This window comes from Cervus elaphus, chromosome 33 (assembly GCF_910594005.1).
Source record: "Cervus elaphus chromosome 33, mCerEla1.1, whole genome shotgun sequence".
Taxonomy (NCBI): Eukaryota; Metazoa; Chordata; class Mammalia; order Artiodactyla; family Cervidae; genus Cervus; species Cervus elaphus.
In genome coordinates, this window is record NC_057847.1 from 77,822,339 (window position 1) to 77,894,427 (window position 72,089).

The window sequence follows — 72,089 nt, forward strand, 5'->3', positions numbered from 1 at the left end:
CATTATAAAATTCTAACAAATAGTGACATTCTATTTTCTTGCATTGTTTGGGTTCAATATAATTTGGCTGGTGTATTGTTTCAGAAAAGTTTCACAGCTATAAGGACATAGTGCTTTGTAAGGATTTTAGTCATTTGAACTCTTTTTATAAGTCTAGCATTTCAGAGTTTATTAATATTTCCTAGATGTGCTTTTCTACAAAATTGATGCTACCCAATGACTTAACTTGATGCTTTTGAACTGTGGTGTTGGAGAAGACTCTTGAGAGTGCCTTGGACTACAAGGAGATCCAACCAGTCCTTCTTAAAGGAAATCAGTCCTGAATATTCATTGGAAGGACTGATGCTGAAGCTGAAACACCAATACTCTGACCACCTGATGTGAAGAACTGGCTCATTGTGAAAGACCCTGATCCTGGGAAAGATTGAAGGCATGAAGAGAAGGGGACAACAGAGGATAAGATTGTCGGATGGCATCACCAACTCAATGAATATGAATCTGAGCAAGCTCCAGGAGCTGGTGATGGACAGGGAAGCCTGGCGTGCTGCAGCCCACGGTGTCACAAAGAGTTGGACACGACTGAGCGACTGAGCTGAACTGAACTAAATGACTTAACTATGGTTTGTCCATGACTATTTGTCTTAAGTGATGATTTTATTCTATTTTTTAAAATATAGAAATAAGACTATAAATATATAGATATTAAAGTATAGAATGATTTATCATATATCTTTTAATATAAGGCAAATTCGCAGTTAACAATTTATTGTTACTCTTCAATGTTCATCCATCACTATTTAATAAGCTTCCAAACTTATTTGACAGTCCTTCCTTTTGTACTGGCATACTTAATAACATTTATAGTTTTACCCCCCAAACCCCAAAAATGCTGTAAACGGTTCTTTTTTTTTTTAAGTAGGTCCAAAATGGAGTTTGTTTGTGCTATACTACGTCACCAAACCAAGTATATGCTTAATCCCTGAGTTCTGTCTGACTCTTTGTGACCCTATTTGTGATCATAGCTTGCCAGTCTCCTTTGTCCATAGGATTCTCCAGGTGAGGGTACTGGAGGGGGCTGCCATTTCCTTCACACCAAACCAAGACTTGATGCCTAATCTAATTGTAGCTTCAGTCTCTCTTAAGAAAGTCATCTTCACAGTCAGTCTGGAATTTCCTGGCCAGCCCTAGTGACGTAATCCATCTTGTAGACCCCTGCCATCACCTATAGGAAGGTGACCTTGTCTAAAATAACCCTTTCTTTTATTTGTGACTTCCTTGTCCCACCCGCATTCTGTCTTTAAAAACCTTACTCTTTTTTTGCAATTATTAGTAGCTCCTTCCTATGCACTAGGTTGTATTCTGCCTGATTCACGGTTTGGCAAAACCAATTTGATCTTCAAATTTACTAAGGTGATTTTTTTTTTAACACCAAGAGAGACTATCTCAACTAATCTTCAGTCTTTCCCAACATCAGGGTCTTTTCCAAAAAGTCAGTTCTTCGCATCAGCTAGCCAAAGTATTGGAATTTCAGCTTCAGCATCGGTTCTTCCAGTGAATATTCAGGACTGATTTCCTTTAGGATTGGCTGGTTGGATCTCCTTGCAGTCCAAGGGACTCTCATCTTCTCCAACACCACAGTTGAAAAGCATCAATTCTTGGCACTCAGCTGTCTTTATAGTTCAACTGTCACATCCATACATGACTACTGGAAAAACCACAGCTTTGACTAGACAGAACTTTGTTGGCAAAGTAATGTCTCTGCTATTTAATATGCTGTCTAGGTTGGTCATAGCTTGTCTTCCAAGGAGAAAGTGTCTAATTTCATGGCTGCAGTCACTATCTGCATTGATTTTAGAGCCCCCCAAAATAAAGTGTCTCACTGTTTCCATTGTTTCCGCATCTATTTGCCATGGACTGATGGGACTAGACCCTGCTTATTTAACTTATATGCAGAGTACATCATGAGAAACGCTGGGCTGGAAGAAGCACAAGCTGGAATCAAGATTGCCAGGAGAAATATCAATAACCTCAGATATGCAGATACCACCACCCATGTGGCAGAGAGTGAAGAGGAACTAAAAAGTCTCTTGATGAAAGTGAAAGAGGAGAGTGAAAAAGTTGGCTTAAAGCTTAACATTCAGAAAACCAAGATCATGGCATCTGGTCCCATTACCTCATGGGAAATAGATGGGGAGACAGTGGAAACAGGGTCAGACTTTATTTTTTGGGTCTCCAAAATCACTGCAGATGGTTAATGCAGCCATGAAATTAAAAGACACTTACTCCTTGGAAGGAAAGTTATGACCAACCTAGATAGCACATTAAAAAGCAGAGACATTACTTTGCCAACAAAGGTCTGTCTGGTCAAGGCAATGGTTTTTCCAGTGGTCATGTGTGGATGTGAGAGTTGGACTGTGAAGAAAGCTTAGCACTGAAAAATCGATGCTTTTGAACTGTGGTGTTGGAGAAGACTCCTGAGAGTCCCTTGGACTGCAAGGAGATCCAACCGGTCCATCCAAAAGGATATCAGTCCTGGGTGTTCATTGGAAGGACTGATGCTGAAGCTGAAACTCCAATACTTTGGCCACTTCATGCGAAGAGTTGACTCATTGGAAAAGACCCTGATGCTGGGAGGGATTGGGGGCAGGAGGAGAAGGGGACGACAGAGGATGAGATGGCTGGATGGCATCACCGACTCAATGGGCATGAGTTTGAGTAAACTTCGGGAGTTGGTGATGGACAGGGATGCCTGGCGTGCTGCGATTCACGGGGTTGCGAAGAATCAGACACAACTGAGCGACTGAACTGAACTGAACTGAACTGATGGGACCAGATGCCATGATCTTAGTTTTCCGAATGTTGAGTTTTAAGCTAATTTTTGCACTCTCTTCTTTCATTTCATCAAGAGGTTCTTTGGTTCATCTTCGATTTCTGCCATACAGGTGGTGTCATCTGCATATCTGAGGTTATTGATATTTCTCCTGGCAATCTTGATTCATCCACACCTGCATTTCACATGATGTACTCTACATAGAAGTTAAACAAGCATGGTGTCAATATACAACCTTGATATATTCCTTTCCTGATTTATAATCAGTCTGTTGTCCCATGTCCAGTTCTACCTGTTGCTTCTTGACTTGCATATACAGTTCTCAGGAGGCAGATAAGGTGGTCCGGTATTCCCATCTCTTGAAGAATTTTCCACAGTTTTTTTTGATCCACACAGTCAAAGGCTTTGGTGTAGTTAATACAGCAGAAGTAGATGTTTTATCCTAGAACTCTCTTGCTTTTTCAATGACCCAACAGATGTTGGAAATTTGATCTCTGCTTCCTTTGCCTTTTCTAAACCCAGCTTGAACATCTGGACACTCACACTTTATGTACTGTTGAGCCTAGCTTGGAGAATTTTGAGCATTACTTTGCTAACATTTGAGAAGAGTGCAATTGTGTGGTAGTCTGAACATTCTTTGGCATTGACTTTCTTTGGGACTCTGGTAGAGGCTACTGTTTACGTAAGTAGGCTTGAAGTGAAAGTGAAAGTTGCTCAGTCCTGTCCAACTCTTTGTGATCCCATGGAAACAGTCCATGGGATTCTCCAGGCCAGAATACTGGAGTGGGTAGCCTTTCCCTTCCCCAGAGAATCTTCCCAACCCAGGAATCCAGCTGGGGTCTCCTCCATCGCAGGTGGGTCCTTCACCAACTGAGCTATCAAAGAGACTTGATATTAGTAAAAATCCAGGCTGTGCTAGAAATATTCATGAAGCAACACGAAAACAAGAGCCCGTGACTTAGATAAGTCATGGGCTGTTTTCTGCTCTATGAAATACATTTTGAATATTCTTTTCTTATTAAAAACATGTGCATTGTTCTATTTATTTGTTTTTAACATATCTTATGACTGCGGCCATGAAATTAAAAGACACTTACTCCTTGGAAGGAAAGCTATGACCAACCTAGACAGTGTATTAAAAAGTAGAGATTACTTTGCCAACAAAGGTCTGTCTAGTCAAGGCTATGGTTTTTCCAGTAGTCATGTATGGATGTGAGAGTTGGACTATAAAGAAAGCTGAGCACTGAAGAATTGATGCTTTTGAACTGTGGTGGTTTGGAGAAGACTCTTGAGAGTCCCTTAGACTGCTAGGAGGTAAAACCAGTGAATCCTAAAGGAAATCAGTCCTGAATATTCATTGGAAGGACTGATGCTGAAGCTGAAACTCCAATACTTCGGCCACCTGATGGGAAGAGCTAACTCATTTGAAAAGACCCTGATGCTAGGAAAGATTGAAGGCAGGAGGAGAAGGGGACGATAGAGGATGAGATGGCTGGATGGAATGACCAACTCAATGGACATGAGTTTGTGTAAACTCTGGGACCTGGTTTTGGACAGGGAAGCCTGGCATGCTGCAGCCCATGGGGTCACAAAGAGTCAGACATGACTGAGAGACTGAACTGAACTGAACTGAACTGATGACACTGACAAATACGTATTTTGTGTGGAATATATTAATATAAATAAAATTTTAGCTATTTAAGAATAAGTATGGAAAAATAACCTTAACTTCAGTCATTAAAATATATCAAAAATATGATTTTATTATTTCTAAGCACATTACTAAAGTCAAGTGTTTAAGGCAATTCAGTAAGTCAAAGCCTCACAAGTAGTCATTCAATATATGATGCCTTTGAAACATGTATATTATCTATAGTGAAACAGATCACCAGCCCAGGTTGGATGCATGAGACAAGTGCTCGGGCCTGGTGCACTGGGAAGACTCAGAGGGATTGGGTAGAGAGGGAGGTGGGAGGGGTGATCAGGATGGGGAATACATGTAAATCCATGGCTGATTCATGTCAATGTATGACAAAACCCACTACAATATTGTAAAGTAATTAGCCTCCAACTAATAAAAATAAATGAAATATATATATATATATATATATATATATATATATATGATGCCTTTAATTAGCATGTATTTGAGAGTAAATTATTTTTTATATATTGCTGCTTTCCTACCTTGAATAAATAGCCACTCTCTTTCTTTCTTACCTTGAAAGGAAGTTACAATAGTAATAGAGAAGGAAAGACATTATAAAACCAAAATCTTAAAAGCTATGCAAAACTACTGAATTTCCATTTTCAAAAGGATTTACTGATAGCAATCTTTCTACATTAAATTTCTAAGAATAGTTAGTATTTCAAATATGACTCATCTGGGTCTCAATATGAACATAAAATCAGACTTCAATTTATTGTGCCAATTAAATTGAAAGAATCTAAAAGGGAATGAGTAACATTTTGCAGTGACCCACACGCCAAAGCCGAAACCAAAGTCACATCTCTGTTAAGACAGACATGTTAGCTGGTTTTACCATGCTTCTCATATAGGCAGAAGTCAGTAACCCACAGCACCTGGTTCAGTTGACGTGATGCTATAATACTGCCCCCCAGCCTACATTAAGTCAAGTTTACTTTCACACTTACTGTGTGACCGTTTTCTACAAGGCCCAGTGGATGATGCAAAGAGAATAAGGTTGAGACCTTGAGCTTCTGGAAACTGCAGAGATAATATAACATGATGCAAATATCAGGGAGAACATACAAATTGTATACCTAACAAGAGATTAACATCCACAGTAGATATGGAACTCGTACAACTGCGCCTCTGTCCATGGAATTCTCCAGGCAAGAATACTAGACTGGGTAGCCATCCCGAGGGGATTTTCCTGATCCAGGGATCAAACTCAGGTCTCTTGCATTACACACAGTTTCTTTATAATCTGAGCCACCAGAGAAAGCCTTACATTTTCCCCCCATAGGTAGTGAATGAAAAGAACATGTCAGGCATATAAATAATTTCAAAGACTTTGGAATGTATTGAAAGGATTTAAGTAGAATAGTTAACATGTCTGCTTTCTGAACTTCAGAACCTAATCTGGTAAAATTGCGTTGCCTTGAACTAAGAGAAGGGAATAGAGAGGCTGGGTTTAGAGATGTTTGTGAGGAATGGTTATATTCTGTATAAATCTGGGGGATAGAATCAAGAGGATTAGATACCAGATTGGATGTGGAAAGCAGAAAACACAGAAGAAAAAAAGTAGCAGAGCTATGGCTTAGTTCACTAACAGTGTAACGATACTATTTACAGGTTAACGAGATGGTGAATGACGAAAAAGGGCTCAGTGTGTTACACAATAAATTGTTAATCCAATTAAATAAACTGTGACCCAACTGAACCCACTAGTACTGAACTACAGCCCCCAAGGGAAACACAAGGTTAGGTTCTTGCCAGCCGTCAGGTACGATTTCATCAACGAATCAATATGCAACCTTTAAAAAAAATGTGTTCCTGCTTGACAGCACACCATAGCCTTTTTGTTCTTCAGTTAAGTTCAGTCACTCAGTCTTGTCTGAATCTTTGCGACCCCATGACCGCAGCACACCAGGCCTCCCAGTCCATTACCAACTCCCGGAGTTTACTCAAATTCACATCCATTGAGTCGGTGATGCCATCCAATCATCTCATCCTCTGTCATCCCCTTCTCCACCTGCCCCCAATCCCTCCCAGCATCAGGGTCTTTTCAAATGAGTCAGCTCTTTGCATCAGGTGGCCAAAGTAGGGAGTTTCAGCTTCAACATCAGTCTCTCCAATGAACACCCAGGACTGATCTCCTTTAAGATGGACTGGTTGGATCTCCTTCTCCAACACCACAGTTCAAAAGCAACAATTCATCTGCGCTCAGCTTTCTTTATAGTCCAACTCTCACATCCATACATGACCACTGAAAAAGGCATAGCCTTGACTAGACGGCCCTTTGTTGACAAAGTAATGTCTCTGCTTTTTAATATGCTGTCTAGGTTGGTCATAACTTTCTTTCCAAGGAGTAAACACCTTTTAATTTCATGGCTGCAATCACCACCTGCAGTGATTTTGGAGCCTCCAAAAATAAAGTCTGACACTGTTTACACTGTTTCTCCATTTATTTCCCATGAAGTGATGTGACCAGAGGCCATGATCTTAGTTTTCTGAATGTTGAGCTGTAAGCCAGCTTTCTCACTCTCCTCTTTCACTTTCATCAAGAGGCTCTTTAGTTCCTCTTCCTTTTCTGCCATAAGGGTGGTGTCATCTGCATATCTGAGGTTACTGATATTTCTCCTGGCAATCTTGATTCCAGCTTGTGATTCTTCCAGCCCAGCGTTTCTCATGATGTGCTCTGCATATAACTTAAATAATAAGCAGGGTGACAATATACAGCCTTGACGTACTTCTATTCCTATTTGGAGTTAGTCTGTTTCCCCATGTCCAGTTCTAACTTTTTCTTCCTGACCTGCATACAGGTTTCTCAAGAGGCAGGTCAGGTGGACTGGTATTCCTATATCTTTCAGAATTTTCCAAAGTTTACTGTGATCCACACAGTCAAAGGCTTTGGCATAGTCAATAAAGCAGAAGTAGATTATTTTTGGAACTCTTTCTTTTTCAATGATCCAATGGATGTTGGCACTTTGATCTCTGGTTCCTCTGCCTTTTCTAAAACCAGCTTGAACATCTGGAAGTTCACGGCTCACATATTGCTAAAGCCTGGCTTGGAGAATTTTGAGCATTACTTTACTAGTGTGTGAGATGAGTGCAATTGTGTGGTAGTCTGAACATTATTTGGCATTGCCTTTCTTTGGGATTGGAATGAAAACTGACCTTTTCCAGTCCTGTAGCCACTGCTGAGATTTCCAGATTTGCTGGCATATTGAGTACAACACTTTCATCTGCTTCTCCTAGGTCCATGCCATTTATGTTCTTTATGGAGCCCATCTTTTCCTGAAATATTCCCTAGGTATATCTAATTATCTTGAAGAGATCTCTGGTCTTTCCCATTCTATTGTTTTCCTCTGTTTCTTTGCATTGTTCACTGAGAAGGCTTTCTTGTTTCTCCTTGCTATTCTTTGGAAATCTGCATTCAAATGGGTATATTTTCCCTTTTCTCCTTTGCTTTTCACTTCTCTTCCTAGGATCACTAGAAAACACTTCAACACTGTAACTTGGAAGTCATTTTAAACAGATAGGTTAAAAACAAAAAAAAAACAGATAGGTCATAAACAAAAAGCATAAAGAGTGGGGAAAAAAATGACACTAAATAGATTTAAAAGGGGACACTTGTTTACAGTAGGAGCTGAAACAAGAAGACAGAGGATTGCCTTGTCTGACCTCAACTGAGAAGGTGTGCAAAGGGTAAACATCAAAATTTTTGTAGCTCTGTTCATGTCCACAAATGACCACAAAAGTACTGAAAGCATTAATTTGGTGGTTAGACAAAAATTCTATCAAGCAGATGGATTTGTAAATACAGAATCCACAAAAGATAAGGAATTAACTCTATTCATGTCTAGAACTCAAAAATAAAGTCTTGGGAAGAAGATATGTCTTTAAGAGTCATCAAATATGGCATTTCTAATGGTGGTATTTCTATTCTGGAAAGAGAAAATCACGTGGGTAAGCTATATGAAATATGGCCCAATTCAAAAATGTAAGGGACTCTAATATTTAGTTTGAGGAAAACCAATGTTTGAAGAGACTGTGGAGCCACAGCAGCTTGGACAATAAAGAGAAAATGAGATTTCAGGATCTGTACTCAAAATCGAAGCTGAAGTGCTGATGTGGGAAGGGAAGAGTTCCTTCATTGTAGGCAGAAACTAAAGCAAAGGGAAGGCTGCTTATTCATGAGGATGGTCTCTTCTTGGCTCCTGTGTTTTTCCTGAAGTCTCACAGAATGAGGAACACAGACAATTCAGAAAATAAGTTAGCAAATCCGGTCATTAAGAAAAATATTTTAAAATGGAATAACTCTGAACTCCAAAGCCAATTCCTTCCACTATTCTTTTGGTTCTTTTCTAGGCTTCCCTTGTGGCTAAGTGGTGAGGACTCCATCTGCATTGCAAGAGACACAGGTTTGATTCCTGGGTTCAGAAGATCCCCTGGAGAAAGAAATGGCAACGAACTTCAGTATTCCTGCCTGGGAAATCCCATGGAGAGAGGAGCCTGGTGGGCTACAATTCATGGCCTCAAGAAGAGTCAGACATGATTTAGCAACTAAACAACAGCAACAATTTCCTATCAACACATTTCTCTGTTTACTCCATGGTGCATTAAAGTCGCTTAAGTCCTGTCAGACTATGTGACCCTATGGAGGAGTTATATGAAAATATTAAAAGAAATAACACACAAAGTGAAAGTGAAGTCGCTAGCTGTGTCCAACTCTTTGTGAGCCCATGGACTAGCCTATCAGGTTCCTCCGTTCATGGGATTCTCCAGGCAAGAATACTGGAGTGAGTTGCCATTTCCTTCTCCAGGGAATCTTCCCAACCCAGGGATTGAACCCAGGTCTCCCACATTACAGGCAGACGCTTTAACCTCTGTGCTACCAAAGAAGCCCAATGATACACAGTTCAGTTCAGTTCAGTCGCTCAGTCATGTCCGACTCTTTGTGACCCCATGAACTGCAGCACGGCAGGCCTCCCTGTCCATCACCAACTCCCTGAGTTTACTCAAACTCATGTCCATCGAGTCGGTGATGCCATCCAGCCATCTCAACATCTGTAGTCCCCTTCTCCTTCTGCCCTCAATTCTTCCCAGCATCAGGGTCTTTTCCAATGAGTCAACTCTTCGCCAAAGAGGCCACCATGAGGTGGCCAAAGTTTTGGAGTTTCAGCTTCAGCATCAGTCCTTCCAATGAACACCCAGGACTGATTTCCTTTAGGATGGACTGGTTAGATTTCCTTGCAGTCCAAGGGATGCTCAAGAGTCTTCTCCAACACCACAGTTCAAAAGCATCAATTTTTAGGAGCTCAGCTTTCTTCACAGTCCAACTCTCACATCCACATATGACCACTGGAAAAACCATATCCTTGACCAGACGTACCTTTGTTGGCAATGTAATGTCTCTGCCTTTTAATATGTTCTCTAGGTTAGTCATGCCTTTCCTTCCAAGGAGTAACTGTCTTTTAATTTTGTGGCTTCAGTCAACATCTGCAGTGATTTTGAAGCCCAGAAAAATAAAGTCAGCCACTGTTTCCCCATCTATTTCCCATGAAGTGATGGGCCCAGATGCCATGATCTTAGTTTTCTGAATCTTAAGCTTTAAGCCAACTTTTTCACTCTCCTCTTTCACTTTCATCAAGAGGCTTTTCAGTTCCTCTTCACTTTCTGCCATAAGGGTGTTACCATCTGCATATCTGAGGTTAATGATATTTCTCCTGGCAATCTTGATTCCAGCTTGTGCTTCTTCCAGCCCAGCGTTTCTCATGATGTACTCTGCATATAAGTTAAATAAGCAGGGTGACAATATACAGCCTTGACGTACTCCTTTTCCAATTTGGAACCCATCTGTTGTTCCATGTCCAGTTCTAACTGTTGCTTCCTGACCTGCATACAGGTTTCTCAAGACGCAGGTCAGGTGGTGTGGTATTCCCATCTCTTTCAGACTTTTCCACAATTTATTGTGATCCACACAGTCAAAGGCTTTGGCATAGTGAGTAAAGCAGAAATAGATGCTTTCCTGGAACTCTTTTGCTTTTTTGATGATCCAGTGGATGTTGGCAACTTGATCTCTGTTTCCTATGACTTTTCTAAAACCAGCTTGAACATCTGGAATTTCACAGTTCACATATTGCTGGCTTGGAGAATTTTGAGTATTACCTTATTAGCGTGTGAGATGAGTGCAATTGTGCAGTAGTTTGAGCATTCTTTGGGATTGCTTTCTTTGAGATTGGAATGATAACTGACCTTTTCCAGGCCTGTGGCCACTGCTGAGTCTTCTAAATTTGATGGCATATTGAGTGCAACACTTTCACAGCATCATCTTTCAGGATTTGAAATAGCTCAACTGGAATTCCATCACCTCCACTAGCTGTGTTCATAGTGATGCTTTCTAAGGCCCACTTGACTTCACATTCTAGGATGTCTGGCTCTAGGTGAGTGATCACACCATCGTGATTATCTGGGTTGTGAAGATCTTTTTTGTACAGTTCTTCTGTGTATTCTTGCGACATCTTCTTAATATCTTCTGCTTCTGTTAGGTCCATACCATTTCTGTCCTTTATCAAACCCATCTTTGCATGTAATGTTCCCTTGGTATCTCTAATTTTCTTGAAGAGATCTCTAGTCTTTCCCATTCTGTTGTTTTCCTCTATTTATTTGCATTGATCGCTGAGGAAGGCTTATCTTTCTTTGCTATTCTTCAGAACTCTGCATTCAAATGGGAATATCTTTCTTTTTCTCCTTTCCTTTTCACTTCTCTTCACAACTATTTGTAAGGCCTCTTCAGACAGCCATTTTGCACTTTTGTGTTTCTTTTCCATGGGGATGGTCTTGATCCCTGTCTCCTGTACAATGTCATGAACCTCCATCCATAGTTCATCAGGCTCTCTGTCTATCAGATCTAGTCCCTAAATCTATTTCTCACTTTCACTCTATAGTCATAAGGGATTTGATTTAGGTCATACCTCAATGGTCTAGTGGTTTTCCCTACTTTCTTCAATTTAAGTCTGAATTTGGCAATAAGGTCCAGCTGTGACACGTGACCGTGAGGAGCTACCCCTTGCCCATGGTCAGGGGTGGTGGCCAAGGGAGCTACCCCACGCCTGAGGTCCGGGGCGGCTGGCAAGACGAGCTACCCCATGTCCAAGGAGCAGCGGCTGCTCGGGCACAGGAGGGCTGAGAGGAGCTTCTCCACCTACAAGGTCAGGAGGGGAAGCCGTGAGGAGATACCCCTCATCCAAGGTAAGGAGCAGCAGCTGTGCTTTGCTGGAGCAGCTGTGAAGTGATACCCCACGTCCAAGGTAAGAGAAACCCAAGTAAGACAGTAGGTGTTATGGGAGGGAATCAAGGGCAGAAACACTGAAACCATAATCACAGAAAGCTAGCCAAACTGATCACATGGACCACAGCCTTGTCTAACTCAGTGAAACTAACCCATGCCATGTGGGGCCACCCAAGACAGTCGGGTCATGGTGGAGAGATCTGACAGCATGTGGCCCACTGGAGAAGCGAATGGCAAACCACTTCAGTGTTCTTGCCTTGAGAACCCCATGAACAGTATGAAAAGGCAAAATGATAGGATACTGAAAGAGGAACTCCCCAGGTTGGTAGATGCCCAATATGCTATTGGAGATCAGTGGAGAAATAACTCCAGAAAGAATGAAGGGATGGAGCCAAAGCAAAAACAATACCCAGTTGTGGATATGACTGGTGGTAGAAGCAAGGTCTGATGCTGTGAAGAGCAATATTGCATAGGAACCTGGGATGTTAGGTTCATGAATCAAAGCAAATTGGAAGTGGTCAAACAGGAGATGACAAGAGTGAATGTCAACATTCTGGGAATCAGCAAACTAAAATGGACTGGAATGGGTGAATTTAGCTCAGATGACCATTATATCTACTGCTGTGGGCAGGAATCCTTTAGAAGAAATGGAGTAGCCATCATGGTCAACAAAAGAGTCTGAAATGCAGTACTTGGTTGCAACCTCAAAAATGACAGAATGATCTCTGTTCATTTCCAAGGCAAACCATTCAATATTATGGTAATCCAAATCTATGCCCCAACCAGTAACGCTGAATAAGCTAAAGTTGAACGGTTCTATGAAGACCTACAAGACCTTTTAGAACTAACACCCAATAACGATGTCCTTTTCATTATAGGGGACTGGAATGCAAATGTAGGAAGTCAAGAAGCTCCTGGAGTAACAGGCAAATTTGGCCTTGGAGTACAGAATGAAGCAGGGCAAAGGCTAACAGAGTTTTTCCAAGAGAATGCACTGGTAATAGCAAACACCCTCTTCCAACAACACAAGAGAAGACTCTACACATGGACATCACCAGATGGTCAACACCGAAATCAGATTGATATATTCTTTGCAGCCAAAGATGGAGAAGCTCTATACAGTCAGCAAAAACAAGACTGGGAACTGACTGTGGCTCAGATCACGAACTCCTTATTGCCAAATGATACACAAAGGAGGGTCAAATAAAGCGTCTACACATTTTAGGTGCTCAACAAAATGCTGGCTTCTGTTCTTCATTCCTTTTATTTATTTATTTTTTATAACATAATGTACTTCCTTTTTTCTATTCTTCTTTACCGTTTGGCTTTCTTCCTTTCTGTCACTTATCACTTCTCCTCCCAAGAAGTAGATTATTTCTCCTATACTCCAGCTCTTCCTGAAGCTGAAATCCCAATACTTATAAAATCCAAAAAGACAGCCATCTTGTCTAGATCTCTAAAACTCTTGATTTTGGAATATTCCCCATGGAACTCCAGTTGCTTATCAGGAGCTTCTCCACTATTTCCCTCATAAATGTATAGTAGAACAGGACTCAGCCTACGATGTCTGTGTCGTCTATGTGATATGTTCTGTCTGTTGTATCAAACTCCCACATACACATAGCCCCCTTAATTTCATCCAAGGAAGCTCTATTCCTCTGAATATATGATCTGCTCCAAAATATGTCATATATTCTGATATTTCCTAGACTTTTTTTGACTGATTTATGTCAAAGATGCTGATTTTTTTCTGTTGGTTAGGCTGGGGTTATGATCTTTTGGAGGAAGACCACAGAGGTGAAATACCATTCTCATCATGTCATATAAAGGGTACATATTATAAATACGACATATCATTGTGGATACTGAACTTGATCACCCGCCTGAAGAAGTATTTGTCAGTTGTGTATGTTTGTTATGCTTCTTTTCCTTGAGAGCATACATCTACATAAGTTATTTGAAATTCTTCTTCATGAGAAATTTATCTCTTCCCTCCCTTTTATTTAGGCAGTCGTTTACTTATATCAGTTTGGATTCATGGTTATTCATTTTAAAGTTTGGGTTATAATCCAATAGTACTTTATTTTGTTGCTCAATTTTTTCTATACAAACTGAAAATAATTTTTAATATATCTTTTTTGATAATGGGAACATAAAAATGGTAAAGATTAAGAAGATTTGAACAGAGATGAACAAATTTGTATAATCCAATATATAGAATTTTGTAGCTAACAATTAGAAAATACACGTTATTATCAAGAATGTATAATATATTTACAAAAAATTTCCTATAGAATGAGTAGTAATGCAAATTTCAATAATTGCAAGAAACTGAAATAACCCAGTTTATGTTTTCTGACTGCGGTGTGAAACTAAGCTAGTAAATAAAAGCAAAAATAGCAAGAAAAATTACTAACAATTTTGAAGTTGAGCAAAATGACTCACAACAAATAAATAAATAAACGAAAGAAAGAAAGAAATACCCATTTCTTAAATGTGAGTTTTGCATGGAGATTTTCTCTGAAAGAGTTAAGTCTGAAAAAACCAGGGGAGTGTTACTTTGCAGTGGAGAAATCTAATGACACTACTTCAACTAGGTGATTAAGTACAATATCAATGGTCATCAGTCAAATGGATAGCTATTCCCTGGTATGATATGATGAGATACATTTTAGTTCTGTGATCTTCCTCCCCCAAATGATAAACCCTCCTTTAATTATAAGAAAAACAGCAGAAAAAGTCCAATAAAAAATCATCCTATAATATGCCTGCCCAATACTTTCAAAACAGCCATGATTATCTAAAACAAGAGAAATTTGAGAAATTGTCCCAGCTGAGAATAATCTAAGGAGGTATAATAACTAAATGTCTGCTATTCTGGATTGGATCTTGGAAAAGAAAAAGAAGCTAAGGTAAAAACTAAGGCAATCTGAAGAGATATGAATTTGATTTAATAATTACATATTGATGTTACTTCATTGTACCAAACATCATAATACTACAAGGTCGCAAAGAGTTGGACATGACTGAGCGACTGAACTGAACTGATCTTTAACAAAATAAGAACAATTCCTTTAATTTATTATTTGCTATGAATATTGAGTTTGGGAACTTAGTTTGGAATTATGTACTGCAATCATTATGACTTGGTTAACCACTCATTTTGTTCTATTTATATTTCCCTGTAATGTACTAACACAGTGTTTTGCAGTAATTTTTCTCTAATGTTGAGTATACTGGTGACTCTGGAAACACTGGGATGGGTTTTGCTCAAGGACTTCTTTTGACATGCTCTGGTTTCAGTTTGCCAAGGCTTAATTAACATTGACATTGATGATATCATAATTATAGTGGACCAGAAATATATTACATGTCCCTTTGGGAATTAGTGTCACATTTTTAATAGCAATTTAGTTAGCTGTGCATGTGTTTCTTTCATAGCTCCTAGACTATGAAACAAGATATGTAATATGCATGTTATCTGTTTCTTGGTGTCAAAGCAGAACATGAGAAGCAAAACTTATTGGGAAGCAGCTGGTACACATGTATGTGCTTCTGTGTGTGTAAAATAGAAGTATGAAACTTTCCATGAAATTTTTTTCAGCCTGACAAGATTTTACACTTCCTTGAGAAAAAGAAAAACAAAAACTTTCATGACCTGTTTAGTTTACCAATTATTACCATACATTTTTCAAAAATGATGGTTTAAATATTCTCTATTTTTATTACTTAAGAAATAATTTATATATATATATATATAATTTATTTGTACATTTATTTTTACCTTTTTTGAATTTGTAAAATATACAGTCATTACACTTATCAAATCTATTATTTTCTTAATCTTTGCTGTTTTCTTAAAAATATTTATTATTACACTTTTAGTTTATTTTATTATTTAAAGATGTGCTTTGGGGATTTAGGGTTAGTTTACTTCTTTTTTCAGGCTTTCTGAGTTTTTATTGAAAAGATTTTAAGTTATCAGTCTTTTCTGATTATGTTTTGGTTGTATATGGAGTGATTCACATGTAGAATTTTGTATTATTATTAATTAATTAATGGTGTTTAGTGTCAAGGATTCTTTAGAACTTGCATGATTTTTTAGGTTTGCAGAGTTTTCCCCTTATTTTCTGTTTATTTCTAATTTTAATACATTCTGATCAGTGATTTTTGGATTTCAGTTCTATTTTGCTTTTTTAAAAATCTTGTTGCATTATAATAAACTTGTTAATATTTGTTGTGGGGTTTTTGTGGCTGTACCATATATGTTTGAAGTGATACATAAATTCTATTTGATCAGTGCAAATATTTCCATGTGATTAAGCTTATTAGCAGTGTTAAAGTCTTTCTATCCTTTTGGCCAAGGCTCCTCTCAGTGCCCATGTTATTTCTTATCTAAAAATAGTGAGTGTTAACATATTTGTACTCTGTAAAAGAAAATTAATCAATATAGGCAAAATATTTACTAGCTAGAGCTCTCCCACCAAATGTTTAGATTTATTTAAAGTTGACAGATTCTTATTAAATGGCCATTATTCTTTCTTTATGTCTGTGTCCTTAGTCCTTCAACAAGGAAAGAACAGCATTTGCTGCTTTCTACCACTGCTCATGGCGAAAGTTGCTGAATATAAACTGCAGCAAAATTTCCCCAAGGCTATAGTCCAACGGTCAATAATCCATTGTGATGATACAAGTTTGTATTATGAGCTGCAATGCTTTTGAAACAAGAGGGAGCATTTCTGCAAGATCAGTACAGAGACTGGTCCCATAATTCAGCAATTCAAGTTAAGCAGAAAATGACGCATATGCTTCTTGTCTTTTAAAGAGCAGTTTTTTTTCCTAAAATTCAATGTTCCTTCCTTCTTCTTCTGTTTTTTTTTTTTTTTTTTTTTAAATAGAGTATTACACTGTTGGTGGGAATGCAAACTAGTACAGCCACTATGGAGAACAGTGTGGAGATTCCTTAAAAAACTGGAAATAGAACTGCCATATGACCCAGCAATCCCACTTCTGGGCATACACACCGAGGAAACTAGATCTGAAAGAGACACATGAACCCCAATGTTCATCGCAGCACTGTTTATAATAGCCAGGACATAGAAGCAACCTAGATGCCCATCAGCAGACAAATGGATAAGGAAGCTGTGGTATATATACACCATGGAATATTACTCAGTCATTAAAAAGAATTCATTTGACTCAGTTCTAATGAGATGGATGAAACTGGAGCCCATTATACAGAGTGAAGTTATCCAGAAAGATAAAGACCAATACAGTATACTAATGTATATATATAGAATTTTAAAAGATGGTAATGATAACCCTATATGCAAAACAGAAAAAGAGATACAGATGTACAGAATGGACTTTTGGACTCTGTGGGAGAAGGCGAGGGTGGGATGTTCTGAGAGAACAGCATCGAAACATGTATATTATCAAGGGTGAAACAGATCACCAGCCCAGGTTGGATGCATGAGACAACTGCTCAGGCCTGGTGCACTGGGAAGACCCAGAGGGATGGGATGGGGAGGGAGGCGGGAGGGGGGATCGGGATGGGGAACACATGTAAATCCATGGCTGATTCATGTCAATGTATGGCAAAAGCCACTACAATATTGTAAAGTAATTAGCCTCCAACTAATAAAAATAAACAAACAAATAAATAAATAAAAATAAATAAATAGAGAATGTAGAATGAACTAGAAGACTACAAAAACATATCAAGTATTGATTTTTAAGAAATTGTTGAACAACTTTTATCTTTTTCTTTCATTTATTATTCTTTAACAGGGGAAGAGAAGGTTTACCTCCAGATCTGTAAATTCTGTGGGGAATTTGAATTTTTTTCCAGTCTCTTATCCCAAGCAGGGGATCTATTACACAGTTTTTAAAAAAAAAAAGTGTGAATGAATTAATGGATGAGTGAACAAATGGTTATGATAAACTTCTATCACAAGACAAGGAAACATTAAATGGCTTCTAGAACTTTCTAGCTATGGTGGGATAGTAATAGTCACAACCACAATTAATCTGTTATTTACTACATGGCCATATTAATAAACTAGAAAGAAAAAATAAGGCCCTTAAGTGTAGACTTTCAAGAATCAGCCTAAACTAACTCTTTCTATATTCTTTCTTGACAGAAACATGTGGCTTGCTTTCACATTCAGAACATCGCAAGGCTGTTTCCAGCATAGCTGCTTGGTGACGTAGCACAGGGGCTTAGAACTATGTTCCTACCGTATTGTTTGGTCTCTGTCTGCTTCTCAACACTTTCCTTGTTTTGTGTACTTTAGGTCAAAAAACTTCTCCTGGGTTTCTCTTAATCATTTATCATTTCAACCCACTATCTCCTGGTCTTTGAGTTCCCATCACTGGTGGTGGTGGTGGTTTAGTCTGGCTCTTGTGATCTCATGGAGGGTGTAGCCCCCCAGGTTCAGAGGATCCATGGGATTTCCCAGGCAAGAATAGTGGAGTGGTTTGCCATTTCCTTATCCAGGGGATCTTCCCAACCCAGGGATCTCACCTGCATCTCCTGAATTGTAGGTAGATTCTTTACCTGACTGAGTGACTGGGGAAGCCCTTTCATCACTTAATATATACTTAATAGCAGCAAGTTATTGAAATCTTGAAACCTAACAGGTATATATTACAGGCCATACTGTTTCTCTCAGAGTGAGACATTTTAGCTATTTTACATTTAACTAAGAAATATATTCTTTCTGTCTAAAGTAAATAAAATCACAATATCAAATAATTAGGATAGCCTTCTAAGACTTGAATAATTAACATTATAGAGTTGAGGGATAAAGGAAGGGAATGGGATAAAGGACAAAGCCAGATATTTAAACAGGCATTTTAATGCTTTGAGTATTATGCATCCTTACCTGTTGTTCAGTTGCCTTTCTTCCAGGGTAGAGGTCCATGAACAATGGAATATTAGAGGTTGCAGAAACAATGGGGGTTTAAATACACAATGGAAAAGCAGAGGAGTTTATCCAAGTGCTTATCCTCTTCCTGAGTATCAGTATTCTTTTACAGCCTGTAAAGATATCAACATCTGATTACAATCTAAAGAATAATAAATATGGCTATTGGTTGCCCAAGATATAATTACATGAATTCTGAAAAAATAAGCCTTTTTTTTTTTTTTAACTCAGAAGGAGAGTCACAAAGTAGTTAATAAGATGGTTCAGACTACATAACTCCTAATTAATACAGCCTGTGTGGTCCTCTTATGGTGATTATTTTCTTAAAGGGAAAAGTTTAAGTTTTATATTTGAGTATTAAACAAAATTTGTGCTTTCCTCTTGAAAAAAATTAGTCTGTGGAATATTCTCTGTGCTCCTAAACACATAAAAGAGTTTGGTCCTATATTCTTCTGCTCCTGTACATGGTGATCCATCTCTCTTGTGTGTACTGACTTAATCAGATGGCTTGATTATATGATTGAGTGAAACGGGCTTCCTGCCAGGGTTGTCTATGTGTTATCAAGCTCAAGTCCAGCTGTTCCCTGCTCAAAAGCCAGCAATCAAAGCACAAGTGTTGGTAGAGAAGAAAGATACTTTGTTCAGAAAATTCAACAATCTGGGGAGAAGGTGGACTCTTGTCCAGATACCAATTCTGAATATCCTTCTCAACCATGACAGTTTTTAAAGGAAAAACAGCAAGCTATCTCAATTAATCGTTGATAAGAGGTCAGGTTCCTTATCATTTTTCCATGGTGTGCAGACATGCTGAATTCTCTGATCTTTTGGGTAAACTGTCTCGCCCGTGTGGTCTGCTGACAACTGGATGCTCTCTTGCCTATATGAGCCACCTGGGTCTGCGGCGCCATGAGCAGATCTACTAGGGGAAGTCTAGAGATAGAGGGTCAGTCATTCTGTATCTACTTAATCCTTCATTCTTACTTTAATCCCGAAGAGAAAGCAACAGGTTAGGCAGAGTATTACGTACATTTGACAGAGCATAAGTCAAGAGTTAGGGTAAATGTTTTCTGGAAATCTCATTTTTATAATTAAGGGTTAAGGGGAACAAAAACAGACAAATATGAAGAAACTAAAGGGCTGCTTGCCTATATCTGGACAAAGCATGGCAGAATCTCTATAGGCATGAGTTGTTCAGCAAATATCTTAGAAACAGTACTTGCATTAACACCTTTTGGGTTTTGTTTTTGTTTTTCTTTTAATCTTAGTTAACCCAGTATTTGAGTAAGGAAGACATAATTGAAAAAGAATTAGTTAAGTCTACCATGAGATTAGGATTACAGAGTAGGGGCCTGCCTCCTGAGAGGGTTGATCAAGCTGGGCTGTATAAAGGACTCACAACTTCCCAGCAATGAAAACGAGGAGGAATATAGACTCATTTTCAAATGCTTGTGGCTCCTAGGATAACAAAAAACACACTAATCCTAGGGCTCAGACCTGAGAGATTTTCTGGGCACATGTAGCAAATAGAATATTTTCTATTTGTATAATATTTTTACATACACTTTTGATATGACAATAATAACCTAGATTAATAAAGTACAGTGATTAAGATCATGGCTCTATGAATGCTTACTTTCTTTCTTCATTTTTCTATTTATAAGCTAAAATATAATTTTTTATTACTATTGTCTGAACCTGGAAAATCTAGTTTACATACTTTAATTTTTTCTTCAGGCATTTAATAAGTGGATTGTTATAAGTAACTGTGTATTAAAGCTAAAATCTTTAACAGATTAAAAATAATCCTCCTATATACTCAACTTCTATCTTAACCAACTCAAGCCAAACTTTCATGCAGTTAAACTGATTCACTGCATGCTGGTAAATTTTAATATAAAAGAAGGCTCAGAAAGTCAAATAACATCATGGGTTAAAGTAAGTTTATCTTGTTGTTGCTATTGTTTTTCTTTTTTTTTTTTTTAAATTGAAGCATAGTTGACTTACAGTGTCATGGCAATCTGCTATACAACAAAGTGACTCATTTATATACATATAGAATTGCTTTATACACTCTTTTCCATTATGGTTTATCAAAGGGTACTGAAAACGTTCCCTGTACTACACAGTAGGACCTTGCCCTTTAGTTTCCTGTATGTCATAGTTTGCATCTGCTGACCCCAAATTCTTAATCCTTCCCTCTCCTAAGCCCCCAGCCCAGGTGACCACAAGTCTGTTCACTGTATCCGTTAGTCTGTTTCTGTTTTGTAGATAAGTTCATATGTGCCATGTTTTAGATTCCACACATAAAGTGACATCATGTAGGATTTGTCTTTCTCTTTCTGACTTACTTTACTTAGTATGATAATCTCTAATTGCACCCATGTTGCTGTACATGGCATGATTTGATTCTTTTTATGGCTGATTAGTATTCCACTGTATGGAATGTATATCTATACCACATCTTCTTTATCCACTCATCTGTCGGTGAAGATATAGAATTGCTTCCATGTCTTAGCTATTGTGAATAGTGATGCTATGAAATAGGGGTACACGTATCTTTTTGAATTATAGTTTTGTCTGGGTATATATCCAGGAGTAGGATTGCTAGATCATATAATAATTCTAGTTTTAGTTTCTGAGAATCCTCCACCCACACCATTTTCTATAGTGGATGCATCAACTTACATTCACATCAACAGTGTATGAAGGTGTCTTTTTCTCCAGCATTTGTTATTTACAGACTTATCAATGATCGCCATTCTCACGGGTGTGAGGTGGTACCTCACTGTAGCTTTCATCTGTATTTCTCTAATGTGTGTGTGTCGCTTAGCTGTGTCCAGTTCTTTGTGGCCCCATGGATTATAGCCCACCAGGCTCCTCTATCCATGGGATAGGCAAGAATTTTGGAGCGGGCTGCCATTTCCTACTCCAGGAGATATCAGTTCAGGTATGAGACCCACATCTGTTGCATTGGCAGGCGGATTCTTTACCACTAGCATCACTTGGTGGCGAAAAGGAACTAAAGCGACTTGATGAAGGCGAAGGAGGAGAGTGAAAAAGCTGGCTTAAAACTCAACATTCAAAAAAAACTCATGGCATCTGGTCCCATCACTTCATGGCAAATAGATGGGGAAACAATGGAAACAGTGACAGACATTATTTTCTTGGGCTCCAAAATCACTACAGATGGTGACTGTAGCCATGAACCTAAAAGACGCTTGCTCCTTGGAAGAAAAGCTATGACACGCCTAGACAATGTGTTAAAAAGCAGAGACATTACTTTGCCAACAAAGCTCCGTCTAGTCAAGGTTATGTTTTTTTTCCAGTAGTCATGTATGAATGCGCGAGTTGGACCGTAAAGCAGGCTGAGTGCTGAAGAATTGATTCTTTTGAACTGTGGTGTTGGAGAAGACTCTTGAGAGTCCCGTGAATAGCAAGGAGTTTACACCAGTCCATCCTAAAGATCAGTCCTGAATATCCTTTGGAAGGACTGATGCTGAAGCTCCAATCTTTAGCCAGCTGATATGAAGAGCTGACTCATCAGAAAAGACCCTGGTGCTGTGAAAGACTGAAGGCAGGAGAAGACAGGGAAAACAGATGAGTTGGTTGGATGGAGTCAGACTCGATGGACATGAGTTTGAGTAAACTCCAGGAGGTGGTGAAGGACAGGGGGGTCTGGGGTGCTGCAGTTCATGCGGTCACGAAGAGTTGGACACATCTGTGCTACAGAACAAGCGCCACCTAGGAAGCCATTTTTCAAATAATGATGTTGAACATCTTTTCCTGTGCTCATTGGCTATCTGTATGGCTTCTTTGGAGAAATGCCTATTAAGGTTTTCTGTACACATTTTAATTGTTTGTTGTTGTTGAGTTGTATGAACAGCTTGTATATTTTGGAGATTTAGCCCTTATCTGTCACATCATTTGAAATTTTTTTTTTTTTTCTGATTCCATAGGTTGTCATTATGGTTTCTTTACTGTACAAAATCTTGTAAGTTTGATTAGGTCCCGTTGCATACTTTGCTTTTTATGTCTATTGCCTTGGCAGACTGACCTAAGAAAACATTTTTACGATTTATGTCAGATGATATTTTTCCTAGGTTCTCATCTAGGAGTTCATGGTATCATGTCTTATATTGACGTCTCTAAGTCGTTTTGAGTTTATTTTTGTGCTGGAAATGAGAGTGTGTTCTAGCTTCATTGATGGTCATGCAAACGTTCAAACTTCACAGCGCCACTTGCTGAAGAAACATTTTCCCATTTTATATTCTTACCTCCTTTGTTGACGATTAATCGACTGTCCAAGTGTGGCTTTGTTTCTGGGCTCGCTCCTCTGTTCCGTTGGCCCACATGTCGTTCTTGTACCAATACTACACCACTTTGATTACTGCGGCTTTGCAGTATTGTCTGAAGTCTGGAAGTAGAATAAGTTTTACCCAGTGTTCACCACAAAGCTTAGATGTCACTGCATGCTTGTCTGCTCAAGGTATTCTAGTGCAGCACCATCCAGTAGAAATAAAATGAAAGCCACGTTTCAACGTAAAATTTTCTAGTGGCCTCACAAGAAGAAGTAAATTGAAACAGGTGAAACTAAAGGTAATACTTATTTTGTTGAATCCAAAATATCAAGAGAATTATCAATAGGGATTCAACATTAAATTGTTAATGCTATATTTTTCTGTTTTCATATATGAAAGCTTCAGAACACAGTCTGAAATGTACACGTAAAGTACAGCACATTTCAGTTTGGACTAGCCACGCTTCAGCATCTCCAAAGCCACAGGTGGTGAGTAGTTGCCCCACTAGGCCACACAGCTCCCTCATCTCAGGGGGTAGGGATTAGCTCTCTTGTTAGGGGACAAGTAAAGAAAACTCATTTTGCTGAGTAATTTTTCCAGCCCACTTCAGATCCCAACACCAGGCTGACCTCACTGTGTGTGAGTGCCAGCCGTGTAATTCAGGACACAAGTCTGACAACACTTGAGCTAGGTTTGCTGATTCCCACCAGGCAGGGACGGGGCGTTACGACAGTGCCAAGTGTTTAAAGTCTTCCTGAATGCAAGCTCTCAGTCTCTGCAGTTGTCTTCTAACTGACCAATATCAAGTAAATCCAGAACTCCCCGTGATGCAGGGACCACTCCCTGAGTAGCACTGCTCTATAGGAATCCCAGAAGTTGAGACTTATTAAAAAAAAAAAATTATATATATATATATATATAATTTTTACAAAAGAAAAATATTCATTAAAGAAATGTCTAATTATAAAACTATTTGCACTCAATATTACATCATCAATACATCTCCTGTTCATCAAACTAGTAACTTTGTTGGAATGTACTAATTATTAAATCCTGTGAAATCATGTAATATGATACCATGTAATTAGAGAGAAAATTACTTGGACATTTAAATGGCAAACTCACTGAAATGTTGAAACTCACTGAAATGCTGAGATATTTTTGACCACTTGGAAAAATAATTCCTAAAAGTGTTTTTCAAACTCAATTTTCTTTCTGGTTATGTGCTAAACTAAAATGTCACTCATAGGTTGTAGTAGCATGCTCTTTCCTTACAAAATTTGATTAAAAAAATTGTATACTGGCAAAATAAAATTGGCAGTCTTTTTTCTAAAAAGGCCATTGACATGATTGCATTGGATTTGATTAAAATCAAAAAAATATAAAAATTTTAATGATTTCTTCATTTTATAATGTTAATCTTTTCATATCAAAGGAAAGTGTATAAAATTTTGTCTGTAAATGGTAAAAACCATGATTACCAAATACTTTGCTTCTCTTTTCTTTAAAATTGTCATACTGAAAAATTGATGTGCAAGTTGATGTTTGCACATGTGCACTTTAGAATATGGTTTATTATATATGAACATCTGCTCCACTCCAATTCAGAATATCAACAGGGAAGGTGCAATAGAATATTAAGTACTGCCCACATCATTACTGTTACAATGAGTAAGATAAATATTTGAACATAATGGTGTACTTTATCATAAAAACATATTGAGGTTATTTGGGGAATTCATAATGTTTCATTTAATCAAACAAAAAAGCACAGCATGAAGTGGGTAGAGAATGGGCTACTGAACCGGGAGCTGTTTTCCTTGCTGTAACATTCAGTAAAATCCTATTAACTCAGACCCTTCATAGTTTGGGATAATTAAGGTTATCCAAACATGATACATTTGACTTTAGGTTAGGAAAAATGTGGAAATAATAACTTTATTTTTGAGTTATAAAAGTATTGTGCATGAGAAAGGAGAATGTAGAATAATCAAAGAAATTTCAAAACAAAAGTGAATATATAAAAAAAAACCCACAACTGTCTCTGTGTAAATATGAATTCATATTGCTATGAATTCAGATGATGTGACTGACTGGGAAGGAGACAGAGTCTGTGTCTAATACCAGGCTGTGGTTTCAGCCCCACAGCCTTCCACCATGTGATACCTGCCCACCTCTGGGATTGTGCTCCTCTGCATGCTCACCTCAGAGTGGAAGAGATGCTTACTGACTTTCCTGCCAGCTTTGAGTGCCTATAATCCAAATTTGCATCAGTTAAAAAATATTTGTGTTTAGGATACATTGCTATGTATTCGAGATAATTAGGAATTTTTTTCCCATTTAATAAATTAGAGCTTATACAGCATATTCTCTATAAGGTTTTCTTTTCATATTTTTTTATTTTTCTTCAAAATTAGATAAACCAGCAGATGAACGTTAGTCTCATATTTATAAATTTGCCCATCTCAGCACTCTGATTTTCCTTAAACTTGTTCAGTGAAATATAGAATTACATTTTATTTTGTGCTAGTCTAATATTTATGTTAATTTAGTACTTATGCAAATACATTAAATGGATTTAATATAACATTGCATTTCAATCCAACACAAAATTTTTAATATGACTTAAAATATACTTAAAAGTAAACACTTATTTTGGATTCTTTCTGGTCCTGTAAGCCTGTCTTGATCATCCATCTAAGACTGACTGTCTTATAATCCACATTAGAAATATGAATTTTGCAAACAAAAGCCCAGGACCAGATGGCTTCACAGCTGAATTCTACCAAAAATTTAGAGAAGAGCTAACACCTACCTTACTCAAACTCTTCCAGAAAATTGCAGAAGAAGGTAAACTTCCAAACTCATTCTATGAGGCCACCATCACCCTAATTCCAAAACCAGACAAAGATGCCACAAAAAAAGAAAACTACAGGCCAATATCACTGATGAACATAGATGCAAAAATCCTTAACAAAATTCTAGCAAACAGAATCCAACAACATATTAAAAAAATCATACACCACGACCAAGTGGGCTTTATCCCAGGAATGCAAGGATTCTTCAATATCCGCAAATCAATCAACGTAATACACCACATTAACAAATTGAAAGATAAAAACCATATGATTATCTCAATAGATGCAGAGAAAGCCTTTGACAAAATTCAACACTCATTTATGATTAAAACTCTCCAAAAAGCAGGAATAGAAGGAACATACCTCAACATTATAAAAGCCATATATGACAAACCCACAGCAAGCATCACCCTCAATGGTGAAAAATTGAAAGCATTCCCCCTGAAATCAGGAACAAGACAAGGGTGCCCACTGTCACCACTACTGTTCAACATAGTGTTGGAAGTTTTGGCCACAGCAATCAGAGCAGAAAAAGAAGTAAAAGGAATCCAGATAGGAAAAGAAGAAGTGAAACTCTCACTGTTTGCAGATGACATGATCCTCTACATAGAAAACCCTAAAGACTCTACCAGAAAATTACTAGAACTAATCAATGAATATAGTAAAGTTGCAGGATATAAAATTAACACACAGAAATCCCTTGCATTCCTATATACTAACAATGAAAAAACAGAAAGAGAAATTAAGGAAACAATACCATTCACCATTGCAACAAAAAGAATAAAATACTTAGGAGTATATCTACCTAAAGAAACAAAAGACCTATACATAGAAAACTATAAAACACTGATGAAAGAAATCAAAGAGGACACAAACAGATGGAGAAACATACCGTGTTCATGGATTGGAAGAATCAATATTGTCAAAATGGCTATTCTACCCAAAGCAATCTATAGATTCAATGCAATCCCTATCAAGCTACCAACGGTATTTTTCACAGAACTAGACCAAAGAATTTCACAATTTGTATGGAAATACAAAAAACCTCGAATAGCCAAAGTAATCTTGAGAAAGAAGAATGGAACTGGAGGAATCAACCTGCCTGACTTCAGACTCTACTACAAAGCCACAGTCATCAAGACAGTATGGTACTGGCACAAAGACAGAAATATAGATCAATGGAACAGAATAGAAAGCCCAGAGATAAATCCACGAACCTATGGACACCTTATCTTTGACAAAGGAGGCAAGGATATACAATGGAAAAAAGACAACCTCTTTAACAAGTGGTGCTGGGAAAACTGGTCAACCACTTGTAAAAGAATGAAACTAGAACACTTTCTAACACCATACACAAAAATAAACTCAAAATGGATTAAAGATCTAAATGTAAGACCAGAAACTATAAAACTCCTAGAGGAGAACATAGGCAAAACACTCTCTGACATAAATCACAGCAAGATCCTCTATGACCCACCTCCCAGAATATTGGAAATAAAAGCAAAACTAAACAAATGGGATCTAATGAAACTTAAAAGCTTTTGCACTACAAAGGAAACTATAAGTAAGGTGAAAAGACAGCCGTCAGATTGGGAGAAAATAATAGCAAATGAAGAAACAGACAAAGGATTAATCTCAAAAATATACAAGCAACTCCTGAAGCTCAATTCCAGAAAAATAAATGACCCAATCAAAAAATGGGCCAAAGAACTAAACAGACATTTCTCCAAAGAAGACATACAGATGGCTAACAAACACATGAAAAGGTGCTCAACATCACTCATTATTAGAGAAATGCAAATCAAAACCACAATGAGGTACCATTACACGCCAGTCAGGATGGCTGCTATCCAAAAGACTACAAGCAATAAATGCTGGAGAGGCTGTGGAGAAAAGGGAACCCTCTTACACTGTTGGTGGGAATGCAAACTAGTACAGCCACTATGGAAAACAGTGTGGAGATTCCTTAAAAAACTGGAAATAGAACTGCCATATGACCCAGCAATCCCACTTTTGGGCATACACACTGAGGAAACCAGATCTGAAAGAGACACGTGCACCCCAATGTTCATTGCAGCACTGTTTATAATAGCCAGGACATGGAGGCAACCTAGATGCCCATCAGCAGATGAATGGATAAGGAAGCTGTGGTACATATACACCATGGAATATTACTCAGCTGTCAAAAAGAATTCATTTGAATCAGTCCTAATGAGATGGATGAAACTGGAGCCCATTATACAGAGTGAAGTAAGCCAGAAAGATAAAGAACATTACAGCATACTAACACATATATATGGAATTTAGAAAGATGGTGATGATAACCCTATATGCAAAACAGAAAAAGAGACACAGAAATACAGAACAGACTTTTGAACTCTGTGGGAGAATGTGAGGGTGGGATGTTTCAAAAGAACAGCATGTATACTATCTATGGTGAAACAGATCACCAGCCCAGGTGGGATGCATGAGACAAGTGCTCGGGCCTGGTGCACTGGGAAGACCCAGAGGAGTCGGGTGAAGAGGGAGGTGGGAGGGGGGATCGGGATGGGGAATAAGTGTAAATCTATGGCTGATTCATATCAATGTATGACAAAACCCACTGAAATGTTGTGAAGTAATTAGCCTCCAACTAATAAAAAAATTAAAAAAAATAAAAAAATAAAATAAAATAAAAAAAAAAAAAAAAAAAAAAAAAAAAAAAGAAATATGAATTTTTAGCTTCCAAAAGAGTGCATCGTATGATCCACATAGAGCTGGAAGAAAGTGTGTTAGAATTTCTATCTCTATTTTTATTTCACCTGCTTATATTTTCCATTTTGCCACACATTTTATAAAAATATATTTTCTTTTTATAGAGCTTAGCAGATTTATCATTTAAAAATAAATGTTGAAGATATATTTAAATTGTATTTACTGACAGGGTACATGTTCAAAAAAGCTGGGAATCAACTCTCTAAACATGCTGTCCACTAGAAATATAAACATCATGTATAAGTTTCCATTTCCAAGAAACTACATTAAAAGAAAGACTATAATGTCTAACATATCTAGAATATTATCCTTTTGACATATAAAATGTAATTGCATCTGTGATATTGTTTACATTGTTTTATATATTTTGTACTATATCTTGGAAACCCAGTGTGTGTTTTACACTTACCACCCGTCTCTGGACTAGCCATACTCAAAGTGTGCAATAATTACATGTAGCAAGTAGCTATCATCCCATGTGACTCAGTTCTCAGAATACAAAGAAGTTCTTCCTCCAGTTGGTTCGATCTTGACCCCTGCATTTCCTCCCAGTCCTTGGATCTTCATATTGTAGCCCCACCCCTGTATCAGTCGCTGCATCTTGAATTTGATCTGCACACAACACTATAGCTTCCTGTTCTCAATGATTTTGCTGCATCTCAGCTCTACTGCCAACTTGAATTTAGAGAACTATCCCCAGCTACCTCTAGGGAACACAGTAGCCTACAAAATCTTCAGATTATGTTGTTAAATTGAAGTATAGTTTATTTATAGTATATTAATTTTAAGTGTACAGCAAAGTGATTATTTTATGTCTGTGATCTACATACAGAAAGTTTTATATGTAAATTATTTTATCTTTATTTTAGATTCCATGTATAAGTGATATATGATACTTGTCTTTCTCTGCTGGACTCACTTTACTCAGTATGATGATCTATGGCTTGCTCCATGTTGCTGCAAATGGCATTCCGTCTTTCTTTTTTACAGCTGAGTAATATCTCACTGCATGTATGCACCGTGCCTGCTTCATCGTTCTTCTGCTGATGGACACAGGTTGCGTCCATGTCTTGGCAATTGTAAATAGTGCTGTTATGAACCTTGAAGTGCATGCATATTTTTGAATTAGTGCTTTCTTTGGATGTACACCCAGATGTGGTATTGTAGTATCATATTGTATCTCCATTTTTGAGAAGTTCAGATGTTGCTTCCTAACATTTTTATCATTTCTATTAACTAGCATTCTTGCTCATCAAGCCCCAGTTGACTGAATTGTTTCCTGTCTCAATAGTTATCAAATATACTTCTCCAAACTGGACTAAGTTTTTTCTTTACTTACATGTTTTCTTTTTATACAATAATGGTGGTCATTATTTTAATTCACAGAAAAGGAAAAAAAAAGAAGAAAATAATGAATCATACAAATTAATTTTCTCAATTAAAAAAAATTATCCTATAAGCATATTTATAAAAATATTGTCCCTCCCCCTGCCCTGTCTATTTCTCTCTACTGACTACTAGTATTTGGTGAAATAAATTTAATACAGGGAAATTACTGCTAATGGCACATATTAAAAAAATGTCTTTTAGAAATGTACATATTTTAAATTGTGTATCCTGACTTCTTCCAACTTCTTTTAGTTTATTAGTATGTGAGCCCCGTGGGGGTTGCAGATTTTTAACTGTGGTACTCATAAGGTTTCCTAGAGTGGATGATACACGTTTGGCTTGCAAGAAATATTTATTACTTAAATAAATTTTTAAAGTCAACTTTTCTGTTCATAAAACTTATCCTGTAGATCAAATGTTTCACAGTACATTTTCATAATTAGTACCATTAGTGTTCAGTTCAGTTCAGTTCAGTCGCTCAGTCGTGTCCGACTCTTTGTGACCCCATGAACCGCAGCACGGCAGGCCCCCCTGTCCATCACCAACTCCTGGAGTTCACTCAAACTCATGCGCATCGAGTTGGTGATGCCATCCAGCCATCTCATCCTCTGTCGTCCCCTTCTCCTCCTGCCCCCAATCTCTCCCAGCATCAGGGACTTTTCAAATGAGTCAGCTCTTTGTATCAGGTGGCCAAAGTATTGGAGTTTCAGCTTCAGCATCAGTCCTTCCAATGAACACCCAGGACTGATCTCCTTTAGGATGGACTGGTTGGATCTCATTATTATTAACTGCTTCATAAACCAAATTCGTTTGAAGATCAGTTGGTATTAATATACATATACTACTCTATATGAAATAGATAAACAACTAAGCCTTACTGTATAGCACAGGGAAATATACTCAATATTTTGTAATAACCTACAAAGGAAAACAATTGGGAACTGTATCCATGGGCTTCCCAGGCTGTTCAGCCCCTCTACATTTTATGGAGTGTAGAGTGCCTCACCACTTGAAGACAGTTGGTAGTGCTTGCCTTGAGGATGACCCTGCTTCATCACTTATCTCTTTTTTTTAAGAACTACTTTTCCCCAAGGTGTCAGAATTTTTTCATGGCCCCTTCCCACACTTGTAGCTTCGTAATTCTTCTGTTATGAAATTGATGTCGTTGACTTACAAAGCTTTGCTAGTTCCAGGTACGCAGCAAACTGACTCAATCATATATGTTATACGTTACTGCTGCTGCTTAGTTGTTATGTTGGACTGTTTGCAAGCCTATGGACTGTAGCCTGCCAGGCTCCTCTGTCCGCGCAATTTCCCAGGCAAGAGTACTGGAGTGGGTTGATCAAGGGGATGTTCCTGACCGAGGGATCAAATCCATGTCTCCTGCTTGACAGGCAGATTCCTTACCTCTGAACCCTCTTGGAACCCATTTATATACTTCCCAGTTGTTTTCCTTTATAGGTTATTGCAAAATAGTGAGTATAGTTCCCTGTTATACAGTAGGCCATAGTTGCTTATTTCATATGGAGTAGTGTGTGTATATTAATAACAAACTTCTCATTTATCTCTCCCCCTTTCCCTTTGGTAACCTTGGGTTTGTTTTCTATGTCTGTAGGTTTATCTGTTTTGTAAATAAGTTCTTTTGTATCTTTTATTTATAGTCTATGTATAAGTGATATGATGTCTGTCTTTCTCTGTCTGACTTACCTCACTTAGTATGATCATCTCTAAGTTCATCCATGTTGCTGAAAATGTCATTATTTCATTCTTTTATGGCTCAGTAATATTTCATTGTGCATATGTGTTGCATCTTTTTTATCCATTAAGAACAAAAGTAGAAAGAGAAGGAAAATATGAAGTCAATCCACTGGACTAAATGAGAGTTTAAGTATACCCTTTATTCAGTTATCTCTTTGTTCTGTACTTCAGGAACAATTATCTTCATTGTTTCATTTTTTTCTCAGATTAAGATATGATCACCATCATTATTCTTTTCCTCTCCTAGGCAGTGAAACACATTTGCTACATTTATCTCCCTTAGAGTTACATACCATTCTATTTTCTTTGTAGCAAAGTCAGTATGCCTGTGAAATTGAATCTTTTGTATATTTTGACATAAATATAAAGTGGTGCAAACATATACTTTTTGAACACTATAATTTTTGTTATTGTTACTTTATTTTATCTATTGGATCTCATTGTACATTAATGTAAATGAATTACAATTTAGATAATCAATGTTTGATAAAATCAATCATTTAACTCTGGTGAAAGTCTTTTCCTCTTACCTCTTTGCCTTTTCATATTCTTTTTTCACTTTGTTTCTATTAACTATATGGCTGATATAGGACAGCTTCTTTATGTGCCTCACTTCTGAATATATTACAGTAAAATGATTATATTGTTTAGATTTTGGAGAAGAAAACCAAATCCCGCTAAAGCCTTATAGAAAATATAGCATTCTGAAACTGGATTTCACAGGCACAGTTGAGTATTCTCCAAGAAAACTGAAGTAATTTTTTCTGGTCAGTGATTGAGGTCAATGGGTCAGGTGGGAGCTGAGAGATGGAATTTGTAAACATGGATGTTTTATGGGCCATATAAGCTAGAGAAATGCATATAATGAAAGCTTTATAAAGCATTATTTTCCAGAAAGATGAGATATCTATGAGGGATCTAATGAATTTGTGAAATGGTAGTTGGGGAATTAATTGACCCTTGAATCTTTTTTTTTTTTTTTTAATAAAATAAGGACAGTACCTGGGAACAATTTTAATTCTATTGTATCTCTGTTTCACTTTGTGATCCCTTTGTAACTCACTTTGTGACTTACAGCAGAATTTTGATGAAAACGTGAGCTGCACTAATTTTGTGTTGCAGGATGGGGGAGTCGAGGGGTACTGGGGAAACGGACACATTTTCAATAGGTTTCCCATATTTTTCAACATTTGCTTCTTTATGTCCCCCTTCTCTATAAGGGTGGTGTTTAAAAAAATTAATGCAGCATCATACCCCCCAAAAAAATAATGTCCAGAAAGACAAGCATGCACAGTCCATGAATAGAACACCAGCTAACTCATCTTTTAATTCCTTTGTATCTCTCAACAAAGAGATAATTCTTTGTATCTCTCTTTCATTTTGTGATCCCAGCACTATACCCCCCAAATGCCCAGGCATGTCCAAAAGGCAACCAGGCATAATCCATGAACGGAACACAAGCTAAATCATCAAACATATACACATCTAGAGAGCCACACAGAGTATTTCATTTTACAGCAGCATCATCTTTTATCCTGTGGAATCAGCCTCAGATGAACTTTTCTCCTATATGTCTTTTCCCCTCTTCCTATTTCAACATTCTTACACAGTTGATGTGTTATCCACACTGACCTTTTCCTGTTCTGGCCAAGCGCTGTCTGATCAAGACTGTTCAGGTATCATTCCTCCTCTTGCATCCTTGGCGTTCTCCACAGAATGTGTAGGCTCACAATTGTCCTTGGAGGAAGTAGTAACTATTTTAGACTGGCCAATATAGATCCTGTATGAGACAAACTTTCTACCTGCCAATACACATTGCTTCTCATGGTTTAAATTCAAAAAATTGCTAGATTAAAGAATTCCCTTTTAAGAATAAATCTGAGTGAAAGGAGGAATACATAGAATTAGTGAGACAGAAAACTCTGAGCTACCATGCATTTATTCACTCAGATTTTAATGGGAGTTTTCTATGCCCTTACAAGCATCCAAGGTCATAGAATATTAAGATGAAGCAGACACTTTACCTTTTCTCAGAATTCATCTTTCTAATGGAGAAGGTGGACATATAAATGGATGAATTACATTGTAATGTGTCTATGTGATATAATACATTCTAAACAAAATGCTGTAGAAAATAAATTATTTCAGTCAGACAAAAATTGAAAGCTGGAATTTTCAGGTAGCAGTTTACTTGGAGAATCACACAACAGAGGAGGCATCATTTTTTCACCTGTACTGTCCACCTGTTCCTACCAAAGAAATACAAGGATAGATTAATTTATCCCAAAGACTTTAGGTTTAAAGTATGCCAATAGAAATATCTGTACACTTTTGTGATGGTTTTACTAGTACTGATAAAACCTGATACATAATTGTGTCAAAAATCACTGTGGACAAGACTGGGGACAATTAAAATAAGAAGTGATAAAATACTAAGTGGAACTTTGCAAATTCCTGAAAGAAAACTTTCTACATGTATCTATCTTCTGTGACAACTTAAGAAAAAAATGTTTCTAAAGAGTGCTGGGGATGTCTGCAGTTCAAGAGTAGTAAAAGAATGTGTCTGTTTGTCGCTCAGTCATGTCCAAATCTTTGCAAGCCCATGGAAAGTAGCCCACCAAATCCTCTGTCCATGGAATTCTCCAGGCAAGAATATTGGAGTGGATAGCCATTCCCTTCTCTGGGGGATCTTCCTGACCCTGGGATCAAACCCAGGTCTCCTGCATTGTAGGCAGTTGTTTACCATCTGAGCCACAAGGGAAAACAAGGATAGAAAAATAATTTGTTCAGTCCTCAGTCGTGTCTGACTTCTTATGACTCCTTGGACTGCAGCACACCAGGCTTCCCCGCCCTTCACCATCTCCCAGAAATTGCTCAATCTCATGTCCATTGAGTCAGTGATGCCATCCAAAGTGTTAAATTATGGGCAGTGGATTTATCTAAAGAAGTAGAAATCTACGTCTTTTGGTGAAGAGTGACAATTTTAGAATGAAATATTTAAAAATTATTTTAAAGATTTTTCTTTATTCTATAAAATTAAAAAAAGTACTTGTAGGAAAAAGTGCTTTTTCTGTAATATCCTATCCCTTTTCATTGCTAACATGATGGATTTATTTAAAATGAAGACTTTGTGAAATGTCAGATCAAAAGGGGAATTGCACTCACTGAACTGATGTCACTTAGCATGCCTGGACAGTTAGCGGGTCTAAACTTTTTTAAACCACTTCCACCACCCCTGCTAAAGTAATGAATCTCACATTACTTTCACGGCATGATGAAATGAGTCGTATTACAAAAAACCTTGAATAGCCAAAGCAATCTTGAGAAAGAAGAATGGAACTGGAGGAATCAACCTGCCAGACTTCAGACTACACTACAAAGCCACAGTCATCACAATAGCATGGTACTGGCACAAAGAAGAAATATGGATAAATGGAATAAAGTAGAAAGCCCAGAAGTATATCCACACACCTTATCTTTGACAAAGGAGGCAAGAATATGCAATGGAGAAAAGACAATCTCTTTAACAAGTGGTGCTGGGAAAACTGGTCAACCACTTGTAAAAGAATGAAACTAAAACACTTTCTATCTCCATACACAAAAATAAACTCAAAATGGATTAAAGATCTAAATGTAAGACTAGAAGCTATAAAACTCCTAGAGGAAAACATAGGCAAAACGCTGACGTAAATCATAGCAGGATCCTCTATGACCCACCTCCCAGCGTAAGGGAAATAAAAGCAAAAATAAACAAATGGGACTTAATTAAACTTAAAAGCTTTTGCACAACAAAGGAAACTATAAGCAAGGTGAAAAGACAGCCTTCAGAATGGGAGAAAATAATAGCAAACGACACAACTGACAAAGAATTGATCTCAAAAATATACAAGCGGCTCATGCAGCTCAATACCAGAAAAATAAATGACCCAATCAAAAAATGGGCCAAGTAACTAAACAGACATTTCTCCAAAGAAGACATACAGATGGCTAACAAACACATGAAAAGATGTTCGACATCACTCATTATCAGAGAAATGCAAATCAAAACCACAGTGAGGTACCATCTCATGCCTGTCAGAGGGGCTGCTATCAAAAAGCCTACAAGCAATAAATGCTGGAGAGGGTGCAGAGAAAAAGGAACCCTCTTACACTGTTGGTGGGAATGCAAACTAGTTATAACCACTATGGAGAACAGTGTGGAGATTTCTTAAAAAATTGGAAATAGAACTGCCATACACAGCAATTCCAATCCTGGGCATACACACCGAGGAAACCAGAATTGAAAGAGACATGTGTACCCCAGTGTTCATCACAGCACTGTTTATAATAACTACAACATGCAAGCAACCTAGATGTCCATTGGCAAATGAATGGATAAGAAAGCTGTGGTACATATACACAATGGAATATGACTCAGCCATTAAAAAGAATGTATTTGAATCAGTTCTAATGAGGTGGATGAAACTGGAGCCTATAATACAGAATAAAGAAAGAAAAACACCAATAGAGTATATTAGTACATATATACAGAATTTAGAAAGATGGTAACGATGACCCTATATGCAAGACAGCAAAAGAAACACAGACACAAGAGAACAGACTTTTGGACTCTGGGAGAAAGAAGGCAAGGGTAGGATGAATTGAGAGAATAGCATTGAAACATGTATATTACCATACGTGAAATAGATCACCAGTCCAAGTTCGATACATGAAACAGGGCACTCAAAGCTGGAGCACTGGGACAACCCTGAGGGGTGGGGTGGGGAGGGAGGTGGGAGGGGGTTCAGGATGGGGACACATGTGCACCCATGGCTGATTCATCTCAGTGTATGACAAAAACCACTACGGTACTGAAAAGTAATTAACCTCCAATTAAAAAATTAATTTAAAAAAACTGAATATACTATGGCATTTGTGTTACTTTCTATAAGTACATATATCTATCAGATGGTCTATATAATACCTAACTGGTGGCCTTGTTATGAGGGTTAAATGAAATGATTTATGGACAGAATATAGCTTACAAGCCTAAGGTACTTACGTGAATTTCCATGAACTAGTCCCCAACTCCTTTCTCTGATTTCAAATCTTCAAACTAAATATTCAGTTAGATTAAATATTGAGCTTAAAAGACAAATGAGCTCTGTGTTCTTCAAGTACTTTGATTGCATATACCCTTTCAGACATGTTCAGAAAATGTGAGCAGTTTGGAGAGAAAGAAGAATTGATGAGCATCTTTAGAGTGAGTACTTTATGCTCCTATCTTGTAAATCAAGAGTAAAGATAAAGGAGATGGACAGGAACACAGATTTTTGAAGTATTGTTACTGAATAAATCAGGTCTCACAGCTCACTGCTTGCAAAATCATTACATACTCATAAATGGTATAGAAGAAAGGTGCTTTTAATCAGACTGCTAGCAATCTGGGGAGTTGATGGACTCAGCATCCTCCAAAAACCACCTCCGAAGATTTTCCTCTGCCGTGTGACATTTTAAAGGGAAGCAGGTAAAAAAAATCTCAGGAAATTACTGAGATGGGTAACCCACCACTGGGTATAGGCTCTCTGTCTCCTCACGATCTTCCTTTATGTTGTTCACACAGTTTGGCCATACAGCCTTTTTTTTTTTTTTTTTTAAGAGCTTCCCTGATAGATCAGTTGGTAAAGAATCTGCCTGCAATGAAGGAGACCCCGGTTTGATTCCTAGGTCAGGAAGGTCCCCTGGAGAAGGAATAGGCTACCCACTCTAGTATTCTTGGGCTTCCCTTGTGGCTCAGCTGGTAAAGAATCAGTCTGCAGTGTGGGAGACCTGGGTTTCTATCCCCGTGTTGGGCAGATCGCCTGGAGCAGGGAAAGGCTACCCATTCCAGTATTCTGGCCTGGAGAATTCCAGGGACTGTACAGTCCATGGGGTCATGAAGAGTCAGACACATTTGAGTGACTTTCACTTCACTTTACTTCACTGAAGGGGAAGCCAGGGAAGAGATCTGATCATCTGCTAATTACTATTCTCCATTTCTACTTCTTTGATCTATAGAAAGAACCCCCAAGTTAGGTAAAGTATTGTATGATTAAAAGATTTGAAAGGTATGCTTGGTGTAGAGATAAGTGAAGCCTGGGGAGTGCCTGGCTTAAATGTTAGTTATAATATCGCTTTATTAAAATGACAGGGAAAGGGACCTCCTGTTGAGGGTGGTTTCCTGCAATGAGTTGCTTACAATATGGTAAGATAATTACAAGGTTGTATAGGCTCGGTACTGGGGGAAATGAGGAAGACCACGGTCAGGGGTACCTTCGGAGAATGAATGTTCTGCACAAGCTGGGTTGGGAGATGAGAGGCATTTTCGCCAACTGTCAGGCGCAGAGAGGCGTCTGAGCGAAAGCTGAAAGCTGGCCGGGCCCATAAGGGAGAAGTCTGTGTCGACAAGTTCTGCTGCTGTTCCCTCGCTCAGGCATGTGTCAGGTTCTTGGTGACGCCATGGACTGCAGCACGCCAGGCTTCCCTGTCCTTGCCTCCCAGAGTCTGAGCAGACTCATGTCCATTGTGTCAATGATGCCATCCGAACATCTCATCCTCTGTTCTCTTCCCCTTCCCTCCATCTTTCCCAGTATCAGGTCTTTTCCAATGAGCTGGCTCTTTGCATCAGGTGCCCAAAGTATTGGAGCTTCAGCATCATTCCTTCCTATGGACATTCAGGGTTGACTTCCTTTAGGATTGACTAGTTTGATCTTTCTGCTGTCCAAGGGACTCTCAAGAGTCTTCAATTCCACAGTTCAAAAGCATCAATTCTTCAGCACAACCTTCTTTATAGTCCAACTCTTATATCCATACATGACTACTGGAAAAAGGATAGCTTTGACTAGACAGACTTTTGTTGGGAAAGTGATATCTCTGCTTTTTAATACACTAAATTATTACATAAATATATACAATGAAATAGAAATACCATATCAATTAGACACATATAACCATTCATTAAAAACTAAAAATATGTTTCAAGTCATACATTTTATAGTGTTCCACTTTATCTTTAACCTGGTATTTTTCTTATTTTCTCACAGAATTTAGTCCTAAAGTAATACATTTTTATCCTTGAAAATCTACTTATCTTCTTCTGCATTTCTGCAATAAAACATGTCTCTGTATTTAAATTTAGATGTTTTTGTTTCTTTGTGTTTCTTGTGATCAAAAAACATTAAGCATTTTCTGGATTAAGCTATCATTACATTTATTAGTAGTACACAAATGATTAAAATAACTTTATATTTCAATTTGGATTAATCACTATTAAAATAAAAGTAAGTTTTAAGTGAAACTCATCTCTTAATGAGATGGATTTTTCCAATTAATTAATGAACTTATAAATAAACATTACTAATTGCTAGAATGAGAAATAGTTCTGTGAAAATTAACAGGGAAAAGATAAAACAAGAAGAAAGTTTAGATCACATTAGCTAAGTCCTAAAAAGGTGAATCAGTAATTGTTGGTGATGCATAATTTACAGTAAAATGAATATACATCCTCATTAATTATTCCAGATTTAATTTGTTCATGCCAGAAATGAATAAATGAGCAGATAAAAGTTTGGATAATGATAGAATATTAGGGATCTGATAGCAAGTAAAATGAATATGAACTTACAGAAAATGATAATCTTTTGGGAAATTAATGAAAATATTTCTACTACATAGTTGAATAAATATTTAAGAAAATATAAAGCATTCACTTATTTCTAATATATGTTCTTATTTCTCAGTGATAAATTAATTAGGAGAAAATAATCATGGAACTTTTTATCTCCCCCTCTTTGATGTAATGTAAAATTTGAGACTGAGCCACAAACAAAATCAAGGAAGAATGAAAAGGTGCACAAAGATAGAAAGGCTGAAAATTTAGAGAGGACACCGTCTCTAACAGATTGGTAATTTTCAGCATACATTTTATAATCCCCGACTATTTTATATCTAGCTAAAAAAATAGTCTATATATAGAGGTTGATAAGGACACAGGCTTGCCCCCTGAGTATTTCTTACTAACTTTGTCATTGCTCCAGAACAATGAGTTATTTGACAACTAATGGAGATGAGAAGAACTCTACTTTGTTACACGGTGTTGACTAAAAGACATCCAGTTGACTCAAGCATTTCAAATGGTTCATTTTATTGGTGCCCTGAATTTTTCACATTTCAAATAAACAAGTTTTACTTCCTTTTCTTTCTAAGTCTTTATACGCTTATTTTTCTTCTCTTATTACAATATCTTGGATTTTCAGTATATTTTTAAATAAAAGTTGTGGTAGTACAAGCCCATGCCATTTTATTTCTGAAAAAATTATCATAATATGAAGTTTACTATACATCTGTTCCTTTTTAGAAATTCATTATCCAATAAAGGAGTTGGAAAATAACTTTATCTTTTACAGTACAGTGCTCATGATAGCGTCTTAACCTTTAGTCCTACAGATTCCACTCATCCCCAGTATCACATATGTCAGCACTTTTCCCCACTCATTTTCATGAGATTTTTTTCATACACTTACAGTATGGTTAGATTAGTCTGTCACCTTCCATCCTGAGATCCCCTGTGTATCCCCTATGTAAAAGCATATGTATTTAATTTAGACACCGTAACATTTGCCTGTGTGTTTTACAGGTCTATGGATTTGACAAATGCATTATGTCAAATATCTGCCATTACAGCATCCTATATAATAGTTTTACTTTCTTAAGAAAAAAAATCTTCTGTGCTTCAATAACTCAACACTTCCTGTCCCCAAGCCTATAGAAACAGCTCAACTTTTTATTGTAACAGTAACTTTGCCTTTTCCATAATGTCATATAACTGGAATCATACTATACTCTATATAGTATAGAATCACTTTATACTATCTTCAGACTGTTTTCAGACTACCTTCTTTCACTAAGCAATGTGCATATAAGGTTCTTATGCGTCTTTTTGTGGGTAGCTAGCTCATGTATATTCATTGCTCAAAAATATCCCATCTTATGGATATACTGAAGTTTATTCACCTATTTAAAAATATCCTAGTTGTTTCCAGATTTGGTGGTTATGAATAAATCTACTATAAACATTTATCTGCAGATTATTGTGTGGACATAAAATTTCAGTTTCAGTGGATAAATATCTAAAAACATAATTGCTGGAACATATGGTAAGACCACGTTTCATTTTGTAAGAAACTGCCAAATTTTCTTCCAATTTGTCTGTACTATTTTTTTATTCCCATCAGAAAAGAATGAGAGTTTTTATGCTCCAAATCCTTGCCAGGAATTAATATTTTCAGTATTTTGAATTTTAGTAATTCTAATACTTGTATAATGATATACCATTGCTGTATTTATATTCAGCTATTTAATGACAAATGATTTACTATCTTCTCATATTCTTAGCAATCCACATATATATTTCTTTTGGTAAGAAGAATGTTCAGGTTGTTAGCCCATTTTTTCAATTAGAATGTTTCATTTCTTATCGTTGAGTTTTAAATGTTCTTTGCATGTATACTTTTTGAATATAAGAACTTGATCAGATATGTGTTTTGCAGGTATTTTCTTCCAGTCTGTAGCTTATTTTATAAATCCCTTCTCTTGAAATATAATTCACATTGCATATAATTCATCCAGTTAAAGTATGAATTTCAATGATTTTCTGGGTACACTATAGGCTTCCCTGGTGATTTAGATGGTGAAGAATCAGCATGCAATGCGGGAGACCTTGGTTCAATCCCTGGGTTCGTTACACTATTAATTTTCTAAAATTTTGGTAGAATATATGTAACATAAAAATTGCCATTTTAACTTTTTAAAGTATAAAATTTAGTGTCATTAATTTTATTCAAAGTATTGTGCAACTATCTGCAAAATTTTTCTCATCACCTAAGTAGAAACTATAACCATTAAGCAATAATTCCCCATCCTCTTACCTTCAACTCCTGAGACCTCTAATCTAATTTCTTTCTCTATGAATTCACCAGTTATAGAAACTTCATATAAGTGGAAGCAAAAATGTGTTCTTTCTATCTGGCTTATTTCATTTAGCAAATTTTTTAGGTTCATCCATGCTGTGGCATGTGTAAGAACGTCATTCCTTTTCATAGCTGAATAATATGTCATTGCATGTGTATTCAACATTTTGATTAGCCATTGATCTGTTCATGGACAGTCAGGTAGTTCTTATTTTTTTCTTTTGTCATTAACATAGCAATGAACATTGGTACACAAGGATCAGTTAAAGTCCCTATCTTCATTTCATTTGAATAAATATATCTAAGAGAGAGGAACTGCAGCATCACAGGCAACATCATTTGTTTAGCTTTTTGAGGATTTTACAAATTCTTTTCCATAGCAGCTACACTTCAATGCACAGGGTTCTAATTTCTTCACATTCTTGTCAATACTTGTTGTCTTTGGCTGAGTGTTTATGTCCCTCTCCTTCCATGTATGTGTTGAAGCTCTAACTCATGATGTGAATGTATTTGAAGAGGTGGATTTTAAGAAAGCAATTTAGGATAAATGAGGTCATAAGAGTTGAGCATTGAATTTATAGGAGAGACATCAGAGCAATCTCGCTTTCTCACACTCTTGCTCAATCTTGCTCACTCTCTTCCCCCCACACATAAAGAAAATGCTATATGAACACAGTGAGATTGTGACCACATACAAGTCAAGAGAAGAGGCCTCAGAGTGAAAACTACCTTGCTGACATCCTAATCTTATCTGTCCCAGTCCCCAGAGCAATAAGAAGACAAATTTCTGTTGTTTAAGCTACCCAGTGTATGCGTTTTAGTATGACGGTCCTAGTAAAGTAATACAGGTGAATGGTGCCAGGGTGGGGTGAGGCTGTGACAAATGTCTAAAACATGTACGGGGCTTTGAAGTTTATAATAGGTAGAGGCAGGATGAGTTTTGATGTGCACACTGGGAAAAAGCCTAGATTTTCATGAAGAGGCAGTTGGTAGGAATATGGCTATTGAAGGTCATTCTGGAGAAATCTTCAAAGGAAATGAAAAATAATCATTGAAAACTAGAGGAAAAGCAGTGCTTTGTACAAAAGTGTCAAAAAACTTAGCTGAGTCATATTTTAGTGTTGTACCAAAGTATAACTTGCAAGAAATGAAGCTGGATATTTAGCTGAAAAGACTATTAATAACAGTGTTAAAGGGGAATGCACCTATGACAAATTGGATTTTGTAAGATGGCAAAATCCATGCACAGAGGAATGACTAGTCTCTTCAATAGATAGTGCTTGATTTCCACCAACACAGGAGTGAAGTTGAACCCTTATATTACACCGTATATAAAGATTAACCCCCAAAGTGAAACAAAAAGGTAAACTGGAGGCAAAATTTAAACTCTAGAAGAAGGATTATGGATAAATCTTCAGGACCTCAGATTTGGCAATAGTTTCTTACATATGATCCAAAAATAAGAGCAGCAAAATAAATAAATTAAACTTTATCAAATTTAAAATTTTGTGCATCAAAGAACATTAGTAAGAAAGTGAAACTACAGCTTACAGAGTGGGAGACTGTATTTTCAAATTGCATGTTTAAGAGATCAGTTCAGTTGCTCAGTTGTGTCTGACCCTTTGTGACCCCATGGACTGTAGCACGCCAAGCTCCCCTGTCCATCACCAACTGCCAGCGCTTGCTCAAATCCATGTCCATTGAGTCAGTGATGCCATCCAACCATCTCATCCTCTGTTGTCTACTTCTCCTGCCTTCAAGATTTTCCAGCATCAGGGTTTTTTCTAATGAATCGACTCTTAGCATCAGGTGGCCAAAGTATTGGAGCTTCAGCTTCAGCATCAGTCCTTCCATTGAATATTCAGGACTGATTTCCTTTAGGATTAACTGGTTTGATCTTCTTGCAGTCCAAGGGACTCTCAAGAGTCTTCTTCAACACCACAGTTCAAAAGCATCAGTTCTTCACCTCTCAGTCTGCTTTATGGTCCAACTCTCACATCCATACAAGACTACTGGAAAAACCATAGTTTTGAATAGACAGACCTTTGTCTGCAAAGTAATGTCTCTGCTTTTTAAAACGCTGTCTAGGTTGGTTCATAGCTTTTCTTCCAAGGAGCAAGTGTCTTTTAATTTCATGGCTGCAGTCACCATCTGCAGTAATTTTGGAGTCCAGGAAAATGAAGTCTGTCACTACTTCCATTGTTTCCCCATCTATTTGCCATGAAGTGATGGGACTAAATGTCATTGCCATGATCTTAGTTTTTTGAATATTGAGTTTTAAAACAGCTTTTTCACTCTCCTCTTTCACTTTTATCAAGAGGCTCTTTACTTCCTCTTCACTTTCTGCCATAATGGTCGTGTCGTTTGCATATCCGAGGTTATTGATATTTCTCCCAGCAATCTTGATTCCAGCTTGTGTTTCATCCAGCCCATCACTCCATATGTTGTACTTTGCAAAGTTAAACAAGCAAGGGGAAAATATAATCAATAGAGAAATGCAAAACAGATCAATAAGGTGATACTATTTTAAGCTTAGTAAAATGGCTGTTATTTTTTAATTTAAAATAATTAAATTAGTTGTCCATGGCTGGCATAACAAAATGTCAATGACTAGATGGCTTAAACAATAGAAATGATATCTCACAGTTCAAGAGGCTGAGAAATCCAAGGCCAAACTGCTAACAGGTAGGTTTCTTTCCAAGACTTTGCCTCTTGGCTTATAGGTGATCACCATATCATTGTTTTATAGTTTTCATAATCTTGGTCTTTCATTCCCTTGGTTAAATTTATTTCTAGGTATTTATTCTCTGTGATGTGATTTTGATGGGACTTTTTTTTTTTTTTTTTGCTTTCTTTTTCTGGTAGTTTATTATCACTGTTAGAAAAGCAACAGATTCTGTATGTTAATATTGTATCTTGCAAATTTTCTAGTTTCCTATATTTATGTTAACAGTGTTTGGTTAGAGGCTTTAGAGTTTTCTATATGTATAGCATGTCATCTGCAAATGGTGATGGTTTTATATCTTCCTTTAGTGCTAACCTTGTAGGAAGAGTGAGAAGTAGTTTCTCTTCTTGTGTCTTTTGAAAATATTTGAGATGTTTGCTTGTAATTCTTCTTTAAATATTTGGTAGAATTTGCAAATGAAGACACCCGCTTCTGGAATTTTTCTTAATAGTGAGATTTTTTATTACTGATCCAATCTACCCATTTGTCTGAGATTCCCTGCTTCTTTTTGAGTCAGCTTAGAAAATTTTGCACTTTCTAGGAAATTCATTTCATCCATATAATCTGTGTATATGGAGTGGTTCGTAGTCATCTTTAAGAGTTCTTATTTGTGCAGTCATTAGGAATGTGTTGCTCTTCAGTCACTAAGTCATGCCCAACCCTTTGCAACCCCATGGACTGCAGCATGCTGGGCTTCCCTGTCCTTCACTGTCTCTTGGAGTATGCTCGAACTCATGTCCAATGAGTCAGTGATGCCATCCAAACATCTCAATCTCTGTTGCCCTCTTCTCCTCCTGCCCTCAATCTTTCCCAGCATCAATATTTTCCAATAAGTCAGCTCTTTGCATCAGATGGCCTAAGGATTGGAGTTTTAGCTTCAGCATATGTCCTTTCAATGAATAATCAGGGTTAATTACCTTTAAGATTGACTGGCTTCATCTCCTTGCAGTCCAAGAGACTCTCAAGAGTCTTCTTCAATGCCACAGTTCAAAAGCATCATTGTTCAAGGTTCAGCCTTGATTATGGTCCAACTCTCACATCCATACATGACTACTGGAAAAACCATAGCTTTGACTATATTGACCTTGCTGGCAAAGGAATATTTCTGCTTTTTAATACCACTTCAGTATTCTTGCCTGAAGAACCTCATGAACAGTGTTCACTGCATTAGTGATTTCCAAATATGACTATAATCAGAATTATTTGGAGAGATGATGAAATATTCAATATTTCTGAGGTGGTGGTTGATAAACCTGCATCTTTTAGAACTGATAAAATAATTTAATGCAGTCAGATTTCAAAACGACTATGTGCAATCAGTTTACATCTAGAGATTTAGTGCATCTCAGTTCTTGAACATTCTCTTTATCTGTCTTTGATGATTTTTCATACAAAGATAATACTGTTTGTTTGGGATAAAAATGCTCTGACATGAAGTTGTTCTACTGACTTCACATCACTGTTCTGACACTTCTTTAGTTTAATGTGCTCCAAACAAAATTGCAAGTCATTTTATTTATTTTTTTTATTATTATTATTTTTTTTTCCAGTGGGTTTTGTCATACATTGATATGAATCAGCCATGGATTTACATGTATTCCCAATCCCGATCCCCCCTCCCACCTCCCTCTCCACCCGATTCCTCTGGGTCTTCCCAGTGCACCAGGCCCGAGCACTTGTCTCATGCATCCCACCTGGGCTGGTGATCTGTTTCACCATAGATAGTATACATGCTGTTCTTTTGAAATATCCCACCCTCACATTCTCCCACAGAGTTCAAAAGTCTGTTCTGTATTTCTGTGTCTCTTTTTCTGTTTTGCATATAGGGTTATCGTTATCACCTTTCTAAATTCCATATATATGTGTTAGTATGCTGTAATGTTCTTTATCTTTCTGGCTTACTTCACTCTGTATAATGGGCTCCAGCTTCATCCATCTCATTAGGACTGGTTCAAATGAATTCTTTTTAACAGCTGAGTAATATTCCATGGTGTATATGTACCACAGCTTCCTTATCCATTCATCTGCTGATGGGCATCTAGGTTGCTTCCATGTCCTGGCTATTATAAACAGTGCTGCGATGAACATTGGGGTGCACGTGTCTCTTTCAGATCTGGTTTCCTCAGTGTGTATGCCCAGAAGTGGGATTGCTGGGTCATATGGCAGTTCTATTTCCAGTTTTTTAAGAAATCTCCACACTGTTTTCCATAGCGGCTGTACTAGTTTGCATTCCCACCAACAGTGTAAGAGGGTTCCCTTTTCTCCACAGCCTCTCCAGCATTTATTGCTTGTAGATTTTTGGATAGCAGCCATCCTGACTGGCGTGTAATGGTACCTCATTGTGGTTTTGATTTGCATTTCTCTGATAATGAGTGATGTTGAGCATCTTTTCATGTGTTTGTTAGCCATCTGTATGTCTTCTTTGGAGAAATGTCTGTTTAGTTCTTTGGCCCATTTTTTGATTGGGTCATTTATTTTTCTGGAATTGAACTGCAGGAGTTGCTTGTATATTTTTGAGATTAATCCTTTGTCTGTTTCTTCATTTGCTATTATTTTCTCCCAATCTGAGGGCTGTCTTTTCACCTTACTTATAGTTTCCTTTGTAGTGCAAAAGCTTTTAAATTTCATTAGGTCCCATTTGTTTAGTTTTGCTTTTATTTCCAATATTCTGGGAGGTGGGTCATAGAGGATCTCGCTGTGATTTATGTCGGAGAGTGTTTTGCCTATGTTCTCCTCTAGGAGTTAGTAAAGTTGCAGGATATAAAATTAACACACAGAAATCCCTTGCTTTCCTATATACTAACAATGAAAAAACAGAAAGAGAAATTAAGGAAACAATACCATTCACCATTGCAACAAAAAGAATAAAATATTTAGGAGTATATCTACCTAAAGAAACAAAGGACCTATGCATAGAAAACTATAAAACACTGATGAAAGAAATCAAAGACGACACAAACAGATGGAGAAACATACCGTGTTCATGGATTGGAAGAATCAATATTGTCAAAATGGCTATTCTACCCAAAGCAGTCTATAGATTCAATGCAATCCCTATCAAGCTACCAACGGTATTTTTCACAGAACTAGACCAAAGAATTTCACAATTTGTATGGAAATACAAAAAACCTCGAATAGCCAAAATAATCTTGAGAAAGAAGAATGGAACTGGAGGAATCAACCTGCCTGACTTCAGACTCTACTACAAAGCCACAGTCATCAAGACAGTATGGTACTGGCACAAAGACAGAAATATAGATCAATGGAACAGAATAGAAAGCCCAGAGATAAATCCACGAACCTATGGACACCTTATCTTTGACAAAGGAGGCAAGGATATACAATGGAAAAAAGACAACCTCTTTAACAAGTGGTGCTGGGAAAACTGGTCAACCACTTGTAAAAGAATGAAACTAGAACACTTTCTAACACCATACACAAAAATAAACTCAAAATGCAAGTCATTTTAGTTTTCAGAAAATCACTGTTCTTATTAGGTTAAGCGTTCTTTAAAGTTCAAACATTTTCTTCTATGAGTCCCACTTAAACCCCTGTGTGGTTAATCTTTGTTTGCTACCCTCTACCCTCACCTTTGTCTGCGTTAGTCTGCACTGTGTGAATTTGACCTGAACAAACTGCAGAACTAAGGTTGCCATGCTCTCCAGAGAGCAAAAAGGAGAGAATTGAGAAGCTGAGGCAGTGGTTCCCTTTCTGTCTTTTGTTTGTTTGTTCCAGCAGTAGCTGTGTTTCTTTAGGTACATAACTCTGAATGGCAGCCTCTCTTCCATGTCTCTGAGTCTATTTTGGTAAAACTGACCACTTCATTTTTACATTCAGACCAAGGGTTGGTAACAGCTTCCAATGACTGCTAATACCTGGAATCCCAAACGTCTCTTCTTGCTTTTTGGCTAAGTCTTTCTACAATTGTAAAAAATGAAAAGAAAAGAGAAACAAACAAACAAAACCCAACAACAACAATCGAAAAAGCCTTCACTGAGCTCTTTGAGCTGAAGTGCTGTACATTTCCTTATGGAAATCCTACTCATGCAATCTCTGGTGGCTGCCTGTTGCATTTAAATAAACCATGAACATTGATTTTGCCCTTGAATTCCTTACATGTTTGGACCCTGAGCATCCCTCCCACCCATTCATGTTGTATTCTCCCCATCATCTTCTGATTCCCAGGTGGCTCAGTGGTAAAGAAGATGCAAGAGATACCGATGTAGGAGGCTCAAGAGATGCAGGTTTCAATCCCTGGGTAAGAAAGGTCCTTGGGAGAAGGAAAGGGAAGCCCAATCCAGTGTTCTTGCCTGGAAAGTCCCATGGACAGAGGAGCCTGGCAGTCTACAGTCCATGGGATCCAAAGAGTCTGACATGACTGAGCAACTGATCACACACACACACACCACAACATTATCATCTAACTTTTCTTAGTGTCCCTTTAACTTGTCAAGGCGTTAGTATTTTTCTCTGTACTGTGTCTGCAATGGTGCTTTTCTTTCAGATCATTAAAAGTTTATATCCATCTGGTCTTTAAAATCACAATTCCCAAGTTATCTGCTAAATGAAGTCTTCTTGATCCCCTAACTCTTCTGGGGAAACAAAAGAACCAAGGAAAAAATAGTTGGAAGTTTCTAAGAGAGAACTTAATTGACCCTACTGCTTTAAAAAGGCTAATCAAGTTTTAGATCTTTCTTTATTTTGCCAGTATGTATCTTCCTGAAGAATGTAGGCTATGAAGTTACAAACTTTTGTAATAGGCAGAAGTTTTCTGCACAACCAGTGAAATCTCTATTTCAAAAATAACATTAAACAAATAGTATTTAACCTTTTATGACTTCGACAATATTATTTTAACGGTGCAGGTTTATTTGCATAATCTACATATGTATATTCTGAACTTTATCTTCCCTTAGTATCTATCTGCAGTCTGAATGTGTCTACAAGGCTGGATTTAATGATGCATTTAGCCACCCCCTCAGCATACACAAAGGTATCTTGTCTTTTTGTGTTATTTCCATCAAAATGTGTAAACATTTGTTTGATTTAGTAACAACAGGAAAGGTATGAGGAAAGACAAAGTGTCTAGAAGAAAACCCATCAACACACCATTATGATTTATATGGCACAATCTGAAACACCTTTGCAGTATGTTGGTATAAAAAAGTCTATAAAAATGAATGTCTGGGTGGAATTCATTATAGAATAGGATTTACAATAAAGGTGAGTTTTCTGCTTAACAAAGACACACTGAGAAAGCTTCAGAAAAATTGGAAACTTTGGAGAATGATAAGACAATTTCTGTGACTGATATAAGGCTACCAACTCAACTAGATAAAGACTGATGCCTTGCTTAGTATTTGGTATAGGTACTTAGTTCACTACCTTGCATAGCGTTCAGACTTTATCATGGGCAGTAATCACCTTCCTCCTGAGACAAAGCACTGGTCTAATTATCCATCAGTCAAAATGTATCAGTACCTTGGAAAACTCTGTGGAACAGGAGACTCCGTATTCATATATTACATCAATCAATTGGAATATGTTGACTGTCCAAACTGATGATGTTTGGATTTATTGACCTATGGGTGTGCTTATTTATTTAGATTATGGGAAAGAGCCAGCCTCCACGTGTTGAAATTTTTTCCTCTGCTTCAACTGTTTCTTGCTGTCAGAGATAAAACTAACTTTAAGACAAAATTAACAAAGGCCACTTGTTCATAAATTTGTGATAAAGGAACCCATTTACTATCACTTTTGTTTCAGCAATGTCTCAAAAGCGTCTGAAAGTGGAATTGATTTTATACGTTACAAAGGGGAAATGAGGAAGGGCAAGCATCCTATTAAGCTGGGATTTTAGAAAGTTGGGAGTTTTTCCAATTGGCCTTTAGATATGTCAGTCAGTCAGTTGGCTACAAGGGGGAAATAAATTTGTTTGGAAACAATTTGGAAGAAGAAAGCTTACTAAATAAGGCCAGAAGGTTCTGTATGACCAGCCATTTTTGAAACAAGTGGAGTTGATGGAAGGCTCTTTGCCATCACACTGTCACAGTATAATGCATCTGGGGAGTGGAGGCGGTGGCAAGAAGTTTCTCATTGCTCCTGCATGTGCTTTTTGCAAGACATGAGACCTTTCACTTGAACTTGCCCTTCAAAGTTCTGACTACATTTTATGAGTCCCCTTTTAGTATTTAGAGGCTATGGTTAAATGCATTGTCAACCCAAATGACAACCAGATTTTCAAGCTGCCATTTCACAAAGAAAGATCATGAACTTTAGTGAGTGGTTTAATTTCACATTGCTAGGGAAAAGGGAGGCTGGATTTGAATCTAAGTCTCTTGTTCCAAAATTCAAAAGCCTCCCCTGCTGCTAAGTTTTGTCTTTTTCCCAAGTCAAAGGGAAATAATGGATGGGGAACTTTTGAGCCAGAAAATTGCATCCTTACATTTCAGTGAAAGAGCCTGTAGCCCAGAAGAAAAAATGGACTTGCTATAGAGCATACAGCTAATTAATGACAGATCACAGAACTAATAAAGGGGAAGATTAACACTGAATTCCCAGACTCCTGGACTCATCCACTGCAGCTCTTTCTGTTATGAGCTGTGTGACTTTTTTGAGGTTGTGAATGAAGTGGTCATATGTCACAATATATTGCTTTAACTTTGCTGGCCAGAAGCACAGTGCAAGAGGGTTCTTATGGTAACCTACCTCACCAGGTTATTATTAAGAAGATTAAATTAAAAATTAATATAAGTAAAGCTCTATCACAATATCTGGGATGAACCTGGGAGCTGGTTATTAGTCAAGCAGGGTAGCAACACTGAAGTGCCCCTGGTTTGTACTTCCTGGTGCAGCTGCCCTAATTCTCCTGTGGAAATGTCTCGTTCATACTGCATTCTGATCTAAGACAGACACAGATACCTTCCAGCAAAGCTCTTCTCATCCATAGCCCAACACCTCTGTATAGCTTTGTTTGGATATGCATAGCATCTGGATAAAATCAGAAACTGTAAGATAGTACAGGTCATTTAAGTCTTAGAGGAAATGCCCCTTTGGATTCATGCTTAGAAATGCAAACCCAATGGGTTTCTGAGCAAGAGATACTGATAGCTTAGCCTCCAAGGTAGGTTAGCAGAGGGCAATGATCCTATTTATTTAAATCAATGTGCGTTGATTTATAGCTGACGTGTTTATCCTCATATATTATGTCTTCTTAGAGGGGTACCTTTGCTTTATCACTTAAATTTACTTGTTTGCTCCAAAAAGGAATAAGCTCCTTTCAGATATATGCTGAAGACAAGAAATGTGCTGATTTAAGTCTCAGAACAATTCACACGTAATATTATATTGGGTTGCTTCATTCCTATAGTCACCTTTCTAATTTAATGCATTCCAACATACAAACTCCCTAATAAATCAACCTTAAAGATTATCCTTTGTGTTACCAAAGGTCTGGAATCTGAATTTATTGAGCTCCTTCTAATACCCCTCAATGTATACACAGACAAAGACACACAAATTCAGATACTGTAAGATACAAAGGAGCCACCAGTTAAGGTCTTAACAAAGGTGAGCATCTTCTATTGACTTCTGCTGCTCTGATTCTGCAAACTGACTAAGTGTTTTTTTCTGCAAGCTTTCCCTGGTCAGCCAGAGGACAGAAGGTTAGGGTATCAGCAAAACTCTGGGTATGTGTGTACAAGTATATTTATAATTCTTACATATTTATTATATGAGTGTGTAGATTAATTTTACATGAAATAAATATCAACATATACTAGGCATACACTATATGCATTTACAGAATATGTTTATAAACATAATGACTCTCTGATAATGGGAAATTTCACATAGTTTGGGGAAGAATTCCATCTGTCCAAAAAATTTATAATCCTTCTATATATTTAAAAAATTTTTCAAATTCAGCAGTTTTCAAAAGAAACCTAATCTTCCCTTTTTTGGAAGCAGTATGCTACAGTGGAGAAAACACAAACTTATCCGGGTCTCAGTTCTGTAATTTATTGGCTGCATTGCCTTGAGCACGTTACTCAATCCTCCTGACCCCTAACCTCCACAGTAGGAATAGGGGGCTACAATTCAACAGATTATTGAGAAGAAGAAATGCCTCTTGAGCCCCCAACATGTTGAGATTGCAGAAAGCTTCAGAAAATGACTTTCCCTTATTCCAAGGGCAGCAGGAGGGCCTAAAGGACCATTGAAGGTTGTATCCCTGGCACAAACTCAGAAAAATAGTTGAGTTCTTCCTTCAGTGGGCCCTGTGCTCCTTGCCCACAGCCAGGAAGAGAGCAGGAAGATAGATGGAGATGTACTTTGGAAGTCAATGTGCCCTATAAACTCCAGGTATTATTCTTATATATCTCAACTCTTGATGATCTACTCAAGTCTCTGAAATCCTTAATCCTGCAGGATTTCACAGCACTGGATTTTTATTAATACACAGAGGAATTCTTCTCTTCCTATTTTTTCCTCTGCCTTAGGCTACCACTATTTCTGATTTTCCTCTGTACTTGGGAGTGATACTTTCCTAAACCTCAAGCAAGGCTTATGTCTACTTCGTAAGTAACAAGCGATTTGGAAGAGAGATCGAATGGAGAAGCAAAAGAGAAGCTTTCTCGCTAATCCTCTATCATCTTTCTTTAAGGTGGGGAACTCCAACATCTAAGCTTCTCCTCCTGTCTCTGCTTTTCCCTGTCAGTCCACTAGTGTTCCCACCACCTCTGCTCCTCATCTGAATGATTAGTACCTAGTGACCCTTCTAGAGCTTGCTTAGGTGTGACATCTCTCAGGAAGGCTTCAGAAACATCTGTGACCTGAAACATCCTGGCTGGATTAAAGTCCCACCCTGTGTCATCTCCACACTATTTCTTTGCTGTTCTTCTAGAACGTGAGTCATTTTGAAGGCAGAGACCATGGTTCTGGTCCTTGATCTCTCAGGATCAGGTGTACAGATGGTGTTCAGCAAAATCTGCGGTATTAGCTGAGTCAGTTCTTTTTGGGGGGAGCAGAAAGGGATCCAGACCCCACTGCAGGAGGAGTTCTGTCAGCACTGCTCACTCTGTTATTTCCAAAGAGAGCTCTTAATACCTCCTGAATATACAAATTAAAATACAAAGCCAGAACTTTGTCAGGAGCGCCTTTAAAAGTCGTTTAACAGCTTTATTGATACATAGTTCATATACTGAATAAGCCATTCATTTAAACAGCATGATTGATACCAACTCAGTGGACCTGATTTTGAGCTGACTCTGGGAGATAGTGAAGGACAAGATAGCCCGGGATGCTGCAGTCCATGGAGTCACAAAGAGTTGGACATGACTTAGTGACTGATGAACAACAAAATTATAATCACAAATGTATGCAACCACCATCATCCTAGTCAATTTAAGAATATTTTCATCACATGTATAAGACACCTTGTATCCTTTAGCAAAGACAACCTTCCTTCATCCTCTTCCTCCAGCCATAAGCAGTACTAATCTATTTTCTGTCTTTATAGATTTATCTGCTGCAAATATTTCTCATAAATGGAATGATAAAATGTCTATGCTTCTGTGGCTGGCTTCTTTCACTTAGTACAAAGTTTTCATGGTCCATCTAGGTAGCATGTATCAATACATCATTTTTTACGGATTAGTATTGTTCCCTTTATAAATATACCACACTTTGCTTTACTTATTCATCAGCTGATAGACCTTTGGGATTCATTTGCAAGTTCTTGGATGACATATGCTTTAATTGTTTTGAGTTTTTAGCTGGGACTAGAATTTCTGGATCATTTTGTAAACCTTAGGTTTAATTTTTTGAGGAGCATAAAATGTTTCAAAGCAGATGCAACATTTATTTTTGGACAAGGCTGAGAAATTGAACAATGGACCAAACAAGTCACCCACTTAAAATGTACAATTCAGTGTTTTTGTTTGTTTTTCTGTTTGTTTGTTTTAGTACGAGCCATACTTCCTGGAGAAGGGAATGGCAACCCACTCCAGTATTCTTGACTGGAGAATCCCAGGGACAGAGGGGCCTGGTGGGCCACAGTCCCTAAGGTCCCAAAGAGCTGAACACAACTGAAGCAACTTAGCACTCCGTAGTCATACTTTCTCATTTTTTGGTCTAATTTTTTGTTTTTGCTGAATTAGGTCATTTTAAATTGCATGTAGTAACTTTGGAAATAAAATTATCTTCTCTACTTAGTATTTGTTGTTTCTGTTTATTGTTGTGTATTTGCTTAGTAACTTCTATGAAGTAATTCTGTGAAGTCTATATTTTTTGCCATGTAAGTATAATGAAGTCTACTTGGACATCTTAATATTCTCTAATGATTGAATGAAAATTTCCTTAAATATCTGGAACTAGCAAGTATCCCAGTCTTTGTCAGTCAGCTCTATGTGTTTTGGGGCACCCATTAAACACTAAGCCAGAAAGTTGACAATTCTGCCTTTACTTTATGCATGTGTAGGACCTCAAGTTTTGTAAAGAATCTGCCTGCCAATGCAGGAGACACAGAGACATGGGTTTCATCCATGAGTCCAGTCCCTGGAGAAGGAAATGGTAATCCACTTCAGCATTTTTGCTGGGATAAACCCATGGACAGAGAAGCCTGGCAGGCTACAGTCCATGGGGTCGCAAACAGTCAGACACTACTGAACATGCATGTGGATACACACACACACACACACACACACACACACACACAGTATTAGAACATCCTCTGAAGTCTTCTGACCATGTGCCTTGTCCTTAGCAAGTGCAGAGCACACAGACTTCTATAACTCAAGAATATGGCAGAGCCTTTTAAAGCCTCCTATGAATATCTCATTCCACAGTTTTTCCTTAGAGATTTTTGCATAAATATCATTTGTTCACATTTCTATCCACTGCCTCAAGCAGCTGTAATGTTAAACAATTGTTACTTCTTTTTTTAACCAACACCCCAGGGAAGAGGCTATTCACAAAGACTGAGCTCCAAGTTAGGATAAAGGAAGATAGACTAGAGAGTGGGGAATTGCCAGAGAAGGCAATAATAGCAAATCTTGGAAATGGGGATTTGAAAGAGCACCAATCCCATTTTTCCTCCTTCAGTGGCCATTCTGCCAGTTTTACCATGACTGTTGGTTGTTCATTTTTAAGGCTACCATGAATCTGGGAATGAAATAGCACAAGTTAAAATACTACATGGTTCATTGTTACTCTTGAATGTCAGCCACTTTTATTGAATAAGAATTCCTTGAATGGCTGCAAGTCTTTGGTTAATTTCCAAACTTAAAAGTTATCCTGACAACTTTTTCTGGTTCTCCTATTGTTCTTTATGAAGCAGACTTTTGCATTTTTTAAGTTCTTAGTTTGGCATTTTCACTGACAACCACTCCCCTACCAAGTTTTGAATTTTTAAAATAGTGTTTCAGTTAACTGTTTTCAGATATCACAAAATATTGTGTCTCTTGATGGGGGATAGATGACGGGGGAGTGTGTAATTTCCTCAGTTCTGTCCCATCACAAGAAAAATGTGAGGCGACACATGGGCCAGCGTTACAGCCCTCGGATGGACCAGTGTTACAGCTCTTGGATGGGCCAGTGTTCCAACTCTGTGTTACAGCTCCGTTTTATTTAGAAAGTAAAGGAAAATACATCCTTGAGGTGTGAGAGAATGCTGACCCAAAAGACTCGAAGAGAAGAGAGGCCCTGGCCCAATTTTGGCTCTTCTTTTTATATGTTTTTTCTCCTTGCCCAGGGCCTGCCCTATGTAAATTGGGCTAGCCAGGAGTGCTGTTTGTTTTACCTGAGGTCTTTGGACCTTCCTTTGTTCTATCGTCTTGGGGCTTTTCTCTTCTTTGTCTTTTAGCCAGCGCCATTTTGGACTCCTTTATCCTATTCTAACTACCTAACATTCCCCCCTCAAGAGATGAGAGGCCCAATTCTTTGGGAATGGGGTGTCGAGGTCTTTCTGGCTACTTCCTGCTGAACTGGGATGATGCGGGGTACTGGGCCTCCCCCTCTTGCTAGTCTCAAGCTGCAGAGTCCTGATAGCGGTGTCCATCTAAGAGTGAGTGGTGTTTTCTGTGGTCAGTTGTAGTTTTGTATCCTTGTTGAACTGGCACTGCATGTTGTAGCTTGTTGAAGGTGTATTGAGTGTCCTCTTCTGTTTTCTTCCATGGCTTGACTCATGAGTAGTGAATCCAGGAGTTGTGCCCTGATACCTTGACCACTGTTGGGGTAGAAAGTATTACAGGGTAGGGGCCCTTCCATGTGGGCTGGAGTTGAGCCTTTGGGGACCCATCTTTCCAGACTTTAATTAAGACTTGAATCTCTGAAACATATAGAGGTGACTCTTTAGAATCTTTTGAGTCCTAGTTGACACCCCACAAGCATATATCCTGCTGGAATTGCCCATTGGCCATGGTATAAAACCAGAGGGTCTGAGCCTCTGGATCTAGGAAGAGGGCATTGACATAAATAAAAGGTCTCCCACATAGCATCTCATAAGGACTAAGACCAACCTGTTCCTTAAGGGCAATACAGGTGCGGAGGAGAGCTACTGGTAAAGCCTCCTTCCATCCCAGGGAGGTCTCCTGGGTTATCTTTTCTATTGTTCATTTTAAGAACTGGTTGGCTGTTTCTACTTTTCCTGAAGATTGAGGCTTCAAGGCACAATGGAGATAATAAGTAATGCCTGATGATTTAGAGACCCCTTGGATGACCTTAGAAGTAAATGATGTCCCATTGTCACTTTGCAATGACCTGGGCAGACCAAATCTCTGAATGATTTCATGGAGCAGGTTTTTTACCACCTCCTCAGCCTTCTCAGTCAGGGTTGCTGCCGCTGCTGCTAAGTCGCTTCAGTCATGTCCGACTCTGTGTGACCCCATAGACAGCAGCCCACCAGGCTCCCACGTCCCTGGGATTCTCTGGGCAAGGACACTGGAGTGGGTTGCCATTTCCTTCTCCAATGCATAAAGTGAAAGTGAAGTCGCTCAGTCGTTTCCGACTCTTAGCAACCCCATGGATTGCAACCCACCAGGCTCCTCCATCCATGGGATTTTCCAGGCAAGAGTACTGGAGTGGAGTGCCATTGATTTCTCCACAGTCTGGGTGGGAAAGTCTATAATCCATCCTGTAAATGTATCTAGCATGACTATTAGGTATTTATACCCTTGAGAAACTGGCGTCTGGTTGAAGTCTATCTGCCAGTCCTCTCCTGGGTAGGGCCCACATCTCTGGACAGGCTGGGCCAGCTGGGGTCTTCAAGCTCCTTGGGAGTTGTTTAATTAGCAAGTGGGACAAGAGGAGACCTCTTGCCTTATAGTCATTTGGGGGCCTGTTCCTCTGAAGGAACTCTCTAGTAATCTTTGGAGGGCCATTTCCCCTAAATGAGTGGTGGCATGTAAGGAGTTAACTAACTTCCATTGGAGGTTCCCAGGCAGAAAAAAGAGTCTCTCCTTTCGGAACCACCCCATATGATCTCTTGAAAGCCTTCACTCTTAGCTTTAAGAATCTCACCTTCAGTATATGAATGAGTTTCTGGCAAGTTAGTCTGTGGACCTAAGGTGGCAACCCCTACTAGGTCACGGTTCTGTAACGCTGCTCTCTTAGCTGCCTAATTGGCTGCTTGGTTTCCTTGTGCCACTTCTGTGCTCCCTTTCTGGTGTCCTTTACAGCGGGAGACTGAAACCTCAGTGGGCAGATCCACTGCCTCCAAGAGCCTAATGATTTGATCACCATATTTGACTGGGGACCCTCGGGTGGTCAAGTGGCCCCTTTCTTTCCAAATAGCTGCATGTGCATGTAGCACCAGAAAGGCATACTTGGAGTCAGTGTAAATGGCTACTCTTTTTCCTTTTCCCAACTGTAAAGCTCAAGTCAGGGCTATGAGCTCAGCTAATTGGGCTGAAGTACCTGGTGGCAAAGGTTTAGCCTCTATGGTCTCGAAATTGGAGACTACTGCATATCCAGCTCTTCTTTTTCCATCCAAGATAAAGTCGCTTCCATCAGTGTACCAGATTTCTTCAGGATTGGCCAAAGGATCTTCCGACAATCCCTCTCGGAGTTTTGTCCAGTGGTCCAAGGTTTCTAGGCAAGAGTGAAAGGCGAGAGAGCCCTCGGGGGTAGACAGGAGGGTGGCTGGGTTAGGATCCACACAAGGGGATATAGTCAGGCCTGGATTTTCCATCAACACTACTTGATATCTGAGGATTCTTTGATCAGATATCCATAAGTGGCCTCTCCCATTCAGGAGTTGTTTCACTTTTTGGCTGGTAAAAATAGCTTGCCCCCAAGAAAGAGTTTTAAAGCATCTTCTATCAGGACTGCAATAGCTGCAAGATTTTAAAGGCAGGAAAGATCTCTTCCCAATAAGGGTGTAGGACACTCAGGGACCACCAGAAACTGGCAGGAATATATTTGTCCATCCCAGCAATGAAGAAGTGCTCAGGTGACTCTTTTGTAATTGTTTGCCCTGTAGTACCCAAAATGGTACAAGTTTGGGAGGAGACAGCTCTGGAGTAGGAGGTCAGGACAAAGTAGATAGTCCCTGTGTCAATCAAGAAATTCTCGGAGCTGCCTGCCGCATCCAGCTGTACCCGTGGCTCTGGCCCCATAATGGTTATCTGTGACATGCAGGCTGGCTGGAGTGGGCCACTTCAGTCCTGTTGAGCCACCGTGAGGGAAGGCTTGGTGCTTTACCTGGAGGCTCCTGGGTGCTGAGGGAAGAGTGTTGCCCGATGTCCCAATTGAAGACATTTGTAGCAAGCCATTTTAGGAGGCTTCTCATGGTTTGTACACTCTTTGGCCCAATGCCTCACCTGTCTACAAATTAGGTGTTTCCCTTGTGCCTCATCCTTCAAAGACTCAGGGTTTGTCAGAGGGCTTCCCTGGAGGGCAGCCAGCACCTGGGCATGCCTTGTCTATTTCCTTCTCTCCCTTTCTTGGGCCTTGGCCTCCCTCTCCTGTGCTCTGTCATAAAAGGTATTGGTAGCTGTCTGGGCCATCTCATCTAAAGAGGCAGCAGGGCTCTGCTGCTGTAGCTGTGTGACTTTATCCTGATATCTGATGCACATTGGGACAGGAATTTTTCCTTTAAAATTACCTGTCCCTCGCAAGAGTCCAAGTCCAGATTGGAAAACTTTCAGAGGGCCTCTTTTAGCTTTTCCAGATAGGCAACGTGGTTCTTATTGGGTTCCTGAGTTATTGCTGAAACTGGTCACAGTCCCACATGTAAAAGGCTTCCTTCTATTTCCATTGGTGGACTTCCTTAGGGGTGAGTCTTTCTGAAGTTTATCCTACCCAGTACTGTTGCAATCTGAGAGCAAGTTGTCCCCAGGTCAGGGTGCAGATCCCCAGGCAATTTGAGACATGGCAGTCTCCTAGAGATCGAATACCAGGGCAGGTCAGCCTCCCAAGAATTGGGTCCCTGAGCAGATCAAGGCATGTTGACCTCCTGAGACCCCTGGACTGGCGGACCCCTGAGCAGGTTGAAGTGTGACAGTCTCCCAGGGACCAGATCCCTAGGCAGGCCGGCTTCCTGTGATCCCAGGCTGGTGGATTCCCAAGCAGGCTGAGGTATGACAAGCTCTTGGGGACCAGATCCTTAGGCAGGTTGAAGCAGGTCAATCTCCTGGGACCCTCCCCCCCAGGCTGGAGTTGAGCATCCCCAAGTTCTCCAGCATGGCCAGTGCTGGGTAGGATTAGGGGGTTATAATTCTAACTCATTGCTAGTTTGTTCACCACAGATGGGAATAGATATCATGATGTAAACCAATCCAAGCCTGTGCCTTGAGACTAGGAACCTGGTGAAACAGCCATAAGCCTTAACATCTTATTGCTCTGAGAGAATGTAAGTCAATGATTTTCTCCCCTAGTCCTCCATAAGAGCAGCTTAGGGTGTGTCCAATGGTAAACATTCTATTGTCATAGACCCACTTTAGGTAATAACAGAAGTAATGACAAAGGAGTGGGTTATATGGTCCTGTTAGGGACATTAAGAGTATTTTAATAACAGGCTGGGTGAAGTGATGTTGCCTACAAGGGGACAGGATCCTGGTTGTAGGAGTTAGTAAGTGGCTTAAGAAAAGATTGATAAAAGGGAACAGACCAGATGTTCTATAAAAGTGGAGTGGAGATTTGATCTGGGGGTATGTTTGTAATTTTAGGAGATGGGTGGTAAGAGTTTTGGCCCAAACAGCCTACAGGGTTAACTCCCAAAGCTGCAAACATTATCCCTGGAAGCCCAATTGCCCTTGAAGGGATGCCAGCAGATGGACTTCTAGCAGGCATTGTGGGCCTGTCAACCGCCTTAGCAGGTTCACTGAGAGAGCTGATATTGTACATGTTGTAGGAAACACGGAAGATGAAGGCCCGAATATCTCGAGGGATTAGATATTCTACAGCATTTCCCTCCCATGGGCCAACTATTTTCTGGTTGTCCCCCTAGAAGATTGTAGAGGCAACTTTGTGGGTCCGGATGGGGCTCAGGAAAAGAGCATGAAACAGGAGGGAAGGGGCCAGGGCAAAACTTTTGAAAGAATGACATAGCACAAGGGCATAACATAAACCAATTAAAATCAAATGGGTCCAAGATGACAAGCCAAATTCAACTAAACCTTGATCCCCGATCTGTAAGCTAAATGACACACTCAGAGGTGACAGGACTGTTCCATGGCACTGTTAAAAGACAGAGGAGTGGGTGGTTTCCCTAAAGGTTGGGATGAACCTCCCACTCATTAGCATATGAATTCACCCAAAACCTAGCCACACCACATTCCAAGGCCCCAGCAACTTACCCTCTGTGATGGCCCACGCCCTGAGGACTGTGCTGCTCTCTGAATCCGAACAAACCTACCTCTTACCTAGCTGTGTCTCTAACTGAATTTTTGCAATGAGATGTCAGAACCTGAGCTTCATTAGATCCTGAATCCAGGCACCATGGGTTTTGGCTGGGCTCAAATCCCGGGAGAGGGGAGCTGAAGGACAGGAGGAAAAAGCATTGGGGAAAACATGCTGAGGAATCCCCTTCATAACCTGCCAGAAAATCTGTTAAATACCTGACCTGTGCTCACAGTTTTCATTGGCCTGATCCTTAGCACAAAGAAGATTCAGTTCAGTTCAGTCATTCAGTCGTGTCCGACTCTTTGCGACCCCATGAATCACAGCACAAAGAAGATTAGGGACAGAAAAACCCCCACTGACTTGGCCAACAGCTACCGGGGCCCAGCAGATGGTGGAGCCTTTGGGACACAATGAGGAAGAACACTGCCAGAGCCCCTCAATTGCACCCACTGCTGCTCACCTGTTCAAAGGGGTTCGAGGAAACCGGAAACGAGAGGTTGTAAAGGAATTAAGATTTTGTTGGGCATATGGCCTTCCAGCCATAGAAGCAAGGACCTCCTACCTTAACTGGAGGTCTTCTGGAATCTGACACGGAGCTGAGTGAGCTTTCTACTGAGTTTGTTTTTCGCTGTCCCAGTTGCCAGCACGATGGGCTTCTTGTCATTTCCCCTGCGCTAAGTTTTCTTCATGTTCAGCTTCCACCATGGGAGCTTTCACCAAGTTGGGCTCCTGCTGTCCTTGGACTGCAAGGAGATCCAACCAGTCCATCCTAAAGCAGATCAGTCCTGGGTGTTCATTGGAAGGACTGACATTGAAGCTGAAACTCCAATACTTGGCCACCTGATGCGAAGAGTTGACTCATTGGATAAGACCCTGATGTTGGGAAAGATTGAGGGCAGGAGGAGAAGTGGACGACAGAGGATGAGATGTTTGGTTGGCATCACTGACTCAATGGACATAGGTTTGGGTGGACTCCCGTGGTTGGTGATGGACTGGGAGGCCTGGCGTGCTGCAGTTCATGGGATCAGAGAATTGGACACAACTGAGCAACTGAACTGAACTGAACTGAACTGTGCCTCTTCTCTGTGTGGGCCGCCCTGCTGAGGTTGTTTCAGCCAGGTTAAATCCAAGAAACAGCACCATAGATGTCGGAGGAGTGTGTAATTTCCTCGGTTCTGTCTCATGACAACAAAAATTTGAAGTGATGCATGGACCAGCGTTACAGCCCTTGGACGGACCAGTGTTATAGCTCTTGGGTGGGCCAGTGTTACAGCTCAGTTTTATTTAGAAAAGTAACGGAAAATACATCCTTGCGGTGTAAGGGAATGCTGACCCAAAGGACTCAAAAAGAAGAGAGTCCCTGGCCCAATTCTGGCTGCTCTTTTTACAAGATTTTTCTCCTTGCCCTGGGCCTGCCCTATGTAAATTGGGCTAGCCAGGAGTGCTGTTTGTTTTGCCTGAGGTCCTCAGGTAAAAGGTTCTTGGACCTTTCTTTGTTCTATTTTTGTGGGCTTTTTTCCCTTTGTCTTTTAGCCATGACAGTTTGGACTCCCTTTTCCTATTCTAACTACCTAACAACTGCTTTCAGATTTCACAAAATATTGGGTTTCTGACATGCCATTAAACTGATTTCTCTGTTGATTCATTCACCATTCATTCATCCTCACCTAATGCTATATTCCAACCATAACAAGCCATTTGTTGTTTTTCTAACATGCCTCAGCCAAGCATTAGCTGTGTAAATCTGAACAACTTACTCTTTCTGTTCAAATATCTTATTCTCCTTCCTGCCATTGATCAAGACAACTTCTATTTCTGAATGGTGATTGCAATTTTTATGCTTGATATTTTTCTATATTTTCTAACAGTGAACGCAACACGTTTAATATTTGATTAAAAAAAAAAAACACAATAATTTGGAGAACCTGAACCCAACTTTGGAATATTCATAAATGTCTTCAGTATACTGATTTACCTTCAGAGGGTATTGATTTCAGGGGAAGGCAAATCAAGATCTACACTGGATCCACAGATATCCTCTCACATGCACAGAATGGGGCTACACAAGAGGTCTGACTAATTCTTGTTAAATATGGGCAGGATTCCTCTGGCAGTCACTAGAGCAAACTCAGGCTATGACAAAAATTTTCTCTAAGCTGTTTTGCCAGCAAAACAGAGGTACTTATTGTGAAAATTCTCTCCCATTACCCTTATAGCTGAATTCAAATACCATGATTTTTCATCTCTGCTGTCTATCATAGAAAATGATTCTGGTGACAATTATATGACACTGTCTTCTTCATGATGCTTAACATCATAAAAATTTGACTGGTGTCTTTTTAGCATGCACTTAACACCACTGCCCACTTAGAAAACAGAGAAAAATATTATTTGTTCCATCTTTAGAATCTCAATAAAAGCCATTTTAGTCTTACTTTCCACACTATTTAATAAAGTTTATAAATATAAGGATACTTAGTAAATTATATTTTGGAAAAGAGGGCATATTCGAGTTAAATGATAGAATTGTCTGTGTCAGTATCTTTTAGTCTTGAATATGTTTGTACATTTTATGACTTTATTTCCCTCCCATAATCTTCCAATGGCCTGAAACTCTCCTGCAGGCTTCAGTACACACTTTGCCCACAATTCCTTTTCAATATCATAAGAGTTGATAACATTTAAAGTTTTGTCTAGATTTTCATAGTCCTAATTTCTTAATCTCTCTGAGTCCTTGATGTCTAAACCTTCCTTCAGTTCAGATTGAAATGGGACCGTTAAATTCTGTTCAATTCTAGCACCCACAGGCTATGACTGTAATTTAATATTTGCAAAGTTTGTATATTATTTCCATGCTGTTATTCTATATGCCTTTCTGATTTTTACTGACCAACTCCAGCTTGAAGGCTTCCCAAGCATTTTTTGCTTCAAATTCAACCTAAATGCACACATGAGCACTCTTGAAGTCTGCCTTGTCCTCTTGGTCTACATTCTGAAAATTTGCCATGCCTTTTCTCTGAATCAGCCTCCCTGAAACACTCCCAGACCCTGCTTGTCTGGGATCAAATTAAGATGCTCAGGCATCAGGCTAGGGTGTCCTGATTTGTTTTCTGATTTCTGCAAGTTGCCATTTCCAGAACATATGATCTCAAGAACTTCCAATGAAAAGTCCAAAATGTATCATATGATTGAAAAAAAGAAAACAATAAGCAGAAGAAGAAGGGGAAAAAAAAAGAATATATATGTATATATATTCCCCCAAATAATTCAATGAGCAACAACTTCAAGCAGTTTATAGGCAGGAAAATGATTAGCAAACCAGAATGGTTAGATACTTAAAACAACCCTTGTCTAGTACCTTCTGTTAGATGGAGCCCTTGAATGGCAATGGGTCACTGCTACAAAAACTTGTCCATTGTTCTCCTAGAACCAGAATGGGGTGCATCATGGTTGTTCTGAAGGTACACCTATTTCTGGTCCTATCATTCTGTTTTCATCTCTGCTTTCTTGCCCTTCTCAGATCTTGTGCTCAATGCCTCTGAGCCGTTACCTTTAACCAAGTGAAAGTGAAAGTGGCAGTCACTCAGTCATGTCTGACTCTTTGTGACCCCACTATACAGCCCTTGGAGTTCTCCAGGCCAGAATACTAGAGCCTTCCCCTTCTGCAGGGGATCTTCCCAACCCAGGGATTGAACTCAAGCCCCCCGCATTGCGGGCAGTCTTTACCAGCTGAGCCACAAAGGAAGCCCAAGAACACTGGAGTGGGTAGTCTATCCCTTTGCCAGTGGATCTTCCCAACCCAGGAATTGAGCCAGGAATGTTCTCTCTAATCGCACGATTCTTTGTGTCCAGAATGCTCTTCCCTAGTCTTTGTTTGCTCCTTACTCTTACAAGCTCAGCTCAGGCATACCTGGCAGACAGATGTGTCACACTCCTTCTTTCATACTCCAGATATGCCCTTCCTCTATCTCTTCTGCTAGTTTGATCACTGTTATTATAATTGCTATTTACTTCTCTGTTTCCACCATCAGAAAGGGATCTCCTTGAAGATAGTCCCATGTGTCTCCCACTATATTCCTCAACAGAAATTAATTAAATACCAAACTAAGACGTCTTTGTATGCATGGTGACAATGCACACACACACACACATACACACACACACAAACACATGTCCATATTTTATCATTGCCAAGCTGGATTGAAGAATTTACTCTTAACTAGATATGTCCCCCAAAACTCTCACACAAGAGCTTTTCTTGTGTAAGAGTGGTTTTGCCCCATTTTAGTTTTAATTTTAAAGCCACTAACCCTTCTTTTTCTTTCCGCAAATTGCCAGTCTTGGAAGAATACTGAGAATGAGACCGAGCCCAAATGAGCGATGCCTGTGCAGAAGAGCCATTGTCATTTAAAACGCATCTCAAATGGCAGAGCTCTGATGGATTCCCTTCTCCTGCTTGTCCTTGAGAACCAGCAGGGGCACCCGTGTTGGGTAATAATTGTTCTGCCTTGCTTGAAGGCGTAACACTTGACTTACAGGACATTGATTCATTTGGATCTTGTGTCTATTCCAGCCCCAGGGCATTCCCCACTGTTGAAATTGACATGGGACAGGAAGAGATAAATGTGTAAAGTCTGGGGCTCTGGGGAACCCTGAGGCTGCTATTGATGAGGCAGGAGCTGTGGAAGTTGGTCCCTGTGGCTCTTCTCCATCACAGAGAAGGCAGACTGACTCCCTACTAGGAGTAAAACCACTTCCACCACCAACATATTGAAAACCATCTTTGCATAGCTTCAGAGGAAAAGAGAAACACTGGGGAGCTTCCAGAATTAACAGATGGAGACTAGAAATAAAATCAGCAAAGGAGAACATGTCTTCTTGAGTCCTCAGGCTCTGTGTTCCTTCAACATATGGAAGTTCAGCCCATTTACTTTTTAACCGTGTATAACCCTAACATCACTAAAACCCCTTCAAAATTCAATGAGAACTCAAACCAAGATACCCTCCTATCTTTTTGCTAAACAATTCTGGGATAATGTATATCTTTCCTGCTTCTGAACTCATCAATATGAAGATGGGCAAAGATTGCTTGTTTCTAGAACTACTTGTTCCTAGAAAATACAACTGTGCCTCAGTTACTGTAACTCACTCGTTGAGGCTAACATCTTGTTCACATATTCACTTTGACAACTCTTCACAGCCACAGATCCAAAGTTCTTAGATAACTCTGTTCAGTTTCAACCAGTTCCCAACTTGCAAGCCCTGTCTTGAAATCATCCAGTCCAGGCTCCCAAACCTTACATGTCTATCTTTCCCTGACTTGTCTCTTGAAAATGAAAAGAGACGGCAAGAAGTGTTCTCTCTGAGGATTGTAAGTCCAATGATCTGTTTTCACCTTTGAGGAGTCAAGGAGAAAACATTCGTAATAATTTCTTCCTCTCAAAACTGAAAGTTTGGGTACACTTTTCTGTCTCACTTATTTCAATTCCCTGACACAGAGTATAGCCTGCCTTGCTGTGACTCACACCCTCTCCCTTCCCTTTATCCTCTCCAGATTCTGCTGTTACCTGGTATTCTGACTCCTATTATCCCAAGATCTGCTCATTGTAGTCTTGTTCGAGATGATTGTTTGTATCCTCTCCTCTGAGTCAATTCCCCTTTACATTCTTTCTTTCAATGGTGAAGCTCATTCCTTGTCTCTTTATAGTTATTGATATAGGTGTATGTATAGGTATAGGTAAAGATAGTTATACAATATACAAAAGAGTTGGATTTCATCATATTTAATCAGCACACTATTTATAGACTTTTGTGCAAAAGTAAAAAAAGTAAGAGGCTACAGACTATAAGTTCACATGCAAGCATAATAAATAGCATGTGCAGTGAAGAAGTCCCAGCGCTAGTTTGTCCCCTTCTTTTGGACAACAGTCAAGAATTGTGTTGTATGGAATCAGTTCACAAGATCTTGCTGGCCCTGGATCTCTGGAAGCTCCTTGTTGTGCCTGCCTATGACTTGATGGGTTAATAGAAATAAGTACAGTTGTCTTATTGCTTGACTTGTTCTAACTAATGATGATTGCTTCTCTGTGGAAAACCAAAGCTATGAGGAGCATAAGCCTAGGGAATGCCTGAGGTAAGACATCAAACCAAGCAATGAGGGCTCCTCCAGGTTTTCCTGCTCTCCTGGAGGGAAACTGATGCCCAAGTGACCAAGCCAGGAAGGCAGAGGGGTCAGCAGTGGTAACACATTTAGTATTGTTGTGTACTAAACATTATCTCTGTTCACCTCAAAGGCAGATTTGTATTCTTCTTGAGGTGCTTGTATAATATCTGCCATGGTGCTCAGAAAGTGTTTACTGAATAACAGTAAATTCTAAGGACTATTTCAGAACACGAAGCTTAAAGCACAAACATCAGGCTTATGGGCTTTGTTTGTACTTTGTCATACATAATTAACTGCTTAATAAAAGTTTCCCAATGATGGAGAAACTAAATATATATTTCTATAGGAGCTTTAGCTCCATGTGGCCTTTCACTATAGCTTACAATAGGGCTCTGATATTTTATAATTGCCGGAGACAGGTTTTTCATATCAACACAAAATATAGTTGTTCATTAATAATTTATTGGAACAAGCCACACTCTGATATAATAAGTGAATTATTAATCAATGTTCCTAAGGATAATAGTTCTGAGCAGAAGTTGCTTTATTTCTTCTTCCCTGCTTGGGTTTTAGGTTAGCACAATATTTGCAGAAGAAACAGATGCTACAAATTGAATTATGTAAACAAGTTAGAGTGTTACTTTTCAAAATCCATCACGCTACTTCGAAATATATAAAAATTAACACATTCAGTGACAAACTAATCTAAAGAATGTACTGGAACCAGAAATAAGGGGCATTCCTGGCCTTTAGAAGAACAAACATGTTAGGAAAATGTCATTTGGAACAAGTTCTAACATCAGAAAGTTTATATTAGAACAGCTGCTGCATTATTTTTTGAAAGAATGATAGAGTTTGTCAATTTCTCCAATTTATGAGGGATTTATGAGTGATGTAGTGTATAATCTGCAAGGAGAGGAATGGCCTCTTCCATCTCACCCACTTTCTGTGTTTTCAGCTCCTGGAACAGTTTCTGGTTCGAAGACTCTCCATAAATAACATTTGATTTAATAGTAAAACATGGAATAACGGTTATCTTTTAAAAAGGTACCTGAAACATTTTGCTGCAGTGCTGCAATGTTTGCATCTGGACAAACTTCTGCAGCAACAACATACAAAGAAACTGGGACTTTCCTGGTTGTCCTGTGTTAAGAATCCCCCTGCCACTACAGGGGACAGGGGTTAGATTTCTGGTCCAGGAAGATGCCACGTGCCACAGGCAACTAAGCCTGTGTGCCACAACTATTGCAGCCCGCATGCCGCAACTAGTGAAGTCCCCACATCTGGAGCCTGTGCTCTGCAACAAGAGAAGCCAACTTAATGAGAAGCCCACACACCACAACTAGAGAGAAGTCCCCTGCTCGCTGAAACTAGCAAGTGATGCAACTTGCTGCAGCTGCAACTTGCTGCATGGAGCAATGAAGACCATGTAGAGCTAAAAATGAATAAATAATAAATAAATAATGCAAATAAACTACGTGGCACTAAAAATTGCATGCATGCCCAGTTGGGGCAAATACCGGACAAAAAGATTAAAAAAAAAAAAAAAAAGCCTAAAGGGAACTATTACTTTTTTCTCTCAACCTCCTGCTACAGCAGGGACCCCCAATAAACCCTTGCTTGGAAAGAAAAAATCTAGCGGTCTGTCTAGCTGGAGAGAGAAGATGTGCACCGTTGAGTACTTCAATGATGACCTTAACACATAATTAAATGGCAAATGACTGGAGAAGACTTCTTGTTATAATCCATTATCAATTCACATGGAATGTGTGTCTGCTATAGACACTTTAGTTCTCATTAGAGATTTTGAATTGGGTGAGACTTAGTACTCATCCTTGGGCAGATCTTAACCTAGCAGAAAAAGAATACACAATTTGAACTAATTTGCTCAGGGAAAGCTACCAGAATGATTTTTTTTTTAAAGTTCCCAATGCAATCACAATGGCTCAGGTGGTAAATAATCTGCTTGCGATGCAGGAGACACAGGAGATGTGGTTTAATCCCTGGGTCAGGAAGATTCCCTTGGGGAGGAAATGGCAATCCACTCCAGTATTTTTGCCTGGAAAATCCCATGAACAGAGGAGTCTTGTGGACTACAGTTGATGGGGTTGCAAAGGGTTGGATATGACTGAGTGACTAACAACAATGAAATCACATAATTACTTTGCTAAAAGCACATCTCGGATCCAGTGCTTGCAAAATCAGAGAGACAGTTTAGCAAGAACTATCCTGTTCAACCTACCTGATTCTTCCCTTCCCCTGTATTTTTCACTCTCATTCCTCTCAATGCCACCCTGAACTCTAAGACTATTAGCTTCTGGATGTTCAGGTATAACTTCTCTCTTCATGGAAGCCCTGTCTCCCACAGTAAATCCCCCTCCAACTTCCCACAGTTTTTTACCCATCTATTTCTGAGTTCTACTAGACTTTAAGGCTCTGCTGAGATATAACTTTCTCTAACAGCTTTCTCTGACACAAGAACAACTGATTATAGAAGTCAATATTGATATTTTTGGCATTAAAAGTGCTTAATAGAGCAAATAATCTAGAATAAAACTGGAGTTGATAAGTTTCTGAAGATCAAATGGCAGTATAGAAACTATAGATTAACATATACACATACACCCTATTGTTCAGTTCAGTTCAGTCACTCAGTCATGTCCAACTCTTTGCAACCCCATGAACTGCAGCACGTGAGGCTTCCCTGTCCATCACCAACTCCACCCAAACCCTTGTCCACTGAGTCAGTGATGCCATCCAACCATCTCATCCTCTGTCGTCCACTTCTCCTCCTGCCCTCAATCTTTCCCAGCATCAGGGTCTTTTCCAATGGGTCAACTCTTCACATGAGGTGGCCAAAGTATTGGAGTTTCAGCTTCAGCATCAGTCCTTCCAATGAACACCCAGGACTGATCTCCTTTAGGATGGGCTGGTTGGATCTCCATGCAGTCCAAGGGACTCTCAAGAGTCTTCTCCAACACTACAGTTCAAAGGCATGAATTCTTCAGCCCTCAGCTTTCTTTATAGTCCAACTCTCACATCCATACATGACTACTGGAAAAACCATGTGTAAAAACACCCTACTGTACCATACATAAAATAGGTAGCAAACAAGGGTCTACTCTACAGTACAAGGAATGATGCTCAATATTTTGTAATAAACTATAAGGAAAAAGAACCTAAAAAGGACTATATGTGAGCTTTGCATGTGTGCTCAGTTGTGTCTGATTCTTTGTGACCTCATAGGCTTGTAGCTCACTAGGTTCCTCTGTCCATGGGATTTCCCAAGCAAGGATACTGAAGTGCATTGCCATTTGCTTCTCCAGGGGATCTTCCTGACTCAGGGATCGAATCCACATCTTTTGCATCTCCTGCAGATTTCCTTACCACTGAGCCGTCTAGGACAGAGAAGGCAATGGAAATCTACTCCAGTACTCTTGACTGGAAAATCCCATGGACGGAGGAGCTTTGAAGACTGAAGTCCATGGGGTCGCAAAGAGTCGGACATGACTGAGGGACTTCACTTTCACTTTTCTCTTTCATGTATTGGAGAAGGAAATGGCAACCCACTCCAGTGTTCTTGTCTGGAGAATCCTGAGGATGGTGGAGCCTGGTGAGCTGCCGCCTATGGAGTCGCAGAGAGTCAGACATGACTGAAGCAACATAGCAGCAGCAGCATCAGAGCCATCTAGGAAGCCCAATATCTATCTATATCTATATATCTATATTGGCAAAGTGAAAGCAACAGACCTAAAAACAAAGGGAAATATATAAATGCTGTTGAGGACTTTGCTGCTCTTGATTAGAATTAGAATATAGACAAACAAACAAACAAAAAGTGCATCATTGGTCAAAGATACTGCTATTAGTAGAATTAGGAAAATGGAAAGTAGGAGGCTAGGCTGGGGCCATTGCTAAATTCTGATGAGACAACACAGAATTTAAGATGGTAGCAAAACATCTAGATAAAATTGCTATTGAGTGGTTAAAATGTGGACTTTTAGATTTAGAGGAAACATAGAGATGATGGATTTGAGGTTTGAAGTTCATATATTTGTAGCATTTCAGAAAATGTTCAGTTCGGTTCGGCTGCTCAGTCGTGTCTGACTCTTTGTGACCCCATGGACTAGGCATGCCAGACCTCCCTGTCAATCACAAACTTCCAGAACATGCTCAACCTCATGTCCATTGAGTTGGTGATGCCATCCAACCATCTCATCTTCTGTGGCCCCTGTCTCCTTCTGCTTTCAATCTTTCCCAGCATGAGGGTCTTTTCCAATAAATCACTTCTTTGAATCTGGAGGCCAAAGTATTGGAGTTTCAGCTTCAGCATCGGTTCTTATGAGAGAGTCAATTCCTAGGCAAGTTGATAAGAAGTCCAGGGTCCCCAAGGAGGAGAAAGGGATCTGGAATTCTCAAGGAGAAGGAAAGGACAAATATATATATATTTTTCCCCTCTACATTCCTGAGCCTTATTTACATAAAAAGATTTTACTTTAAACCAAAACCTGACGATTACACAACAAACAATTCAGTTTAAACTCTGTACTAGTGATTATATAGCAACAATGTATCCTGC